Below are 72089 nucleotides of genomic sequence, written 5' to 3'. Positions count from 1 at the left end.
ATTCTTGCAATGGGAGAAGTGCTTGGTTTTGGGTTCATACCGTGCGGTGACCTCACCTAGTGACAGAAGGGGTAGTGAGGCACGTAACGTGTTCTTGCCATCAAGGGTAAAAAGATGGGGTTTTCATCATTGGTTTGAGATTATCCCTCTACATCATGAAATCTTACTTAAGGCGTTACTCTGTTCGTCATGAACTCAATACACTAGATGCATGCTGGATAGCGGTCGATGTGTGGAGTAATAGTAGTAGATGCAGAAAGTATCGGTCTACTTGTCTCGGATGTGATGCCTATATGTATGATCATTGCCTTAGATATCGTCATGACTTTGTGCGGTTCTATCAATTGCTCGACAGTAATTCGTTCACCCACCATAACATTTGCTATTTTGAGAGAAGCCTCTAGTGAAAACTATGGCCCCCAGGGTCTACTCCACACCATTTTTTCAGCCTTACACTTTTTACTTTGTTGCACTTTCCGCCTTCAGATCTCACTTTGCAAACAATCTTGAAGGGATTGACAACCCCTTTGAAGCGTTGGCTGCAAGCTTGTTTGTGTTTGCGCAGGCCCTCCTTCTGGTTCGATACCTTGGTTCTCAAACTGAGGGAAATACTTACTACTCCTGTGCTGCATCACCCTTTCCTCTTCAAGGGAAAAACCGACGCAAACCAGATAAGTAAAAAGAAGAATTCCTACGCGCCAGGGAAGGACTTTTGTTGCCGCAGCAGTCCTCCCGCTCGGTGTGCCAATGGAGGGGTTGCATGTCCCCCACTGTATTGGACGCCACATGGACCGCATTGCCTCCGGCGAGGCAACGATGGCACCCCTACCGACGGGCGTCGGTTGGGTGGACATAATGGATTCCCGTCGGAAGGAGTCTGAGCGTTGTCGTCGGGCAGCCTTCTCTCATGAGCGACGAAAGGCAAGACGGACGGTCATCTCCTCCTTGGGGCTGTGTGGGATGAGCTCATGGTCGACGTATCCGGAGGTGTTATGTCAGCTGTGCTTCCCTTGCAACGGCGCCAAGAATAGTCGGCGGCACCTGGAATCCTTCAGCTATGGCGACGCCTTAAGGGACTTCCTAGGCAAGTATGCAAAGGATTTCCCCCGTGGCCTTGGAGCCTTGTGTTGGTGTTCCCTCGAAGCGGAAAGGGTGATGTAGCACAGCGGTGGTAAGTATTTCCCTCAGTTTGAGAACCAAGGTATCAATCCGGTGGAGGAGTATCACAAGATCCTGCACAAACACAAAAGCTTGCTCCCAACGCTATGAAGGGGTTGTCAATCCCTTATAGATTGTTTGCCAAGTGAGAACTGAAAGCAACAAAGTAACGAAGCAAAGTAAAAGCGGAGGTGTAAACGATGGAAGTGAATAGACCCGGGGGCCATAGTGTTTACTAGTGTCTTCTCTCATGAAAGCAAGTAGACGGTGGGTGAACTAATTGCTGTCGAGCAATTGATAGAACCACGCAAAGTCGTGACGATATCTATGCAATGATTATATCCATAGGCATCACGTCCAAAACAAGTAGACCGATACTTTCTGCATCTACTACTATTACTCCCACTATAGGAATCAGCTTCTTTGCCGTCTGCCATCACACACATCAAAGACTAAATCCCGGACGGCAAATATAATACTACAGACGGCAAAGAATCTCACGGCTGGCAAAATTTCTGCGTCAGCCTACGACGGCATCATACCTTCTGTGTCGTCTGTCTCCCCAAAGCGGACGGCAAAGAGCTTTGCCGTCAGCTTTTCATAGGAGCAGTCGGCAAAGTGCTCGAGACGGCAGCCGACAGGCGTTGCCTCCGTTAGGGGTTAACGGAGGCTTTGCCGTCTGCCTCCCCCTCTTCTTTGCCATCTTCATACCCCCCCCCCTCTTCTTTGCCATCTGCCTCCCCCTTCTTCTTTGCCGTCTGCCTCCTCCTCCCCCCCCCTCCACTCTTTGTCGTCTGCCTCCTCCTCCCCCCTCCTCTGTGCCCTCTTCTTTGTCGTCTGCCCACCCTGCACGCAGACGGCAAAGAGCCTATATAGACACCCCAGGATGCACAGCTGGGTGCCTTGTGGCACCTTTGCCATCTGCCAGCTGATGGCACATGTCTTTGCCATCAGCTGGCAGACGGCAAAGAGCCCATATAGTACCTGTTTTTTTTGTTTTATATTATTTCACAGCACACATATACATATATATTTGACAGCACATTTATATAATTCACCACACATATATGATATATAGTTCACCACACATATACTTGCCAACACATATATATAATTCACCACACATATATGATATACATATAAATCAATGTACATCCCCATATATCGAAAGAACCAACATACAAAGTATTGCACTGTTTATCCATATATACATATACATATAGTTCGACATTGTTCATCAACTCAAATGAAAACTAGACGATATACATATAAAGTTCATCCATCGACATTGTTCAACTCCATGAATGCGAGCTTCCATGCATGTAGTATATCCAATTTGCAAAAGTGTGAATAAGAAAGTCAGAAGAAGAACAAAATATGATGTTTTTGAGCTAATTATCTCATTTTAGAGGAAAACAAGCTAAGAATATAATATTCATGAGCTAACCAAGGTTCATTTTGGAGCTAAATGGGCTAATTATGTCTTTTTGGAGCTAAATGGGCTAACTATGTCATTGTTGGGGAAATTAAGGCAAGGAGAATATGAAAAGGAGAAGAGAAACTTACCGTAGTGGTCATCAAGGAGGAGAAACACCTGGAGAAGGGTTGTGCGATGCCGCTCGGGAGTTATTCTGCAGAATAGATATTTTGCAATGTCTCAGTTAGCATGATGACACTCAATTATTAATACTAGTTTATAATGAAACTCATCGTGCCAATCGAAGAGAAGACGGGCATCGACGGAGGGACTTGACTGCTCTTCTCGCACAGACCCTGAAGAGTGGGTCGTATTAGTTAGTAATGAAACAGACATTACACACATGATTTGGCTAATGTGAAAAAAAACTTACCACAAAAAGCTCGTACAGGGCCCGTTGACCCGCCTCATTCCGGGACCTCTCCTCCTCAATCAATCGTGTCGTGGTCTGGTCCCTCTCATCAAGAGCAGCCTGACTTGCCAATCTCTCTTTCTCAAGAGCAGCCTCAAGAGCAGCCTGGCTTGCCAATCTCTCTTTCTCAAGAGCAGCATGGTTTGTCAATCTCTCTTTCTGAAGAGCAGCCTGAAACACCATTCCTCGTTACCATAGTAATGATCTATGGTGACACACATAATGAAATGGATGAAAGTGTTCTTAGTGCGTACAACAAACCTCGATGGCAAGTTCGACTGGCCGTGGACGACGCATTATCTCAGGACAGCTGCTCGACTGGCGCGCCTTGATCTCCGGGAGAGTGAGTGGACAACGTATTATCCCATCTCCAATGGCTATCGAGCCATGGGGCCTCCCGCCACCAGATATCATCACCAGCTCTGGATCCAAAGGTTCCTGGCTAGGGTTAAAGTCATCCCCTTTCGTAGCCTTCCCCGCGTCCCTATATGCCACGAGCTTCTGGTGGGATGATATGTTGGTGAAGTTATTGGGATCATCCAGGTCAGACTCAGAGAATGCCTGCGCCTTCTTCTACGAGGCAGTATGGGCCATGCCATAAAGGTCGTACAAGTGTGGCATCTCCGTCTTATTATGATGCGCCTAAAAGAGAGGAACAAAATATTAGCATCAAGAATGAATTGCACGAATCATGAAGCAAATCACATACCCAGTTTCGTCCGAACTGAAGTAAGTTGGCGCTGCCTTGATGGTGTGGCACACCAACCATTTGGCTACGCTGATCCTTCGCATTCTCGTGGACGGCTCGCCAGCTGCCTGTGCACCACTCATCAACCAATGCCTCCCAACAATCCATCTTATCCGCACACCATCTCGGGGGCACCTATAAGTTATTAGAAAGAATTTTCAGCGCTACGCCTATGAATGAAATCAAGAAAACTACGTAGAAGGACTTAAGAATAGGTAATTACCTTCATGTATTGCTCCTTCTTCAGAAACTTTCCGCGACAATCCTTCTTCTGCTTCTTAATACCACGCGTGGCGTAGTAATCTCGAATAGCCTGCGGCCGAGCCTCGTGGCGCAAATTCTGTAGTAACCGCCTACACTCGGCCTCGAGAACCCTGGCCGCCTCCTCCTCATATCCATCCTCACACCTATAGAAGGTCTGCAATCAAACGTGAAAACACCAATTAGTACAATAATTAGCTATATTGTTAATTTTAGATTCTGTAAAAGGATAATTTACCCAAAAGCTCTTGATCACCATCTTGGCCCTTGTGTGGCACAAGACACCATCTATAATCTCCTCCGGCGGGGCCTGCGCAGCCTGGTAGTGCTCCCAGGAAAATCCTAGTGTAGGAACCTGACCCTCACCAGGCAACGTGACAAACCCCGGGAAATTTGTCCGGCAAAGCACACCAAGGACAGAGTTCGGCCTGCGGACTCCAAGAGGGTGTGCCCATCCCCTACAGTATGATAAGGTCAACGCATTAGATATTTGAACAAACTTGAAGGCAAAAGCTAAAAAAAGAGTAAATGTACTTACCTATCTCCTTCGGGTTTAATCACCGGCCTCTGCTCGCGGGTAGCCGGCGCGACCGGGAGACGTGTACTACCATGCTTGGTGGCCCCGTCCACCTGCACATCGCCCTCACTATCCTTAAGATCATCCCCGCCATCCCCGCCCCCCGAGCCACCCAGACCCTCGGTCCAATCCGGCAACTCGGTACGATCCGGCCAGGTCTCCCATCCGGGCCTCTCCACGTCGGGTGAAGCCTCCGGAACCGTAGTCTCATGGGACGAATGCCCGTCAACAACAGGCTCCTGGAACGGAGTCCCCGTAGCCTCCTCCGCAAATGGGTCGACCATAGTAGTCCTATGCTCGGGTGAATGAGCTGGTGGTGGTGGCGAGGACGTCTCAACAGTCCTCATGGATCTTCCGCGGCCACCACCTCTCCCTGTACCCTTCCCCTTCTTCCCTACCCGACCAGCACCTCTCCCAGTGGGCAATGCCGCCGACGAAGAAAAACCCACGGGTGGTGTCAACAGACTGTCTGCCAAGGCTCTACGGAGAGATAGGGGTGGAAGGGAAGTACCACCCCTCGTGCGGGGCGCGTGGGAAGAACCCGTCGAGCGATCTGGACCAGCGCCCACCATCTTTCCACACCTGGTGACCTGCCATGATAAAGATTAAAAGAAATTAGTACAACATAAAAAAATTGAATAACTGACATGAATAATAATATGTACATGAATAATAAAGATTAAAATATATATAATTTAAGTTGTGAATCTTACAAACTAATAATCATCATCAATAAATGCATCATCATCATCACTATCACGCATGTCTTCATGAATGACGTGCTCGTCGGGTTCAACGGCATGAAGTTGTGAAAGGCCTTCCTTTAATCGTTGAAGCATTGACAGGTCATCCGCATCAGTAACCTCTACGAGTTCCAGGTCTTCTGGTTCCGGCTCAGGGCTGGAGTCGGATTCATTGTCGTTGTCTACTTCCATGTTCTTGGGTGAAGCACGGCGGTTCTTGAAACGTTTCTTGGAAAGATGTGTTTCTTGGAAGAATTCTCCATCATATGTGTCTGGGTTAATGTGAGGTTCATAATCCTATTCATTTGGGAGAGGTGGCCTGACATGTGGCGGCACTTCATAAATAACATACCAACCTTCCAGATTCTTATCCGTTTGGCATGCCCACGGTAGACAGAAAACTTGGGTCGCCTGTTGAGCCGTAATATAGACATCGGGAACATCTAAATGGGTGTTTGGATTGATTTCGACTAGTCCTATATGTTCATGAGTCCTTCTAGTATTCTTCGGCTGGAACCAATAACATTTCAAGACTATGACGTTCGGTGGGTTTTCACCATAGAATTGAAGTTCATAAATTGCTTCAACTCTTCCATAATACTCGATAACACCTTCACCGATAGCAGAGACACCACAATTTGTAGATTTTCGGTCGGGCATAGATAGCTCTTTGCCAAAGGTACAAAAGAGATACCCGTTGATGTTGTATTTCTCAAATGAACGGACCTTATAGTCAAAACCATTAGCGACTTGTCTCAATTCGGCGTCCATAGTCTCTGAATTAGCCTACAAGTTTAATACAAAACGATTGTTGCATTAGCCGCAAGTTAGACCAAGAATGAAATGGTCCATTATTGATAATTAACATTTTTTTGAACCAAGAGATGAAACCGGGATAGCCGCCTCCTGTCTTTAACAGAAGCTCATACTCTTCGATGGAATCATTTTCGATCACCGCTCCATCCAAGAATTTGGCGACGTAACGGCTGTTTGAAATATCCAGGAATAAGAGCAGTTCAAATGAATTAGAAGTTACGGGAAAATGTGTCGAGAACTCACTCGATGTACGGCCGCACTTCTGTTAGGTTGTTGAAGATATACAACGAAATGTTCCGCCATTCTTCGACATCCAACGTTATTGGTTTCGAAGCACCGGCTGGTGCGAGCTTCCCTTTGAATAGGCTAAGGTTGGACCCACCTTTTTTAGGGTCTGCATCATTGTGCCGAGGCTTCGGATTATGCAAATGATGATTTTTGGCTTCGTAGTGTGTTGTCACAAAGTTTGCCACCTCCTCAGTAATGAATGCCTCAGCCATCGATGCTTCAATTCTACGCTTATTTTTACATTTAGCTCGAAGGGTATTTTGCATCCTCTCACTTGCATAGCACCAACGATCTTGCACGGGCCACCCAATCTTGCCTCGGTCGGTAGATGTAAAATCAAATGCTGCATTGGATTAAAGAAGCCCGGTGGAAAGATCTTCTCTAACTTGCACAACAACTCCGGTGCAAACTCCTCCATGTCTTCTACCACGCCAGGCGACAATTCTTTCGCACAAAGAACACGGAAGAAATAGCTCAGCTCCGCCAGTACTAGCCATTCATCCTCAGGAATAAAGCCACGTAACATCACCGGCATTACCCACTCTAGCCATATGTGCCAATCATGACTCTTGAGACCAAAGATTTTTAATTTTTCAAGACTCGCTCCCCTCTTTAGATTCGCTGCATACCCATCGGGGAACATCAAGTGCATTTTGACCCACAAGATAATTTCCGTCATAGCTGGCCTTCCAAGATTGAACCAGGCCTTTGGCTTCGACCACTTTTGCTTTCCATTGCCTTCTCGCATGTTTTGTAATGGTCTATGACATAGTGTCTCTTGATCGACTCTAGCCTTAATATTATCCTTTGTCTTCCCATCTATGTCGAACAATGTACAAAAAATAGCCTCTCTGATATTGTTTTCAGTGTGCATCATGTCGATATTGTGTGGAAGAAGGAGGTCTTTGAAGTAAGGTAGATCCCAGAAGCATGGCTTGTGAGTCGAGGCATGTTTTGAATTATACCCCTTGAAATACCCTGGACGCTCTGGATCAGGCTCGAGGGCGTTTAACTGATCCAGGATCTGTTGGCATGTGAACGCAGGTGGTGCCAAGTTTTTGACAACTTTCCCTTTGGTAAAGTTCTTCTTGTCTCTGAACTGATGGTCAGGATCCAGGAACTGTCTATGCAAGTCAAAGCAAGAATAATTCCGACCCTCCTGCAACCAATGAAACTGAAGAGCTGCCTTGCATTGGGGGCACGGGAACCTTCCATGCACACACCATCCAGAGAATAGCGCATACGCTGGCAAGTCATGCATAGAGTACATGTACCACAAATGCATTTTGAAGTTTTCTTTTCTAGTGGCACCGTATGTCTTAACCCCATTATCCCAAGCTTCTTCCAATTCATCCTTAAGTGGTTGCAGGTACACATTCATATTCTTCCCCAGATAATTGGGCCCTGGAATTATCAACGTCAGAAATATGTTCTTTCTTTGCATAATCTGCCCGGGGGGGAGATTGAGTGGAATGACAAATACAGGCCAACAACTGTATTGGGTTGCCGTCATGCCGAAGGGATTAAAACCATCCGTGGCGGCGCAGACTCGAGGATTCCTTGGATCTGCCGCTTTATCCTGATGCAATCCATCAAAATGTTTCCACGCTTCCCCATCCGATGTGTGTACCATCATCTTATTCCCATCCACATCTAGTTCGGTTCTTTTTCCCAATTTGTGCCATGTCATCTGTCTAGCTGTCTCTTCGACCATGAAAAGACGTTGAAGTCTTGGTATGATTGGCATATACCAAAGAACACTAACTGCGATTTTGGTCTGCCTCTTCTCACCCATACCGTTGTCTACCACAAGATACCTACAAGACTCGCAATTGGGACAATAGTCCAAGTGTGCATACTTCTTCCTAAATAAGACACATCCTTTCTCACATGCATCTATCTTCTCATAGGGCATATTAAGTACATGAAGTATTTTGTCCGACTGGTATAGGTTTGCAGGCATGACATGGCCTTTGGGTAGGAAGCGTCCAAATAGTGTCATCATCGCGTCGTAGCATTCTCTTCCCAAGTTGAACTGAGCCTTCAGAGCCATTACTTGTGCAATTGCATCCAGCTGACATAGCTCAGTGTGCTCATGGAGAGGATGTTTTGAAGACTCCAACATTTCATAAAAGGCCTTTGCAGATTCCTCCATCTCATCTTCTGAATCCCGAGCATCATCAAAGTCTTGCACCATGCCTTCGATCCCGGTACCATGCTCGTCCGTGCGACGACGGACCACCTCAGCTCTTGTGCGTTGTATAGACTCACCATGAAATGTCCACACCGTATAACTAGGCTTAAAACCCCTCCTCTGCAGGTGTTTCATCATTACAGCCTCTGTCGTCTTTTTATAGTTGTCGCATCCAGGACAGGGGCAATAGTTTCTTTCCTGGCCATTTGCGAATGCGGCTTTAACAAATTCCTTTGTTTTTACAAACCATTCTTTCATCATCTCTTTCTGACTAGGGTGACCGGTATACATCCACGCACGATCACTCATCTTGCGTAGCTACTGAAGACAGAAGAAATATATTTATATATAATTTAGCATTTATTCATAGGTTAATCAGGTTCGCCATTTTTATTACGTCCAAGCAACCTACACGCTAATAGGTAAAGATAGGTTCTAATCCCACCCGAGTATGTGTAGATTGGGTTCGTTTCCCATGCACTGCTCCGAATCCAACGCAAAATTTCGGCAGCACCTCCCCGCTGTTCTCCTAATACACGTCTCCGCAATAAACAGAGAGGATGTGCATCCGGAGAACAACAGGGAGGCACTAACGAAATTCCGCATCGGATCCAGAGCACAGCATACGGGAAAATGAACCCAATCTACACATACTCAGGCTGTCCATGGATAATGTTGGACAATTCGAAAGGATGGCGGTTATAAATATGCAAAGACATGCATATTTATATATGTCGCCCTTTCGAACGGGAGACGCATACTGGTCACGCATACTGATAAATTAATTTAATTACCTAAATCTAGAAAGTTTTATCCGGAAACCGAGCCACGGTAAATGAAGGGGCGGGGAGGAGATGAAATTTGTACTGACCCACGAATGCACGGGCGGAGCTCGTACAATGCACGGGCAGGTCTTCGCACAGCAAACCTCACAGCGATGAGACAACTATCACATGTAAATCCACCCGATCAACACAAATATTCTAATTATGTCATTTTAGAGGAAAACAAGTTAAGAATATAATATTCATGAGCTAACCAAGGTTTTTATGCCATTTTGTAGCTAAATGGGCTAATTATCTCATTGTTGGGGAAAATAAGGTGAGGAGAATAAGATAGAGGAGAAGAAAGAGGAGGAGGAGAAGAAGAAGAAGAAATCAAGAAGAAGGGGAAGGAGGAGGAGGAGAAGAAGGAGGAGGAGAAGGTATTCTTCTTCTCTTCTTCTCTTCTTCTTCTCTTCTTCTTCTCTTCTTCTTTTCTTCTTCTTTTCTTCTTCTCCTTCTTATTTTTGTCTTCTCCTCCTCCTCCTCTTCTTCTTCTTCTTCTTCTCCTCCTCCTCCTCTTCTCCTCTTCTCCTCCTCCTCCTCTTCTTCTTCTTCATATTCTTTCTATTAAGCTAACTAACTAACTAACCTAACTAACCAAGCTAACTAAACCTGTCGCTAAACCTAGATAGCACTAAACAGCAAAAAAAACAGAATCTACCACTAAGTAACTAAAAAAGAATCTAGCTACCACTAAATACCAAACAATAAAAAATCAACTTCTTCTTCTTTTTTCTCTTCTTCTCCTTCTTATTTTTTTTCTTATTCTCTTCTTCTCTTCTTCTTTACTTCTTCTCCTTCTTATTTTTTCTTCTCTTCTTCTTCTTCTTCTTCTTCTTCTTCTTCTCCTTCTTATTTTTCTTCTCCTCTTCTTCTTCTTCTTCTTCTTCTTCTTCTTCTTCTTCTTCTCCTCCTCCTCCTCCTACTCCTCTTCTTCTTATCCTCTTCTCGTCCTCCTCCTCCTCTTATCCTCTTCTCCTCCTCCACCTAACTAACCAAGCTAACTAACTAAAACTACTAACCTAACTAAATCTACCACTAAATCTACTAACAATAATCTAGCTACCACTAATTAACAAAACAAAACTAAATCTGTAAATTAGCAAAAAAAAGGACTCATCGGAGGGGGGCGGCCGGGGAGGAGGAGGGTGCGGCGGTGGAGGAGACGACGGTGGAGGAGGGCGCGGGGCGGCCGGGGAGGAGGAGGGCGCGGGGCGGCCGGGGAGGAGGATGGCGCAGGGCGGCCGGGAAGGAGGAGGGCGCAGGGCGGCCGGTGAGGAGGAGGGCACAGGGTGGCCGGGGAGGAGGAGGGCGCAGGGTGGCACAGGGAGGCCGGAGGAGGGCGCGGCGGCGGTGGTGGTGTCGGGGGTGAGAGAGAGGGGTGTCGGGGTAGCCATTAGGGGGAGAGAGAGGCGCGTGGGGGTGGGGCTAACGGCCGTTAGGCGGGCACCCTCTTTGCCGTCCGCCTCCCGACGGCACGGAAGAGAAAAGCGGACGGCAAAGAGAGAGGCCGTTAGGGGGGAGAGAGGGGCTGCGGGGTGGGCCGCCCATGCTCTTTGCCGTGAGCTGGCAGACGGCAAAGAGCTGGCTGATGGCAAATAGTACCTTTGGCATCAGCCTGCTCTTTGTCATCTGGTTTCTGGTAGCTGATGGCAAAGAGGGTCTTTGCCATCAGCCAGCAGACGGCAAAGAAGCAGCAAATGGCAAATAATTGTTTTCCAGTAGTGTCCACACGTCGACCACTATCCAGCATGCATCTAGTGTATTAAGTCCATAAGAACAGAGTAACGCCTTAAGCAAGATGACATGATGTAGAGGGATAATCTCAAACCAATGATAAAAACCCCATCTTTTTACCCTTGATGGCAACTACTTGATGTGTGCCTTGCTGCCCCTACTGTCACTGGGAAAGGTCACCACATGGTAGAACCCGAAACCAAGCACTTCTCACATTGCAAGAATCATAGATCTAGTTGGCCAAACAAAACCCAAGACTCGGAGAGACTTACAAGGATATCAAATCATGCATATAAGAAATCAGCAAAGACTCAAATATATATCATAGATAATCTGATCACAAATCCACAATTCATCGTATCTCGACAAACACACCGCCAAAGAAGATTACATCGGACAGATATCCATGAAGATCATGGAGAACTTTGTATTGAAGATCCAAGAGAGAGAAGAAGCCATCTAGCTACTAACTACGGACCCGTAGGTCTGAAGTGAACTACTCACGAGTCATTGGAGGGGCGATGATGATGATGAAGAAGCCCTCCAACTCCAAAGTTCCCTCTGGCAGGGCGCCGGGAAGGGTCTCCAGATGAGATCTCGCGGAAACCGAAGCTTGCGGCGGCAAAAAATTATTTTCGAGGCTCCCCTAATTTTTTGCGGAATATTTGGGAATATATAGTCCAAGGATCTAGGTCACGGGGCGGCCAGGGAGGCCACAAGCCCTGCCACCACCGCCTCCCCCTGGTGGCGGAGTGGGGGCTTGTGGGCTCCTTGGAGCCCACCTGGCTTGGCCCAAAGGCCCCCCTGATCTTCTTTCGTTCGGGAAAAAATCATTTCGAGGTTTTTCTTCCGTTTGGAATCCTTTCCAAAATCAGATCTGAAAAGAGTCAAAAACACGGAAAAAACAGGAACTGGCACTTGGCACTGAATTAATAAGTTAGTCCCAAAAAGATATAAAAGATACATAAAACATCCAAAGAAGACAATATAATAGCGTGAAACCATCAAAAATTATAGATACGTTTGAGACGTATCAAGGTGTAGGACTTAGATCCACTGCCTCTCATGCCACAAAAGATCAGGGATCACCAGACGGGAGTTTGGGTGATAGAATGGAGCGAAAGGGAGAGAAGTGGAGTGGCTAGGATTTGATACGGGAAGGGGATCGGAGCGAATACATGTGGGTCGGGTGGGCCAACGTGGGACAAGTACGACGTGACGAATGCTTCCGGTCACGCCTGGACCTCCCCATATCCGTCTAATATTTAAACTCGATATGAGGGGTGCCAGTTAGCTCACACTTTTGAGGTCGGTTTGAGGCGTCGGTATGGAGCATCTACAGCCGAACCCCTTATATATGTCTGAAATGTCCGGACAGCCCGTCCGTTCAGTGCCTCGTCATTAAAAAGTGACCCAGACGGACGCCGTAAATGGACCTCAAGCGTCGGGGCTGACCGACACCCTCATATCCAGCCCAAATATGGGGCGGATATGGGGGATACCGTGTTGGAAATATGCCCTAGAGGCAATAATAAATTGGTTATTATTATATTTCCTTATTCATGATAATCGTTTATTATCCATGCTGGAATTGTATTGATCGGAAACTCAAATACATGTGTGGATACATAGACAACACAATGTCCCTAGTGAGCCTCTAGTTGACTAGCTCGTTGATCAAAGATGGTCAAGGTTTCCTGGCCACAGACAAGTGTTGTCACTTGATAACAGGATCACATCATTGGGAGAATGATGTGATGGACAAGACCCAAAACTATGAATGTAGCATATGATCGTGTCAGTTTATTGCTACCGTTTTCTACATGTCAATGTATCTGTTCCTATAACCATGAGATCATGCAACTCCCGAACACCGTAGGAATACCTTGTGGGTTATCAAACGTTGCAAACGTAACTGGGCGACTATAAAGGTGCTCTACAGGTATCTCCAAAGGTGTCTGTTGGGTTGACATGGATCAAGACTGGGATTTGTCACTCCGTGTGACGGAGAGGTATCTCGAGGCCCACTCGGTAATACAACATCACAACAAGCCTTGCAAGCAATGTGACTAAGGAGTTAGTTACGGGATCTTGTATTACAAAACGAGTAAAGAGACTTGCCAGTAATGAGATTGAACTAGGTATGGAGATACCGAGGATTGAATCTCGGGCAAGTAACATACCGAAGGACAAAGGGAACATCATAGGGGATTAACTGAATCCTTGACATAGAGGTTCAATCGATAGAGATCTTCATAGAATATGTACAAGCCAATATGGACATCCAGGTCTCGCTATTGGTTATTGACCGGGGAGTGTCTCAGGTCATGTCTGCATAGTTCTCGAACCCGCAGGGTCTGCACACTTAAGGTTCGATGACGTTTCGGTATTATTGAGTTATGTGTGTTTGGGAACCGAAAGTTATTCGTAGTCCCGGATGAGGTCCCGGACATCACGAGGAGCTCTGGAATGGTCCAGAGGTAAAGATTGATATATAGGAAAGTGGGTTTTGAACTCCGGAAAAGTTTCGGGCATTTCCGGTAGTGTACGGGGAGTGACGAATGGGTTCCGAGGGTCCACCAGATGGGCCCACCCACCCCAAAGGGTCTCATGGGCTATGGGAGGACGTGGACTAGCCCTTAGTGGGTTGGCCTGTGACAGCCCGAGACCGACGTTCCAGAAGATTCCCCTTTTATTCCGTTTTTGTCGTGTGATTATTTTATTTATTGCATCATCATCGCATCATTCGCATTGCATCGGCATCCGGTTGCCACCAGTTTTGAAAACTTGCATCCGTTAGTAGTTATCGGTTCTCTCTGTTCTCGTCGTTGCCCGTGTTTAGCCCGACCGCACTCGCATGCGCCCGCGGCATCACTTAAAACTTGACATGCGGTCTTATTTAGATATAGGTAGGCCGCCTGTCAAATTTCGTCACAATCGGAGTCCGTCTGGTACCCGAACGGTCGACCGTAGCGGCACCGTATCCGGTCTATCGTCGGACGTTTTTTGGTGTTTTGAAATCGCGTTGCCGCGCCGCACCGTTTCCCTCTTTTCCCCAGCTAACCTACTCTACATGGCCACTTACCCATCCCCGCGTGCGAAACCGTTCGATTCCGACCGTGCAGTTGGATCCGGGACAAAATTCTGCTAAACCTAGCCCCCATTGTCTATAAATAGACAACCTCCCCTTCCATTTTTAGTCTCCCCTAACCCTGCCTCGAAATCCATGCCCCCCATCAAACCCTAGCATTCTCCACCTCCTTTTCTCCCTCCTCCAGCCGTCGGGCCCGAGAGAGGCCCGCCCAGGCCCGAGAGAGGCCTGCCCGAGCCCATCTGGGCCCGGATCAGCCGCCGCCAGCTCCGCCTCCCGTCCCCGTGCCCGTGCTCCACCATGCCTCGTCGCCGCCCTCTCGATCTCGGTCGCCGCCGCCTCGCATTAGCCCGCCGCGGGCCCCGTGCTCCGTAGCCGCCCGCCGCCACCACCTTGGGCGTCGTCACCGTCCGCCGCCATGCACGCTAGCCTGCTCCCGCCTGCCCCACGTCGCCCGGAGCTCGCCTCTTCGGCGCCGCCCTCCGCCTCCGGCGCCAGATTCCGCAGTCGCCCTCGCCCCCGCCCCAGATCCAGCCGTCACCGAAGTCCAGTCGCCCCTCGAGCCCAGTCCGCCGCCGTCGCAACCCCCGTGTCGGCCACCGCTCGAGCAGCTGGGAGCACGACGAGCGATGGTCGCGTTGACCCCTCACGTGGGCTGAGCCAGCGCCCGAGGCCCAAGTCTGCTCTGCTTTGCGCCGGCCTAGCTCCACAGCGCCCCACCAAGCTGACATGGGCCATGGCCCCTCAGGTCAGCACCGCCCCACTAAGTCCCGCGTGTGCGTAGTTTAGGCATTGTGCGCCCAGAGCTCTGGTTAGGCCTTGGCCAATTAGGCCCAATTTTTTAGGTTTTTTCTATGAATTAGGATTTAAGAAAAATAGCTATTTTAAAATGTCCGTAGAATTTCGCGTAGATTATGCATTTGCAACTTGCATGCATGTTTGAAATAGTTTGACCCGCCAAATGCCTAGTTTAGCATGTTGCCCCAATAGGGGATTACCCCGTATTAATTTTCGTGCGTATCCGGATTGCTCGAACTCCGAAGATAAAATGCTCATGTTTTTAGGGACCCTTTGCCATGTATTTTAGAGTAGTTGTTTGTATTTTTGCATGTAGGATTCCGTTGCTAGTTTGCTATATCATGTTTAGGACATATTCTCGCATATTCATGTGGCGTTATTTTTGTTTTGCAACCCACATGTTATATATGTTTTCGGGGTAGAAAATCCATAGAATTTAACTGTGCATTTAGTTTTAGCTTTTGAGCAAGTTAGTGCGCGTGATATTTTGTCATGTTGCCCTTTTGTTTATTTCGTCAGATTTAATCCATGCAAGATATGAAGGAGTTGACAACTAGAGATATGACCTTGGATGTGTAGACTAGCCTCTGGTAATTTTGGTTGCAATAGAAATCCATGTTTAGGTGTGGTTTGATTGTTCTCAACTTGCTAGGAAATAGTGCTGATTTGGAGTTGCTGAAATATTTCTAAGTCTGAAATCGGTTATATTTTGTCGTTGTCTTGTCATGAGTTTATCTGGTGTTCTGAAGCTCTTTTGAGGTTGGTGCAATGGAGTTAGTTGTAGACTTTAGGATTCTCTAGCATGCTGTGAATTTTCATTCCATTTGGAGTCATGTATCTTATGGTTTTGCTGCTGTCAATATGCCTTCAGATCGAAAACTGCACTTTCATAAACTGTGTTTTTCTCTAAGTCTAAAACTGTGTGTGAGGTGCCATTTTGTGACTTCTTTTCCTAGTGATCCATGCTACCATGCTAGATGTTATTAGTAGTGTGTTGTAGTGCTTCTTGACCTCTATTGCCTCATGCCTTGGTTGAGCATATTTTATTTGTGTAGCTCGGAGTTGTGAGGTGTAGAAAATGCTATGTGGCTGATTTTGGCAGATTGTAATGATTTCTTGTTCAGCTTGTAATTGTTGAACCGTTGCTCCGTTTTGATTGTGTCCTATATGAAACTTGCTTAGAATCTCGTGTAGTTTCATAATATTCTGATGGTTGTCTTTTTAAAATGCGTGTGACTGTCGCTGCACACATATTGCATTCATGTCATCATATCTTGCGGTGTTCGTATCTTTTGAACCGTATCCAACATTTGGAGATGTTCTCTCTGTGTAAATTGATTGTAATGACGCGTAAAATTAGGTGAACCTATTTATTTTGCTGTTTAACAAATATTTAAAAGTTTTAGTTTAGATCTGGATAGAATTACAAATTATAGTATGAGGTCATCTCGAAGATGTTATATGTCATTTCCGACCTCATTTAAAATGCCTAGATAGGTAGTCTAATCACGGTTCACCTTTTTCCATGTTTAACCACATTTAATATTTCCGTGTACCTAATCGGGATAAAACTAAATAATTCGTATGTGGAGTTTCGTCAATATGCAACTCGGTGCATATTGAACTTCACTTAATGTGTAGTGTTTGGTTGTGGTGAATTGTCATGCCATGTCTTGCACATATTCAACCGTTCATGCATCATATGTGTTGTGCATCATGTGGTGTATATTGTGTGTTGATTCTTGTTTCCGGTTTTCTTCGTCTCGATATAGTTCCGTAAGCGTGTCGGATTGTGAGGACTCGTTCGACTACATCGGTTCGTCTGCTTCACGGAGTCATTCTTCTTCCAAGCGGGATCTCAGGCAAGATGACCATTTCCCCAGATACCATTACTATCATTGCCATGCTAGTTTTATCGTTTCTGTCGCTATGTCTCGTTGCCTACCACCTGTTAAATATCAGCCCCTCAACATTGCCATGAAAACCTTCAACCTGTTCACAACATAGCAAACCACTGATTGGCTATGTTACCGCTTGCATAACCATGTGTTAGCTTTGCTAGTTGCAGGTGCAGTTGCTTCCATGTGATAACATGGGTTCCTTGTAATATCACTCTATTAAATGCTATTTAATTTAATGCACCTATATACTTGGTAAAAGGTGGAAGGCTCGACCTTTCTAGCCTGGTGTTTTGTTCCACCTTTGCTCCCTAAGTTTCGGCTACCGGTGTTATGTTCCATAATTGAAAGCTCCTAACACGAGCAGGGTTGTTATGGGACCCCCTTGATAATTCGTTTTATATTAAAGCTGGTCTGGCAAGGCCCAACATTGGTACTATATTTGCCCAACATAATAATTTTTTTAATACTGAAAGCATAGGGCATCATGAACCCGAGTAATTTTACATAATACAGGGGGCCAGTGCTGATGGTGCTGGTCCAAAACAGAGCCGTTTGCGGGGCCAACCCGGGGCAACTCGGGAGATTTCTATCAGGCCACTATACGCTACGCTCATCCGTGATGTCCTAAGAACGAGATACGTGGCTCCTATCGGGATCGTCGACACGCCGTGCGGCCTTGCTGGATTAGTTTTACATTTGACGAATGTCTTGTGCATCGGGATTCTGGTGATGCTTCGGATAATCTCAGAGTTGAGGTTTTCCACTAAGGAGTCCGACGAGATCGCGAGTTTCGTGATCGAGGATTTCTATGCGGCTTGTGGTAATTTGTGATGGATTAGTTGGAGCACCCCTGCAGGGTTAAATCTTTCGGAAAGTTGTGCCAGCGGTTATGTGGTAACGTGGTAACTTTGTTTAACACTGGTTCTAGACAACTTGAAGTAGCTTAATTAAAACATGCCAACTGAGTGCGTAACCGTGACTGTCTCTTTCGCGAGTTCCTTCTCCGATCGAGGACACGGTGGGGTTATGTTTGACGTAAGTAGGTGTTTAGGATCATTCATTTGATCAGCAGTAGTTCACGTCCGCTATGCGTAGATCATACCCCTCTTATTTCTGGTACGCGTAAGTTAGCCACTAAATATATGCTTAGTCGCTTGTTGCGGCCTCATCACTTAACCGTATGCTACCTATTAAGCTTTGCTAGTCTTGATACCATTGCAAATGAGATTGCTGAGTCCCCTGTGGCTCACAGATTACTACAACACCAGTTGCAGGTATAGGTAAAGGTTATTTGACGCGAGCGCGTTGATTGTTGATTTGGAGTTGCTTCTTCTTCTTCTTCATCATCGATCTAGGATGGGTTCCAGGCCGGCAGCCTGGGATAGCAAGGATGGACGTCGTTCTTCTTTCTCGTTTGTTTTCGTCCGTAGTCGGACCCTTCTCTTCTTCATGATGATTATGTATTGTACTGATGTGACTCCAATGTAGCTTGTGGCGAGTGTAAGCCAATTCCATATATCTCATATTTTTAGTACATGTACTTGTAACGATATCCATTCTTGTGAAACGACGAGATGAGCTTCTATCCCTGACGAGGCCCACGTGCCAAATTAAGGATAGGGTCGCATCTTGGGTGTTACAAGTTGGTATCAGAGCAGTACCGACCTAGGAGCCCCCTTGATTGATCGAACTTGGCCGAGTCGAGTCTAGAGAAAAAACTATTTTGAGTCTTAGTTCTATCAGAGAGTAGGATTCTTTTTTTCTCCTCTTCTATGCTCTGGTGAGGTTCACGACTTAGGAATTTTAATTCTACTCCTCTTCTCACTCAAATTTTTTTTGGATCACGCGGATATTTTTGGAATCTATATGATGTCGATGTGACGGAGTTTTGTCTTGGTTCCTCCTGTCCGACTTGATTTCTTCCGGGGAGTTGAGCTCCAGGGGATTCTTGAGCACATCGCTATCATTCAGATTTCTTAGTATCTCAGAAATAAGGATGTTCGAAATTACTTCAATACTAGTAGTGGCGAGAGGAGTCCAGCTTCCCCAGTACTGGTGCAGAGAGTTCCGGATGTATCGCCACACTTAGTATCGTTGTGGTTACGAGGGTCTGTGTTAGATGAAGTTCCGAGATCTTGATTATGTGTTGACGGATGTGATACACTGGACGGGTTAGTATAGGAGTTGAGTGATATATTACTCCTTGTATCCGTGAACCAGATTGCATGACTAGAAATTTCGGGAGTTCTTAGGTGGGAATTCAAGTAGTTACTTATAGGACAATCTTCCAACAAATGCATGATGTTAGGTTGGGGTTCGACATCTAGTGGATTAGTTTGTTCACGGTCAACTTACAGCGGTTCTCGTTGTGTCTTAAAGAGTCCTTGTAGCTTGCTACAACTCGGGGACGCTTCATATGTCGTGTGCAGTGCCTTGCACAGGATGGCTACTGTAAGGATCGAGCCCGTCCGATCCTGTCCACAAAAATATCGAACGAAATCTCTCTCATGAATTTGTTCTGGCTTGTTTCATAAGCTTCACCCTTTTGTTTTGTTGGAGTATGGACATTCGAGTTGCTCGATGTCAAGAGGTGAATTCATATTGGTTCCAAAAGGTGTTCTCATATTTTTATGAGAGTACTAATCCTTTTGCTTAATCAAGTGTATTATCAATTCTTTTCAACCGGAGTAGTCATGTCAATTTGTTTTCATCCGGTGTGCTTCTCTTCAAGTGAATTCTATTCCTCTCCAATATTTGCAAGATCAATCTCTCAATTATTTCCGGAGTTCATCTCATATGTCCCAAGTTGTCTTTGTTTTTCCCGCCCTCCCTCCCTTTTCTTCAGTGATTGGATTTCATCCAAGTGCATTTCATTTCAGTGTTGCTTCCGCTATCTATTATTTTCTCTCTTATACGGAGATTCCTTGTGAAGATTCTCAGGAGTTCTAGTTCATCATTTCTTCAATCTTGTTATCTTTTCCGGTGAATCCAATTCAGTTATCCGTGTTTGTCTTATCCTTTTCTTCCTTTAAATTATTTCCTGTGTTGGAAATTCTTATCAGCCTATCTTGTTATTCATCCCTCTCTTTTATATCCAGAGTGCTGAAGTTGTCTCAGAAGTTTCTTGTTTTCAATTCTTCTAATTATTTCGAGGTTCTCAACCTCATCAAGTTTTCTTATTCCGGTACAATATCTCTCTTCTAAGCAATCTTTTCAACGGTGGTTTATTTGAGTGGTCCCATAACCCACAGGTTCTTTCCCAGGATCTTTTATGGCCCTTGTAATCTTTTCCCGGAGATCTCTATGCTTTCAACTATGACGTAAGTATGAATCTCATCAGTCATATCCCTTCTCCAAGTTCTATTCGAATTAATTCATTCTTTGGATCAACCTTCCATTCTTCTTTATTCCAGAGTGTCTCAGTAATTCTTGGTGGTATTCTCCTCATCATTTTCAGCTTGGAAGACCGAAGGAGTGGTTCTCCTAAATCTTGGTTCATTCTCTTGGAGATTCATCATTTCAGTTTTGTGCCATCATTTTAATTGTTCCCAATCTCGAGAATCTTTTTCTTGCTATCCGGTGCATTTCTGAATTGTTTTCAGTTCTCGATCCTCTGAAGGCCATCATTTTAGAAGATTCTTCGTTCTCCGCTTTCACCTTTCATCCTCAATTCTTCTCAATTGTTGTCTCTTCGTTCGTCTCTCAATTATTCTGGTGCCTTGTTCTAGTTTTCTCCCAGGTGGATCACGGTCTCTTCATTCTCATGTATCTCCATTCATTCTTGTTATATCCCCATCCAATCCAATTCTTACCGGTGTCTCCTAAAAACTTCTTCTAGTTTATGCTCTTGTCTCTCCTCAATCATTTCTAGAAGAATAAGTGGTACGCTAAATTTGTTGCTTGTCATCAATTAAACTTGATGAAGGATAAGCTTAACATAATTCTTATTCTTGTTCATAGTGATTTGAATTCTTCTCCTGGAGTGGCTCGTGATATCAATTCTTTTTCTCAAGGTGTTCTTCAGGATTCTTGTGGTAGTAATTTTCATTTTCTTCCTTGTTCTTTTCTTGCCAATATCTAGTTTCTATTCTTTCTAACGGAGGCTTTGTGATGTTGCTCTCTTCAGTCTATCATCTTATTCTCACAAGTTCATGTTGGTTCCTTGTTCAATTTGGTTGTTTGTTGTGAATCTTGTCTAGTTCTGTCCATCTTATCGAATTTTTGTCCCCTTTTCCTACCAAAGTGCTGCCGAAATTTTCTGTGAATTCTTGCTTGTATCTCTTGTAATTCCTCATCTCTTGGCAATCTTCAAGGATCGTTGGTTTCACTCGTTTGTCAAAGAAGTGACTAAGTTCTACCTCTTGCTTTCTCATCCTCTCCCCCCTTTCATTCTTGGATCTCGGGTCGTGATCCTCTTGTAGTGTAGGAGAGTTGTGACAGCCCGAGACCGACGTTCGAGAAGATTCCCCTTTTATTCCGTTTTCGTCGTGTGATTATTTTATTTGTCGCGTCATCATCGCATCATTTGCATCATCGGCATTGCATTGGCATCCCGTTGCCACCAGTTTTCAAAACTTGCATCCGTTAGTAGTTGTCGGTTCTCTCTGTTCTCGTCGTTGCCCGTGTTTAGCCCGACCGCACTCGCACGCGCCCGCGACATCGTTTAAATATTGTTTTTAAAAGTGTGTGTAAAACTTCCTCTGATTGGGTTGAAACTTGACGTGCGGTCTTATTTAGATATAGGTAGGCCACGTATCAAATTTAGTTGCAATCGGAGTCTGTCTGGTACCCGAACGGTTGACCGTAGCGGCACCGTATCCGGTATATCGTCGGACGTTTTTCGGTGTTTTAAAATCGCGTTGCCGTGCCGCATCGTTTCCCTCCCTTCCCCAGCTAACCTACTCTGCACGGCCACTTACCCGTCCCGCGTGCGAAATCGTTCGGTTGCAATCGCGCGGTTGGATCCGGGACGAAATTCTGCTAAACCTAGCCCCCCATTGTCTATAAATAGACAACTTCCCCTTCCATTTTTAGTCTCCCCTAACCCTGCCTCAAAATTTGTGCCCCTCATCAAACCCTAGGAGCCTCCACCTCCCTGTCTCCCTCCTCCAGCCGCCGGGCCCGCCCGAGCCCGAGAGAGGCCCGCCCGAGCTCATCTGGGCCCGGATCAGCCGCCGCCAGCTCCGTCTCCCGTCCCCGTACTCGTGCTCCACCGTGTCTCGTCGCTGCCCTCTCGATCTCGGTCGCCGCCGCCTCGCGTCAGCCCGCCGGCGGCCCCGTGCTCCGCAGCAGCCTGCCGCCGCCGCCTTGGGCATCGTCACCGTCCGCCGCCATGCATGCCAGCCTCCTCCCACCTGCCCCGCGTTGCCCGAAGCTCGCCTCTTCCGCGCCGCCCTCCGCCTTCGGCGCCAGAACCGGTAGCCGCCCTCGCCCCTGCCCCAGATCCGGCCGTCACCAGAGTCCGGTCGCCCCTCGAGCCCAGTCCGCCACCGGCGCAACCCCGTGTCGGCGCTGGCTCGAGCAGCTGGGAGCATGACGAGCGCAGGTCGCGTTGACCCCTCGCGTGGGCTGAGCCAGCGCCCGAGGCCCAGGCCTGCTCTGCTTCGCGTCGGCCCAGCTCCACAGCGCCCCGACCAGGCCCAGCGCCCCACCAACCCGACATGGGCCATGGCCCCTCAGGTGAGCACCACCCCACTAAGTCCCGCATGTGCGTAGTTTAGGCATTGTGCGCCCAGAGCTCTGGTTAGGCCTTGGCCAATTCGGCCCATAGATTTTTTTAGGTTTTTTCTGTGAATTAGGATTTTCAGAAAAATAGCTATTTTAAAATGTCCGTAGATAATTCACCGTGCGTCGGATTACAACGAATTATATATGTACCTCGTGTAGAATTTCGCGTAGATTATGAATTTGCAACTTGCATGCATGTTTGAAATAGTTTGACCCGCCAAATGCCTAGTTTAGCGTGGTGTCCCAATAGGGGATTACCCCGTATTAATTTTCGTGCGTGTCCGGATTGCTCGAACTCCGTAGATAAAATGCTCATCTTTTTAGGGACCCTTTTTCATGTATTTTAGAGTAGTTGTTTGTATTTTTTCATGTAGGATTTCGTCGCTAGTTTGCTATATCATGTTTAGGACATATTCTCGCATATTCGTGTGGCGTTATTTTTGTTTTGCAACCCCACATGTTATATATGTTTTCGGGGTATAAAAAGAAATTAACTGTGCATTTAGTTTTAGATTTTGAGCAAGTTAGTGCACGTGATATTTTGCCATGTTGCCCTTTTTATTTATTTTGTGAGATTTAATTCGGTCAAGATATGAAGGAGTTGTCAACTAGAGATATGCCCTTGGATGTGTAGACTAGCCTCTGGTAATTTTGGTTGCAATAGAAATCCATGTTTAGGTGTGGTTTGCTTGTTCTCAACTTGCTAGGAAATAGTGTTGATTTGGAGTTGCTGAAATATTTCTAAGTCTGAAATCTGTTATATTTTGTTGCTATCTTGTCATGAGTTTATCTGGTGTTCTGAAGCTCTTTTGAGGTTGGTGCAATGGAGTTAGTTGTAGACTTTGGGATTCTCTAGCATGCTGTGAATTTTCATTCCATTTGGAGTCATGTATCTTATGGTTTTGCTGCTGTCAATATGCCTTCAGATCGAAAACTGCACTTTCATAAACTGTGTTTTTCTCTAAGTCTGAAACTGTGTGTGAGGTGCCATTTTGTGACTTCTTTTCCTAGTGATCCATGCTACCATGCTAGATGTTATTAGTAGTGTGTTGTAGTGCTTCTTGACCTATATTGCCTCATGCCTTGGTTGAGCATATTGGATTTGTGTAGCTCGTAGTTGTGGGGTGTAGAAAATGCTATGTGGCTGATTTTGGCAAATTGTAGTGATTTCTTGTTTAGCTTGTAATTGTTGAACTGTTGCTCCGTTTTGATTGTGTCCTATATGAAACTTGCTTAGAATCTTGTGTAGTTTCATAATATCATGCTGGTTGTGTGTTTTGAGATGCTTGTGACTGTCGTTGCACACATATTGCATTCATGTCATCATATCTTGCGGTGTTCGTATCTTTTGAACCGTAGCTCCGTTGGAGATGTTCTCTATGTGTAAATTGATTGTAACGACGCGTAGAATCACGTGAACCTATTCATTTTCCTGTTTAACAAATATTTAAAAGTGTTAGTTCAGATCTGTACAGAATTACAAATTAACGTATGAGGTCATCTCGAAGATGCTATATGTCATTTCCGACCTCATTTAAATGCCTAGATAGGTAGTTTAATCACGATTCACCTTTTGCCATGTTTAACCACATTTAATATTGCCATGTACCTAATCGGGATAGAACTAAAAAATTCGTATGTGGAGTTTCGTCAATATGCAACTCGTTGCATATTGAACTTCACTTAATGTGTAGTGTTTGGTTGTGGTGAATTGTCATGTCATGTCTTGCACATATTCAATCGTTCATGCATCATATGTGTTGTGCATCATGTGGTGTATATCGTGTGTTGATTCTTGTTTCCGGTTTACTTCGTCTCGATATAGTTCCGCAAGCGTGTCGGATTGTGAGGACCCGTTCGACTACATCGGTTCGTCTGCTTCACGGAGTTATTCTTCTTCCAAGCGGGATCTCAGGCAAGATGACCATTTCCCCAGATACCATTACTATCATTGCCATGCTAGTTTTATTGTTTCTGTCACTATGTCTCGTTGCCTACCACCTGTTAAATATCAGCCCCTCAACATTGCCATGAAAACCTTCAACCTGTTCACAACCTAGCAAACCACTGATTGGCTATGTTACCGCTTGCTTAACCATGTGTTAGCGTTGCTAGTTGCAGGTGCAGTTGCTTTCATGTGATAACATGGGTTCCTTGTTGTATCACGCTATTAAAGCTGGTCTGGCAAGGCCCAACATTGGTACTATATTTGCCCAACATAATAATTTTGTTAATACTGAAAGCATAGGGCGTCATGAACCCAAGGAGTAATTTTACAAAATACAGGGGGGCCAGTGCTGATGGTGCTGGTCCAAAACAGAGCCGTTTGCGGGGCCAACCCGGGGAAACTCGGGAGATTTCTATCAGGCCACCGTACGCTGCGCTCATCCATCGTGTCCTGAGAACGAGATACGCGGCTCCTATCGGGATCATCGACACGCCGGGCGGCCTTGCTGAATTAGTTTTACCTTTGACGAATGTCTTGTGCATCGGGATTCGGGTGATGCTTTGGGTAATCTCAGAGTTGAGGTTTTCCACTAAGGAGTCCGACGAGATCGCGAGTTTCGTGATCGAGGATTTCTATGCGGTTTGTGATAATTTGTGATGGATTAGTTGGAGCACTCCTGCAGGGTTAAATCTTTCGGAAAGTCGTGCCCGCGGTTATGTGGCAACGTGGAAACTTTGTTTAACACTGGTTCTAGACAACTTGAAGTAACTTAATTAAAACATGCCAACTGAGTGCGTAACCGTGACTGTCCCTTTCGCGAGTTCCTTCTCCGATCGAGGACACGGTGGGGTTATGTTTGACGTAAGTAGGTGTTCAGGATCATTCATTTGATCATCAGTAGTTCACGTCCGCTATGCGTAGATCATCCCCCTCTTATTTCTGGTACTCGTAAGTTAGCCACTAAATATATGCTTAGTCGCTTGCTGCAGCCTCCCCACTTAACCGTATCCCACCTATTAAGATTTGTTAGTTTTGATACCTTTGGAAATGAGATTGTTGAGTCCCCTATTAAGCTTTGGCTCACAGATTACTACAACACCAGTTGCAGGTACATGTAAAGGTTATTTGACGCGAGCGCGTTGATTGTTCATTTGGAGTTTCTTCTTCTTCTTCTTCATCATCGATCTAGGATGGGTTCCAGGCCGGCAGCCTGGGATAGTGATACGTCTCCAACGTATCTATAATTTTTTATGGTTTCATGCTATTATCCTGTCAAACTTTGGATGTTTTGTATGCCTTTTATATCTTTTTGGGACTAACTTATTAACTCAGTGCCAAGTGCTAGTTCCTGTTTTTTCCGTGTTTTTGACCCCTTTCAGAGGAGGATTTTAAACGGAGTCCAAACGGAACGAAACTTCCAAAAAGAATTTTTCCGAAACAGAAGAAGATCGAGAAACTTGAGAACCAAGGCAGGGGGCCACCAGGGACCCCACAAGCCCCCTAGTCGCGGCCAGGGGGCCCGCGCTTCCCAGGCTTGTGGGCTCCCTGGGCCACCTCTGCCCTAGGTCTTTCGCCTATATATTCCAAATAATTCCAGAAAAAATGAAGATATCATCGAAAGTACTTTTCCGCCGCTGCAAACTTCTGTCTCCGCAAGATCCCATCCGGGGCACGTTCTGGTGCCCTGTCGGAGGGGGGGATTCGGATACGGAGGACTCCTTCATCAACACCATGACCTCTCCGATGATGCGTGAGTAGTTCACCATTGACCTACAGGTCCATAGCTAGTAGCTAGATGGCTTCTTCTCTCTCTTGGATTTTCAATACAAAATTCTCCATGATCTTCATGGAGATCTATTCGATGTATTCTTCTTTTGCGGTGTGTTTGTCGAGATCCGATGAATTGTGGATTTATGATCAGATTATCTATGAATCTTATTTTAGTTTCTTTTGATCTCTCTTATGCATGATTTCATATCCTTGTAATTCTCTTCGAGTTGTGGGTTTTGTTTGGCCAGCTTGATCTATGATTCTTGCAGTGGGAGAAGTGCTTGGTTTTGGGTTCATACCATGCGGTGACCTCACCCAGTGATAGAAGGGGTAGCGAGGCATGCATCATGTTGTTGCCATCAAGGGTAAAAAGATGGGGTTTTCATCATTGGTTTGAGTTTATCCCTCTACAACATGTCATCTTGCTTAAGGCGTTACTCTGTTCGTCATGAACTCAATACACTAGATGCATGCTGGATACGGGTCGATGTGTGGAGTAATAGTAGTAGATGCAGAAAGTATCGGTCTACTTGTCTCGGGCGTGATGCCTATATGTATGATCATTGCCTTAGATATCGTCATGACTTTGCGCGATTCTATCAATTGCTCGACAGTAATTTGTTCACCCACCGTAATATTTGCTATTTTGAGAGAAGCCTCTAGTGAACACTATGGCCCCCGGGTCTACTTCACACCATATTTTCAGCCTTACACTTTTTCTCCGTTGCACTTTCCGCCTTCAGATCTCACTTTGCAATCAATCTTGAAGGGATTGACAACCCCTTGATAGTGTTGGGTGCAAGCTCTTTTGTGTTTGTGCAGGTACTCTGGACTTGACGAGATTCTCCTACTGGATTGATACCTTGGTTCTCAAACTGAGGGAAATACTTACTGCTCCTGTGCTGCATCGCCCTTTCCTCTTCAAGGGAAAAACCAACGCAAGCTCAAGAGACGAGAGAAGATCTCTGTCGCCGTAGCAGATAGCAAGGATGGACGTCGTTCTTCTTTCTCGTTTGTTTTTGTCCATAGTCGGACTCTGCTCTTCTTCATGATGATTATGTATTGTACTAATGTGACTCTGATGTAGCTTGTGGCGAGTGTAAGCCAATTCCATATATCTCATATTTTCAATACATGTACTTGTAACGATATCTATTCTTGCGAAACGACGAGATGCGCTTCTATCCCTGACGAGGCCCATGTGCCAAATTAAGGATAGGGTCGCATCTTGGGCGTTACATGGCCGAAGCCTCCACTAAGGCCCAAGGCGGATTGTAGGTGGGAAGGAAAGAAACCCAAAGGTGGAAAGGGTTTTCAAGTGGAGAGGAGGAATCCTACTCCTAGTAGGATTGGATTAGGACTCCTCCACCTCCAATTTCGGCCAAAACTTGAGGGTTTGAGGTTGCATCCTCTCCCTCCTCTCCTCCTATATATACTAAGGGTTTAGAGGGTTTTAGACACAACAGAAAACAGCAACGTGCTGCCCTGTCTCTCTAGATCTGTTTCTCCTCTAGTTTCAGCGGTGCTTAGGCGAAGCCCTGCTGGAATAGCTCCACCACCACCAGCACCACGCCACCGTGCTAGAGAACTCATCTACCTCTCCGCCCCTCTTGCTGGATCAAGAAGGTGGAGATCGTCATCGAGCTGTACATGTGCTGAACGCGGAGGTGCCGTCCGTTCGCCACTAGATCGGGAAGGATCGTGATGGGATCGCGGGACGGATCGTGATGAGATCGTGGGATGGGCTGCGATTTGGACCGCGAAGATGTTCCACTACATCAACCGCGTTATATACGCTTCCGCTTAGCGTTCTACAAGGGTATGTGGATTCACTCTCCCCTCTCGTAGATGATCATCACCATGGATAAGTATTGCGTGATTTTGTTTCCCATGGATATGTCGATTCGTAGGAAAATTTTTGTTTCCCATGAAACGTTCCCCAACAGCTCGGGCGCGCCCGAGCACGCCCGCCTGACAGGCCCGACCCACCCACGACCCCATGACTGTCCCACAAAAAGTCGCATCCAACTCATCGCTTCGAAACCCTAGCTCACTCACTCTCCTCTCCCCGCACCTAATCCGATCGAATCCGGCGACTTGTCGAGCATCGGAAGCCGCTCCGACGACGACCTAGATCCGGAGTATGAGCTTTCCCTCCGCATCGCCATGGAGCGATCCAAGGTGGAGACCGGAGGCAGCTCCGAATCGGCAACCTCGTTGCTTCCCCTCTCGGTCCATGCGTAGCTCCGGCAGGTGGCATGCGCAATCCGCTCCTCTCCTGCACCATCCCTTGGCCCCACTGGCTGCTGCTCCCCCACGTGGGCAGCGGTTGGTGCTTGTGCCCGCCGCACCGGCCCGGACACACATGCCGAAATCAGAGGCGCGCGCCGCCCGTCGCGAGCGGCAACGACAAAGGAAGAGGTCGGAGGCAGAGCAATCCGTGCACCGCCTCCGCGGGATAGCGGCGGAGCTCGACGAGGACGCACGGCTCCTCGAATGGGTCTACCGTCGGTCGCTTACAACCGCGGAGACGGACGCGCGGCGGCTCCAGCAGAAGAACGCGAAGGCACTGCGGATTGCCATTGAGCAGTTTGAGCGTGAGGCGACGGAGACAGCGACGGACGCGTCTCGGCTCGCCAAGCTCAAGTGGGAGCAGGACAGGGGGTCCTACGGCTAAAAGGGCTCGTCATCCTCTCTGACGACGACCATGACGACCTCGGCTCCTCGTCCGATGACTCGTTCGATTCCCCACCAACCACCGACTCCTACAGCTGTGCCGGTGACCAGAAGGGCAAAGGGTCGGCGAGGAAGTGGCGACTGTCCCGTCTCCGTTTACGTTTTACCTATGTTTTAGCTAGTTCGTAGTTAGAATTTGCCGATGAACTTCGATGAACTATGCTCCTTCTGTTTGGTCAATCCGATGAACTTCGATATTGATCTACATAGCGTTGCATGTGTTGTATGATTTTAAGAGTTCGAATATGAAAAACGTGAATATAAAATACAAGAAATGAGGGGCGCCTCATCAGTGTCCGTAGATATGCCCGGACACGTCCACGGACATTCGAGTGGCCGAATTTGCAAGGTCTCTTACACGAACCAATTGAACTGCCTGACCGGTCATGTAAAAAGAAGGGCAGACTCGACCCATGAACCCGCCACGGCACCATTTCTTCGCCTTCCCCGCTTGGCCACTTCCCATCTTTCTCTCTTTCTTCCGCCTCTCGGGCCATGCCATGCACTGCGCCACCCCCACCGCTAATCCTTCGCCAGCATTTTCCAAAACTCCTCCACTTTCTCCGTGGCCTCACATCCCGATTGCTAAGTTTTTCCCCCAAAATTTCCCCACATTGAGTTTGATCCTTCCCCACGTTGCTGCCGATTCCTCACAATTTTCCTCGATTTTTCCAATGGAGTGAGCCGATGTGATGGAGGGGCAGGACGCGCTCGACATGTCCGACGCGTCGCCGACCTCGTCGTGGGAGGACGGCGCCGTCGAGCACTTCGACGTCGCGTCGCTCGGCGGCGACGGGTACGTCGTCGACGATGGGGAGATGTCGGACGTGGAGCTGGGCACGGGTTCGCCGGCGGCCCCTTCGGAGGCCCCGACGCAGCCTCCGCCGCCGCTGCGGAGGCGCCTAGCGCCGGTCGTGTCCTCGGACGTCCCGGATGCGGTGGTGCGGGCGGTCGACGCAGTGATCATGGGCGGCGGGGTTGAGCGCCTCCGCGAGATGGTGTCCGAGGAGAACGGCGAGGTCACGCATTTCATCGTGGACGTGCTGATGATCACGATGGGCGGCGTGGACGGCCTCGACGAGGGAGCAGGCGACGGCACCAGCACCAGCACGGAACCCAGCATCATGTCCAGCTCGCGCGCAGCCGCCATTGCTGTCGAACTGGTGCCTTACCTCCCATGCGGCACCGAGCCGTCGCCGCGTACCCGTATGGCCCGCGGCCTCCTCGCCACCCTCAGCGCCTGCACCCGCAACCGCACCATGTGCTCCGCTTCAGGCCTTCTTGCTATCCTCCTCGATTCCGCAGAGAAGCTGTTCGTAAGAATGGGTCAGAGCAGGGATTGGGACGGGACACCACTCGTGCAGTGCATTCAGGTGCTAGGAGGGCACTCGGTTAGCGTTAAGGACCTGCATTCCTGGCTCCTTTTGGTCAAGAAGGCGCTTGGGACACGCTGGGCGACGCCCCTGACACTTGCATTGGAGAAGGCTGTTGGCTGCAATGAGGCGAAGGGACCTGCAGTGACGTTCGAGTTCGACGGTGAGAGATCCGGCTTGCTTGCCCCTGGAGATAGCCGGTGGCCATTCTCAAACGGTTTTGGGTTTGCCACATGGATATATGTAGAGTCATTCTCGGACTCACACAACACAGCAGCATCAACATCTGGGCAATCGTCGGCATGGGCTGCGGCTGCGGCTGCTTACAAACTTCATGGAGAAGAGGCAAAGCACATGCCTCGGCTTTTCAGCTTCCTTACTGCTGATAATGATGGTGTGGAGGCTTATTTCCATGGCAAGTTTCTAGTCGTGGAGAGTGGGACTGGAAAGGGAAAGAAGGCTTGTCTCCATTTCACCTTTGAATTCAAACCACAGTGCTGGTACTTCATTGGTTTGGAGTACACAAGCAAGCAGGGTTTGCTCGGTATGGTCGAGAGTGAGCTACGGTTGTATGTTGACGATAAGCTTCATGAGAGCTTTCCGTTTGAGTTCCCCCGTATCTTGAAACCGCTGGCCTTCTGCTGCATTGGGACAAACCCGGCACCAAGTATTACTGGTCTGCAACGACAATGCCCATTGTTTGCAGAAATGGGGCCTATCTATATTTTCGTGGAGCCGATTGGGCCAGAGAGAATGACTCGGCTAGCTTCTAGGGGAGGAGATGCACTTCCCAGCTTCAGCAACGGTGCTGGTTTGCCTTGGAAAGCTAGCTGTGATCACATTAGGGAAATGTCAGAAGATAGTTATACACTTGACATTGAAATTGGAGGAATCTTACATCTTCTTTATCATCCTAGCCTACTTAGCGGTCGATTTTGCCCCGATGCTTCACCTTCTGGTTCAACAGGTTTGTTCTATAGTTGAACTGCAATCTTACTTGTCTTAATTTTGTTTTCAGAAACAGTCAGCAATTAATTCATATAAGAAACCCAACAGAGAATACAAAAGGCTGAAAGGCTAACAAAGAAAACACAAACACACGCAAGCAGAATGGCTTGGCTTAATTCTACTCTTATCTTTGGTGTTACCTGGGGAGTTGAACCACGGTCAAGTTACAATCCTCGTGAAGGCTACTCAAATCTTTCTGTACTTCCTGTTTGGCCTGTCAATTATTGCACATTCCTGTCTTTATAAATTTTGTTCCCAGTTCTGCATCAATCGTTCCTGTAATAATTGAAAGAAATTGTTGCTCACATGCCATTAACCATTACCAGGGACAAGGGTATTTCTAGTGGCTATCAAAATTACGTCATATAATGTTATGTGTATATAAATAAAAAAGGTGGATTGAGTTTGTTTCCCAGTTCCCATCAATCATTCATGTGCAGTAAATTGTCATCCTTGTCAGGAGAAGAGCAGCTTATGCCATACAATAATGACTATGTACCTAAAAAAAGTGGCTTGGGTTGGTTCAGAAGGATAACTATTGATATTATCTCGTGTTTAATCTTAGGTACTCACCGAAGGCCTGCAGAAGTTATGGGGATGGTTCACATATCTTATCGTGTGCGACCTGCAGAATCATTATGGGCATTAGCTTGTGGAGGTCCAATGGCTTTACTACCATTGACTGTGAGCAATATTGAGATGGATAACCTGGAACCTATACTTGGTGATGTGTCACTGTCTCTTGCTACGTCTTCTCTTTCTGTTCCTATATTCAGAATAATTTCCCTGGCAATTCAACATCCTGGAAATAAGCAAGAGCTTTGCCGTACCCATGGACCAGAGCTTCTATCACAAGTTTTACAATATTTGTTGGAAACACTGTCAAAACTAGAAAGTGGGAAGAAAGAGATACTGAGTGATGAGGAGCTTGTTGCTGCAATTGTATCTTTGTGCCAATCTCAAATGAACGATCCTGGTCTAAAAGTACAGCTCTTTAGCACTTTGCTCTTGGACCTGAAGATGTGGAGCTCATGCAACTATGTTCTGCAGAAAAAGCTTCTATCTTCACTTGCAGACATGGTTTTTGCAGAATCTGCTTGCATGTATGATGCAAATGCGTTGCAAATGCTTCTTGATGGATGCAGAAGGTGTTACTGGGTAACTCGTGAAGGAGATTCAATAGACACCTTCACATTGACTGGAACTGAGAGACCTTTAGGGAAAGTGAATGCTCTTGTTGATGAGCTGTTGGTTGTTATTGAACTGTTGATAGAAGCAGCTTCTTCCACAATGGCTTCTGATGAAGTCCGTCGTTTGATAGGATTCGTTGTTGACTGCCCACAACCTAACCAGGTAACTGGATTCGGCAATGGTACTCTAGCACAACATTACATGCTCCTTGCCAGAAAACAAAGATTCTCTTCAAAGTTTGGCTAGCGCTCTCTTGTTCACCAGGATGATGTCATACATGGAAATACCTAGTCCATTCGTATCTGACTTTGTAATCTGCCTAGTTTTGTACATGCTACTTTACATCTGGAGCACTCCATACTTGGATGTAAATACTGAAGAGAATCTAGTTTTGTGTTTGTTAAACTGCCATATTTTGATTTTTCTGTTCTTTGTAACTAATCGGTGCTAGTGCTGAATTGTGGTTTTCTACACTATGGGATATGCACCAAAGTCACAGTCTTAATACCTTTCTATAGCTTCTTGATGTGGAAACTTGATTGAAAGAATGGTACTGATGATCTTTAACAATGTGCTTTGGTGGCAGGTTGCTAGGGTCTTACTCCTCATCTACAGACTGATTGTGCACCCAAACAGTACTAGAGCGCACATGTATGCTCAGTCATTTATTTCTCGTGGAGGTGTAGAGGCATTACTTGTTCTTTTGCAGAGGGAGGCTAAATATGGCAATAACAATATTTTCAACAGCTGCGGTGTGCCACAAAATGCTGCTGCGTGGAATGGAGGTTCTCAGTCAAAATCTACTAATAGTAGTTCACTCTTGAAACCAGCTAGTAGTGAAGCAAACTGCAATCAGGAGACTCTGTCAGTTGACAATCATGAGTCACCCTCTCATGATGGTAACTCTGCACTTGAATCCACTAGCAAATGGTGCTTATTGAAAAACCAGTTCCTAAAGAATATGAGTGGCATGGACCTCCCAAGTATCACTGATAATGTTCAGAATAATGTATACAATATTGATAATGGTGATGGAGTACTTGTTGGGATAGTTCATATTTTGGGCGCTTTGGTTGCCTCAGGTCACCTGAAGTTTGCCTCACTTATTGCAAAACCAAAGTTGCCAAGTAGTTTTCTGACAACTGGCAATGGTGAAGGAAATACCATGTTTGAAGACAGAGTATCTTTATTGCTCTTTGCATTGCAGAAAGCCTTTCAAGCAGCCCCAAGAAGGCTTATGACCAGAAATGTATATAGGTCTTTAATATCTGCAGTGGTATGGTGTTCTTTAACTGACGTAGGGATAATGGATATGTGATATGTTTTCAGCACTACACTGATTGGTTAATGCAATTCTCGTTTTGCCTTGTACTCTCCCCGTTCACAAATATAAGATGTTTTGACTTTTTTGTGAACCAGATGTATATAGACACGTTTTAGTGTGTCTGTTCACTCATTTCAGTCCGTATGCAGTCCATATTGAAATATCCAAAACGTCTTATATTTGGAATATTATCAAAGCAAGACTTCCAAATAAAATTTCTTTGAAGTTTAACTAGCTGTGCTTCACAATAGTTCACGTTTTGCTCACTTTAGCATGTCATAGATGTAACCAATTTTACTCTGGAGACCTGATTTATATCTTGTATTCTTCAATGCAGATCAATATTTCTTCGGCAAATGATAATCTAAACTTTTATGATTCTGATTATCACTTTGAGCATATTCCGCTCTTGTTAGTTCTACTACGTTCTCTTCCATATGCATCACGAGCATTTCAAGCTCGTGCTCTTCAGGTACATTTACTGATTTATTCAGATTAAGTTGTTAGCTATTTTTTCTTGAGATGAATGATGATATAATCAATGATAATATGCTCATATAACATTTTCCATTCCGTGTATTCTCTTGGTTGACATCTCTGACATCATTATCATAATTCTTGCCTTTTGAAGTCTATGGCATATTTTCTCTTTGTCCCCCCCCCCCCCCCCCCCCTCTTGATTCTCTGCTAGCTCCACCACTGGGTGATGTTAAAGGCTAAATAGACAGCTCGCCGTGCAAAACGCTTGGACGGAGTTTCGGTCATGATGGAGTTGTACACTGGTTTCTCTAGGATATTGATTATATAATTTAACAACTACTCTTCCCATCTTAATCAGTTACCATTTCCTTTCATATTTGAATATTTGCATGATTAAACCATGTGCAGATTAGGTATGGGTGGGAGGGAATTTTGGTTTATTAGATGGCCTTTGCCTCCAATTTTCATAACTACCTCATTTCTCACTGTGTTCACGAACAGTTCCAAAGTTAAAAGGTGCGGATGTGGCTGGCTTGCCATGGTGTCAACTATCAAAGAATAACTTGGGGAGAGACCAATTAGTATAAGTAGGGAGGACATCTCGTGAGTAGCGTCTGATATGGGTAGATATTAACTTATATGCTGAGACTTCCTTTTTATTTTAGGACACAACCAAAATGTCTTTGAATGATGTCTACACCCTAGACACCATGCTCCATGATTCATTTAGAGGTTTGGTTTTGGTTCTTGTACCGCATCCCTGAGTTATTTGCTTGATCATTCTGCTAAATTTTGCCTTCAATTCTTCAGTGGTTGCATTAGTTAATTAGTGTTGTAAGCCCCATCAATCAAATATGTGAATGCCTAACATTGATTTTTCCAAAGCTAAAAACAGGTTTGTCTCTTTTTACTTTGAATAGTGCATTTTATTTCTCTTGCATTTTAATCACTTATGGTGCCTTCTATATTATTTCAGGATCTTCTATTTTTGGTTTGCAGTCACCCTGAGAATAGAAGTACTATGACTTCCATTGCAGAATGGCCTGAATGGATTTTGGAGGTTATGATTTCTAATCATGAGGTAATATTTCTGTGATGGCAAATCCAACATTTTGCATTGATAATTACATTAAGAGGTGGCACTTGTAGTCTATGTTTATTTTAATATGTAAAGTTGATATTTAGATGGGTGATAACAAAGATTCAGATGGTGTAAGCATATATGAGCTTGAAGACGTCATACACAAGTTTCTACTTATTATGCTGGAGCATTCAATGTGGCAAAAAGATGGGTGGAAGGCAAGTGACGTTGATCTCTTGTGTTTCTGTTTGCATATTAACCTTGTAGGATTATAAGCTTCTTTTTTGAGAACGGATCGTACTAAAAAAATTATGGTAGTTTTGCGGTTGGAATGTTTCCCTAGCCAGACTTCTCTTTGACCCTTGACTGTATCTTGAAGGTTTTAATGCTGTAATTCTTCAGGATGTGGAGGCAACAATACACTGTGCAGAATGGCTTTCAATGGCTGGGGTGTCTAGCATGGGAGACCAAAGAATTAGGTAAACAAAAAGCAATAAGGAGCTCCCATGCCATTATTTTTTGCTAATTATGTATCCTATCTATGACTTCCGTATCAGCCACCACATGCATTTTGTCTATCTACTAGGCAGTATAAGAAGTATTCAGGTGATAAAAAAACATCAGAATCCATAAGATTGTTAAAGCATGACATTATGGAGGGCTGCATATGATCTAAAACTGGAAATTCTTTAGCTGTAGCTTTTTATGCTTTACTGCCTCATTACATTTTTTTTCAAGAATAGAATGCAGGTTCTTGGTCGTGCCCTGGCTAATTATTTTATGATTCATAGATAATATGATGCTTTTATAGAGAAAATACTATCTTATTGACTATGACTTGGTACTATCAGTGTGATATTTTGCTTTTTTTTTCAAGGCGTGAAGAGGCGGTACCAATTTTCAAAAGGAGATTACTGGGTAGTCTGCTTGATTTTTCTGTTCAGGAGCTTCGAGTTCAGGTAGATGCTCCTTTTTAAAAATGTTATTCGCTTGGACTTGGACTTTATTATCTTGAAAATACAGAACTAACTAGCAACGCATGGTTCTTGCATATTTCTCAATTGCTATTTTCTACTCCCTCTGTCCCATAATATAAGAGCGTGTATATAAAATGAACACAAAATTCGGGAATAAATGAGCACAAACCTGTGATATGTTGGAGCCTATATTAGCTGTATCTGTTATCCAGTTTATTGGGGTCATAAGTGAAACATGCCAACTTATGAAATTAGCATAGGAAACTGTAGGATCCTTGCTTGTAAACCCTTGCGCCTTGCAGAGCTCCCAACCCACCTTCCCTGGCTTAAGCTTCTGTTTTGGAAGGATATTAGACTTATCAAACATACCTGAAGGTAATCAGGTGTCTGAAACTATCTTAAAATTAGTACTAGACTACAAACTAAGCTTGCTCGATCAATTGGGCTCATGTGACATGGTTAAACTTGTAGGCTCACTACTTTCTGTGTATGATTGTACATAGGTGCAGTTGCAATACATTGTAAAAGCATATTTGTCATCAATGGTATTCCAAGGAACAGAAAATGTGGATAATTTTGCTTTTGTTTCCAAACCTTACTTTTGTTATGAATTATGGTACTCTTAATACATTGGTCACATTTTTCATAACATGCACAATTGAGTTCAGTCTTATAGACAACACATAGAGTGTCTGCTAATTTATAACTTAGACGGTTACAGTTTTATCATATTGTAAATGATGTTCTTTTCTTGTTTGTCGCTACAGAAGTCTGAAGGAATTACTGCTGCGGCATTTGATGTTGAAGTGGAGACTAAAGAACCAAAAATGCATGCAGAAAAGGCTGCCGATCTCTCAGTAGTCTTGGCTGAGAATGCAGTAGTTCTGATGATGCTCGTAGAAGATCACCTGAGGTCACGCAGCCAACATTTTTTTACATCCTGCTTAATTGACAGTGCTTTATCTCCTGCATCGATGGCTTCATCAGCTGCCAGTAGGTCATTGAGCAGAACTGGTAGCGAGCCTTTAGAAGCTGGGGGCTCAAGGCAGTCTTTGTCCAGTGATGCTGGTGGACTGCCGGTTGATGTATGTATATCTAGAACAGGCATATATTATCACAATCTTATTTGCGCAATTTCAATTTATGTCTATATTATTTATAATGTAGGCCCAACTTTTAATCTTCTTTCAATGTTTTGACATGTTGACTCCCTTTTTTGTTTCTGGGGCAATTTTGTGAATTTGTGAGATGCTATATCATGTGATTGCTGAAAATGTTAAAACTCATTAGTGGCATTGTATTGATTAGGAATATATGAGATAGATGATTAGAGATCCAGTTTCTAGTGAAAACTTCTTGTGAAGATAATCAGTAGTAAAGGGTGGTTTCTGTTTAATTCAAGATTCAAAATAAGACCGCTACCCATTATAATGATTACACTATTTCTTGGAACTCGACAACCATATGTACACTTTCTTGTCAATCAGGCCACTACCCTTTATAGGAGTTACACTATTTCTTAGAACTCGGCAAGCATGTGTACACTATTTCTCGGTACCAGTATGAGTATAATCCAGAAGAATACTGTGTAGCATATCTTGTTTTAAATTTTTTCCCTTTATAGCCCACTCTTACATTCAGTTTCATCTATTTCATACTAACTTTTTCTTGCTATCTTACATCATTATTGGTGTGAAAAAAATTCCAGGTTCTTGCTTCGATGTCTGGCACAAACGGGCAAATTTCTTCTGAGGTGATGGAACGCGTAACAGCAGCAGCAGCAGCGGAGCCTTATGGAACTGTCAGGCATGCATTTGTATCCTATGGGAGCTGTATTTCAGATCTTTCTGAAGGTTGGAAGTACAGAAGCCGACTGTGGTATGGTGTATGCATTCCATCCAAAGCTAATACCTTTGGGGGAGGAGGAAGTGGTTGGGAAGCATGGAAATCTATTGTAGAGAAGGACTCTATTGGGGACTGGATTGAACTTCCATTAGTGAAGAAATCAGTTGCAATGCTGCAGACACTTCTACTAGATTGTGGATTTGGGGCCGGCCTTGGCTCTGGAGAGGGATCTGCCGGTGGTGTAGGTGTTATGAGTGCACTTAATCAGTTGTTAGATAGTGATCAGCCTTTTTTTTGTATGCTCCGGTTGACTCTTATTTCAATGAGGGAGGATGATACTGGGGAAGACGACCTCTTTATGAGAAACATTAACATGAAGAATGATATATCCGAAAGATTGGGCTGCCAAACTGGAAGTGTGATTGAACTTGATGGTAACTCATGTTCGCCTACCATAAAACCTCAGTCTGCACTTCTATGGAGGTACACCTTATCAGCTACTACCTCTGTACCATAATATAAGACGTTTTTGCAGTTCAAATTGAACTGCAAACACGTCTTATAATATTAAGAAAATTATAGTTCAAGAAAAGGATTTGATCCAGAATTATTACACCATGGTCCATAGTAGTCAATGGCCTTTCATTTTATACTCCATCCATACTAACCATTTTGTCCATTGCTTCTTCACTGATATTTTGTAAACATATCTTTACTGATATTTAGAAACCTCTGGTTTTTTACAGAGTGCTTGGCCCCATTCTGAATGTGCCAGTTTCTGAATCTAAGAGACAGAGGGTTCTGGTTGCGTCTTCTATTCTTTATTCGGAGGTAAATTTGTTTTTCATTAATTGAAAAATATAATCTGTATCTAAAAACATATAAGTGTTCCATGCTATTCTTTCAGATTGAATACTTCATCAGAATCACGACATGCTATCCTTTACTGATTATCTTCACACGATTTTGGAGTTTGTTTTTAGGGATAGGTTCTCGGAACTATTTGGACGAGTAGCATTTCTTGTTTCTTGGTAAAATTTTGGTTTTTAAATCAAATTTAAACTAAATGCTGAAACCTTACCAAGAAATACTCCTTTTCCAAACAGGTTGTCATTTTGCTGATGTGTATCCAAATAAGCATGGTTCCCACAGTACATTGTCACATTACCTTCTACTTCTAGGAAACACATCTCATGGATGCAACTGATCTTCTCCCTCCTATCTTCCCCATGGCTCGCGACAATGATCTGCCCAATTCATCCAAAACACTCCCTTCACGTGCCACTCTGAGCACATGGAGGACGAACGCTGTGATGCAGTGCTCGAGTGCGTTCGAGTGGAGGTGCCACGTTGTGGGGAGGCTGCACACCAACGTGATCTGTAGCTGCGGGATCCCCAACACTGACATGCACGATTTGAACCATTTTGAACCTCACTCATCTCCTCCAATGACAACCGCAGCTTGTCTGCCTTAGGGCATGGCCAACGCTCCATGCTGGAGTGCTGCCCCATAGGTCCACGTCGGATGCAAGAGGAGAGAGAAAAAGGGTGCTTCTTTCAGAGCCGAGTGGTCTCTTGCAGAGGAGGCTGGTACTTCAACCAAAAAGGAGAAGAAAATGAGAGAAAAGCATAGGGCAAAGCACAGGACATGTGCAGCTATTGGTTTAGAGGAAGAAGATGGTAAACGAAACTAGTGTTTCATCTACTTAATCCTACGTGGAGGCAATGCTGCTGCCCCCATAGTCCATGCCCTTACCAGCCATGCATCCGTATCATGGGCATGCAAGAGAGCAGCTGTTTAAGCATGCGCACTGGCTGCTTGAAAAGAACTTTGTTTGCTATCCCACAAGTACTACTTCCATTCCAAATAGATGATGTCCTAGAAAGTGTCACACTTATCTACAGGAAGTAGAAGGTTATGTGGCGATAAACAGCGGAAAACCACACAAATATGAATCCAAGTGCAAATTGGATACCTTTATCTTTGCATCATTGTTTCTAGAAGTGCCATGAACGATAGGGTACTAAGCTAGTTTTAAAAAGGAAATTCCCTTCACTCATTTAGTGCCTTTTTTTGAAATGCGGTCCCTTAGGATCTGATTCAGTAAAAAAGCTTGAAGAGAATTGCCCAATTAATTAATGAAAAACCACACGAAAACCGTTACATCATGACCGCAAGGGACCGTCCGCACAAGAACGCGCACATGCCGCCGAGTAGAAAAGCATCGTCGAGGTTGCAGTCCGGCGTCATCGCCATCACGCCTCCGAGAGGGCGACTCCGACTCCGCCATCGACGACCACCGAAGAAGCCCTCACCACAGACAAGCGTTGAGGCCTGCGCCGGCCGATGCCAAACAGTCAGCCACACGCGCCGGAGACCAGGCAGCTCCGACTCTGTCGACGAGCATTGCAGGGGAATAGCGTTGGGCTTGCGTCGAGCCAGGACCAGAGCTGAACACCTGTCTCGTGTCATCGTCACCGCAAGTGTTCCTCCTCAGCAGCTCCAACTTCAGGAAGACGAAGCAAGGCACGGCGACCCCTCGAGCATGCCAGAAGAGACCGACTACCAAGACCCATTTAGTGCCTTGATGATCAAAGATAAACCTGTAGTCCATACCAAGAGATATCAGGGAACAACTTGTATGAAAACACTCCTAAATAGGTAATCTTGTACAAGTTGCTCTCAGAGATATCACCACTAGATGACACTGTAGAACGTTCAATTAGAATTTTCTGGTAGGCCTTAAAATCGCGGGACACTTTTTTTGTGTGAAAACAAGGAAACACACTACTTTCAAGATCTTTTTCGTGGACATTACTACTTTTAAGACCTAACCTAGGGAAATTGCTTAACTCCATGCTGCTGCTTCCTAAGAGTGCTGCTACTTTTAAGGCCCAACTTAGGAAAATTTATAACTCTATGCTGCTGCTTCCTGTTTGTTTATGTTGTTTGTTTTTAGTATATAAATCGAACAACGTTTTATATATTATGTGTTTTCATGAAGCTTATGTTATCCTAACAGGTATGGCATGCTGTAAGTAGCGACAGAAAGCCTTTAAGGAAAAAATATCTTGGATTGTTGATGCCACCATATGCAGCTGTCCTGAAAAGATATCGCTCTGTTTTGGCTACTATTCACGAGCTTGCATCTCCGGATGGAGAAAATCCACTACTTGTTGATGATTGTGCTTCGGCTGCAGATGCTTCACCTGTTGAGGTAACAGTTGATTTTAAATAGGCCATAAGATAGCTAACAACTGAAGTTATCTGGTGCTTCTGCTGAGCTCTATAATTGTATAGCTGTTACAAAAGCAACTTATCTATATTGAAGGCCCAAGGGGCATATATATATTACACATGACTTGAGGTGCAAGGAAGGAAACATAGACTAATAAGGACTCCTAGACTAATACTAATAGATTAATAAGGACTCCTAGACTAATACTAATACTTCCTAACACCCCCCTCAAATGCAAAGCGTATGCAATAGCATTGCATTTGAAGAAGTGTAATACTAAAAAAAATGATAATCCAAATCCGCGTCTTGAGAGTGTCGTCGTAGCATGAAGAGTCTTCAAAACTTGTTGAGTCGCCGAAGGAGATAACGAAGAGATGGCACATCAGAGGTAGACACCGCATCACTTAAAGATACAAGATAAGTATCAAGAGAAGATGGGTTGTCAAAAGAAGATGGCACATCAAGAGAATAAAACATTGCGCGGAAAATCATAGTCCACGACAACCGACGGCAAAAGAAGCTCGACGGTTAAGGCACGATGAACATAGATTGACAATGCAAAAGAAGTTCAGAATATCCTATAGAAAACAAGGGCAAATAGGCCACAAAAGTTGTATAAAAAGGATCAGGACCGAAGAAAAGGCCGACGGACAAAGGTATGGTGGACTCGCATGGCATGATAACACAAAACATCAACGGATTTGGTGGACGCAGCAGAAAGCAAAGAAAACTAGAAAGCGCATAGTAAACTAGATGCAATGGAGTAGTAGCAGGAAGTAGCTAGCGGTAGCAGCTCGTAAGCAGCTAGCAATAGGTAGCGTACACCATGTTGTTGTAGCTAGTACCAGCAGGCAGCATGGCGTGCATCTGAGCACGTATGAGGAGCAAGCAGGTGAGCAGGCAGGGAGCACGCATGAGGAGCAAGCGGGTGAGCAGGCAGGGAGCAGCCGCCCACTTCGATCGGACCAGGAGAGGCGTCCTCCAGATTTAGGAGCAGCAACCTGAGTAGCGGGCATCCAAACGGAAGCAGCGACATCACAACAAGCAGTTCACCAGATCATGATCTGGGAACCTCCAGCGAATCGGCTGCAGCCTGACAGGCGAACGAAGAAACATCAGCTTGCGTGATCTGGAGACCTTGACCTTCGGTGGCTCTGCCCGATCTGGACGAAAGATCGCCAGGCGGCCCAAACCAGATGGAGGCAAGGCGTACACCGACGGGATCCAGCAGACAGGAGCATTGATCCAGATGGGAGACCTGCTGTGGGGCACGACCGCACGACGATGGGATCGGAGGCCGGGTAAAATCTGCAGCGGGGCAGTTGATTTGCAGCGGCGCCGGTACCTGCGGGAACGGGACCTGCGGGAGCGAGGCCGGGAGCCTGCGGGAGGACGGGAGAACGGGACCTGCGGGCAGCTTCGAGCTGGATCGGGAGCCCGCGGGAGAACGGGACCTGCGGGCAGCATCGAGCTGGATCTGGCGAACAGGTGACACGAGGAGACGAGATCGACCCAGAACAGATCGATCGAGAGGAAGAAAAAAAAAGTTGGATCGTAAGGACGAGTTGCAGCCTCCCGAGACCTAAACCTAGGCTCTAATACCATGTTACAAAAGCAACTTATCTATATTGAAGGCCCAAGGGGCATATATATATATATATATTACACATGACTTGAGGTACAAGGAAAGTAAACATAGACTAATAAGGACTACTAGACTAATACTAATAGACTAATAAGGACTCCTAGACTAATACTAATACTTTCTAAAAATAGCTTTCTAAGAAAAATGCTTCTTCTGCAAATAGAACTATGAATTTGTACTTTCATTTCATGTTTGAGAAATTGTTTTGAATAGTGATTTGGATGTTTAGCATAATCACTTCTATCTAGACATTACTTCTGAGGAAGGCCTTGATATTTGTTATGCGACTTTAGTTGCTCCTCTCGGATAAATATCTCATTACTGTTTTTGTGCAAAGTTTTATGTGTTTACAGTGGGATTTTATTCTGTGTCTTCTGAATTCAGGCTGCTGTTTCAATGATATCACCTGACTGGGCTGCTGCTTTTGCCTCTCCACCAGTTGCAATGGCATTGGCCATGATTGCCGCTGGTGCCTCTGGGGCAGAAACAATCGCACCACCAACAAATAAATTGCGCAGGCGTGACACCTCATTGCTTGAGCGTAGATCAGCTAAATTACACACATTTTCAAGTTTCCAGAGGCCTCCTGATTCAACACCAGGCCTGCCTGCATCTGCACTGAAGGACAAAACATCCGCGAAAGCTGCAGCCCTTTCCGCTGCTCGTGACCTTGAGTTTAGTGCTAGGATTGGCTTGAGAAGGGGTCTTAGTGTTGTAGCAATGGCAACTTCTGGACAACGGAGGTCTGCAGGCGATATTGAGCGAGCGCAGAGGTGGAACACAACTGAAGCTATGGCTGCTGCTTGGATGGAGTGTCTGCAATCTGCTGACTCAAAGTCAGTGTCAGGCAGAGATTTTTCTGCCCTTTCTTACAAATATGTTGCACTTCTTGTTTCAAGTTTTGCCTTAGCACGGAACTTGCAACGAGTTGAGGTATATCAACATCGAACAAAACGCTTCTTCTTATGGTATTTAGTATGAGTGATACATCACTTAACAACTTTTGGACATGCAGATGGAGAGACGAACACAGGTTGATATCTTGAACCGTCGTTGTGCCTCTGTTGGGGTACGGGCATGGCGACGTCTTCTTCATTGCTTAATAGAGACAAATAGACTCTATGGACCTTTTGGAGAACTTCTGTGTACTCCTGATAGCGTATGGACCGAATCCTGCTTTTCTTTCACGCTTTCTTGCATTCTTATTAAAAAGCACTATGCATGATTGTTTTATTGTGCCTTTCTACATCTTGTTAAGCAGATTTTCTGGAAGCTAGATTTTACTGAATGTTCATCAAGGATGAGAAGATTTATGAAAAGAAACTACAATGGGTCAGATCGTTTTGGTGCAGCTGTTAATTTTGAGGAGCAGATGCTTCTTTGTGATGGTGTAGAATCCAATGCATGCCACACAGAGGAAGGGGACACTCGATCTACAAATGCTCTCCCAACAAGCTCTTTGATTATAGTGGCTGAGGCAATGTTAGTGGATAGAGGACGTGAAGATGCCGAGCACATAGAAACGGAAACAATTTGCAGCACTGTAGATGATCAATTAAGAAATTCCTTGCCACCTGATCCGTTTAAAGGATCAATAGATTCAAGAAGTTCAGACTTTTCCGGTGTCCGCAACCTGGTTCGATCCACAGTAATTGCACCTGGTTACAGGTCTGGCGAAGAAGATAAAAGAATTATAATTGAATTGCCATCGTTGATGGTGAGACCATTGAAGACCGTACGAGGAACCTTCCAAGTAAGTGTGTGCTGATGTACGTACTTCCACCTGTATAGTCATACCTGGTGTATAGCTTTTTCTTAGGGAGTCCAAAGAGCTTCTATTAGTGCCACCCTTCTCGTTCATGATTGTGCCATATATTACTTGAACACTGAAATTAAACGAATTGTTAGTATGAATTCGTTACTTGGCCATGAACCCTTGACCGGGTCCTAATCAATCACAGCTCTCTGATGAGCTTAACTAGTTAAGTTCATCATATGAGTCTGAATAGTTTGATTCGTAGTCTAATCTCAAGGAGTCCTTAGTAAAGTCCGGTGCCACTGTAAGTAAATCAAGGGTGTGGGGATATTGACTAACCCACAGTTATCCCCCCTAATTTAATCTACAGTGTTCTTGGTACCGCAAGTTCCCCTTTGGAGAACAATAAAAGAATTGTGTTCAGTATTAGCTATCCTTTATATTCAAGTTTAGAGAACTGCGCAAAATGATCACTGTGTAGATACAAAAACAGATGGAAGCAGTGTTCTTGGTATTGTACCTGCTCCCTTTATAACATTCATTCAAATATTCCAAGATCCAAAATGAGCTGTGCAATGAAGAATCAATAACTCTTAATGTAATAAGCATATAAAAAACTTTAGTAATTGTGTCCCCACCTAGCTGAATCAAGTTCAGCAGCCTTGATTGCAGTGACAAGTTATCTTTGTTCTTATTTGCATCCTTACCGAAAAAGGCTTTCGTCCCGCCTTATATATAAAGCAGTGATGAACAACATCCGATACAAACCCATGTCTCCAGAACACACGCACACACACCCAGGGCAGGATACATAGACGTTGAACGCAGCAACACCATCCCTAACACTAAGAGCATCCGGGAGCTTCAACGTGAACATGCCACCGCGAAAAAGTGAAACCGCATATGACGAACCGTGGGCTCCAAGACGGCGCCTTCAGCAAGGATGCGATACCGGAGCGCTGCCACAGCCCGATCCGAGGATCAGAGTATCCCCAGGAGCAACACGGCGGGTAATGAGAGCCGCGACGATGCCTTCAAGAAGGGAACGAGCTTCACCGCCACCGGTCCGTCCGAAGAAAGAGCAGGTTTTCACCCCAGCCAACAATCACCACCACCGAACGCCACACCCCGGCTACCACGCCGTCCACACGGCCGTGACAACCAGACAACACCAAGGCATGGGCTCTGCCCATGAGCACCGCGCCACCACCTCCAGGGCCGCCGCCCTGGTATCCAAGACCTTGACACCACGTCACCCGAAACCTACTACCGTTCCAACCGAAGAGATGAGCGGAAAGGCCCCGCCTTTCGCACCCCTGGTCGACCCCCAGTGCCGAGACCCCATAGGCCGGCCACAACTGGCCTCCATCAAGCCGTCCTGCAGCACCGGGCGCAAAACGAGCGCAGTCCTGCCGCCGGGCGCGAGACAAGCTCGGTCCCGCGGCACCAGGCGCGAGACGAGCGATGGACCACAGATGGGAGAAGACCAGCCCATCGACGAGAGAAGCGAATGGGCGCCAAGGAGAGGGGTCGAAGGCCGACACAGGCAGCCTACGGATGAGCCGACGCCAGAACAATCCAACCGCCGCCGCAGTCAACCTGCCACCACCACATCACCTGTGCCTCCACGCCCTGGTCAGATCCACCCGGAGCCCCGCCGCCCCACGCCGGAGCAGCGCGGACAACAGCCGCATCACCACCACCTCCACAGGGTCGCGGCCACCCCCGCCACCGCCGACCAACACAACCGCCGGATCTGGGCAAGGATGCCAAGATCCGCCGCGAGCACGCCGCGAGATCCCCGGCCCCCAGGAGCGGCGCTGGAGGAGGGGAGAAGATGAAGCAGCGCCGGCGGGCCTCGATGACGAGGGAGAGGAGAGGCGGAGTAGGGGCCGGCCAGGACCCCACGCCGCCGGGCAGGGGGGAGGCGCCCCGCGACACGAGCCATCTGAGCGCAGGGGGAAAAACCCACCCCCGCCGCCTACACCACTTGGCTGGCGGCGCCCCCGGCGGCGGCGAGGGAGGGGGAACCAGGGGGACGGACCGGGGGGAGGCGCTAGGGTTGCCTCCCGAGGGCTCCGCGAGAGCGCCTCGAGAGGGGGAGGGATGGGCTTCTGTCGCGTAGAGTGTTTGCACTTTATCATTTGCATCCTTAGGTTGTACTATTTTGCCTATTCGGCTTCATGTCCTACTCCAACATGCTAATGCATATCTTGATCCCAAGTATATTTTTTTCTCAGGTCACATCAAAGAGGATTAACTTCATAGTTGATGAGCATACATCTGACAGTGACAGTTATATGGACGATGTTGCATCTACTAGCGGCCAATATGATCAGCAAGATAAAGATCGGAGTTGGTTCATATCTTCACTGCATCAGATTTATAATAGAAGGTAAATAATTATTTTTATTATCTGGTACCCATTAAATTGTTAAGTGAGGTATTTTCATATTTTCTACCATCTGCGCCCCTTCTCGCATATGTAGACTACAGAGTTAAGACTGCCTGTTCAGTGCTTATGTATGTATGTTTCATACTGATTAAAGTTAACTGTTGCAGGTATTTGTTACGTCAAAGTGCATTGGAATTATTTATGGTAGATAGGTCTAACTTCTTCTTTGATTTTGAGGTACATAGTTGATGAGACTCACTTTATGTTATTTGACTCTTACGCATGCTATATCTGGATAACCATTTTTAAGTTGTATATGGAATTTATCTAGGATATAGAAGCACGTCGACATGCTTATCGGGCTATCATTCATACCAAACCTCCTTATTTGAATGATATTTTTCTAGCTACACAGGTTGGTGTTCAACGCAGTTCTTTAAATGTGAATGTTTTGAATCTACTCCTACCTAAATCTAATATCATTTTTTTTAGAAACCTGAGCAAATCCTTAAACAGACACAATTGATGGAGCGCTGGGCCAAATGGGAGGTATTTGAGCACAACTCATTTTGACAGTCATGTATGTTAAGTAGAGTCAGGATATAAGGATAGCTTTCTTGTGCAGATTAGCAATTTTGACTACCTAATGGAACTGAACACTCTTGCTGGGCGCAGTTACAATGACATCTCGCAGGCATCCTTGCTTCAGAATTCTCACTTATGAGCCTGGCAGGTTCTTGCCTCTGTTTCTATTTAACGATTCCTACCTGTTTCTGCAGTATCCTATCTTCCCATGGGTAGTATCAGATTACCAGTCCAAAACATTGGACGTGGAAGATCCTTCCTCATACCGAGATCTTTCAAAGGTAAATCGGGTGCTTCTATTCTTGCCGCTCATAACAGTAAGCTGGATCCTTTTTTTATGTATTGCCCTGCTTTTCCAAACACTTACACGGGTGATGGTACTCGATTCTTTTCAATGAAGCCAATTGGTGCTCTAAATCCTGCACGGCTGAAGAAATTCCAAGACCATTACTCTAGTTTCAAGGATCCAATCATCCCAAAATGTCACTACGGTTCACATTACTCTAGTCCTGGCACGGTGCGTATTTTTAGATCTTGCATGCTTTTATTCAGCATTTTGCTTCTCTGTTGTGCCTTTTGTTTGGGCTAAGATGTACTTATGAAGTAATTTCATAATATCAACCGTTTCCTCGCTGCATTTCAGTGACAATCCCTTCTGTAGTTGATTAGTGTGGCCATACCTTGATTGCAATGATGGTGCATTGATATAAATCTCTACTGCAGGTATTGTATTATCTTGCCAGGATAGAACCTTTCACTATCCTCTCTATCGAGCTGCGGGGTGGCAAGTTTGGTGATGATAATCACATGCTCTCTGATATCACCAGAACATGGAATAGTGTCCTTGAAGACCTGAATGATGTAAAAGAGCTAGTAAGTTCTGTTGAAAAATGTGCTATCGACACATCTCCGTGTTGCTAGTTTAGAAGTCTTATCAGAATCTTTGTTGGAATCTAATGGTGCAACTATTTCTTTAGGTTCCAGAGATGTTTTACCTTCCTGAGGTATTCACTAATGTGAATTCTGTTGACATGGGGACAAATGAACTTGCTAAAAGGCTAGGTAAGTTTGCTTCAGTCTTATAAGAGAACTGAGTGTCACTCAGCAGACGTGGCAACCCCACCTTAACTTTTAGTGTCACTGCAGGCTCTGTAGAATTACCTCCTTGGGCCGAGAACCCTGTTGATTTTATACATAAACATCGGAAAGCTCTTGAGAGTGATCATGTCTCCGCTCATTTGCATGAATGGATTGATCTAATATTTGGGTACGTTAGTATTGTTCTATCTCTGTTGTCATGTCATGATATCACTGCTTTATTTCACTAAATCATATTCGTTGGTCCCATTCACATTTGCCAAATGTCATCCATATCCTGTACATTCTTTCAGCATTAGGGTAAGTATGATGTGAACGAATACTACTACTCCCTCCTTCCCAAAATGTAAGGCGCGCTTGACTTTGCACGGTCTTTGATGTATGACTTTGACCATTAATGTATACGAGTACCAAAGTACGTGAATGCACATGTATAAATGGTATCGTCGTATTTGTCTTGCAAAACAATTTTATTTCATATGTCTTCATACTAATATTATAGACATACAATAAACGGAAATCTTAGTCAAGTTGTGTGATGAACTAGAGAAGTCAAGGGCACCTAATATTTTGGAAAGGAGGGAGTATTTGATAAGGCTATTAGCTATTCCATTTGACAGTAGAGTAAGTATGATGTGAAGAAATGCGCCTATCAAGTATTACCTCATTTGAGCGAATGGAAGGATTTGATTCTCTGGGGTACCTTCAAATGCTGGAGAATTTATTTCCAATAGATACTGTAATGAAAAAAAAGTCGATACAGTAACCGCTGGTTCTCCCCTCATTGGAACTGGATCCTTATCAAAAGGCCAGCTTTGTACTGGATTGGTGCATCCCGTATGTAGCCCAATTTTGACTGATCCTACATCATTGAATGTAACAATCATACAGATAACTTGTGTAAACTTGGAAATACCGTTTGAACCATGTAGCAAATGAATGGCTGAATCAGTTGATGTACGCAAAGACAAATGTGTTGAACCCAATCCCAACAAAGGACATCTTGCTGTTGCCATTTTTTTGTGGTTATTTTAGTGTAAAATTTCTTATGTTAAAAGGATGGATGCAAAATTTCTGATTCTGGTATCCATAGATCACAAGCAATATTCCATGGATTTATTTTAAACAGGCACATCATAGGAAAAATATTCAGTGATTATTATGTTACATATTTAGTTTGTTGGCCTTAGAGGCTTGTATTAATGTCATTAATTATTCATCTATGTGTTAAACCCTTTTATCATGTAATACTTTCTCTAATCAGATATAAACAAAGAGGTAAAGAAGCAGTGATGGCTAACAATGTTTTTCCCTATGCTACATACGAGGGGACAGTAGATATTGATAAAATTGCTGATCCAGTAAGTTTTGCATCCAACCTTTTAGATCATCTCAGTAACTTTCTAGCTGTTAACATTTTGCTGAAAATACTGAAGGTGCAACGTCAAGCTACACAAGATCAAATAGTAAATTTTGGACAGACGCCATCTCAGTTGCTGATAGTTCCACATATACAGAGAAGGCCATTGGTAGATATCTTACAGCTGCAGGTAATTTTTACAAGTACAAAATTGGTGATTTATTGATGCCTCTGTAATTGTAACTGTTCCAAGTACAAAGACCATGCATAGTTCAGAATAATCATCATAAAGTATGAGTTTCACGAGTAAATCACACCCGTGCTGATTAATAATGTGATAACTTATTCAAGGTTCATAATGACGCACCATTCAAGAGTTTATAGACTAGGGATAGAACCATCTTCATGTTTCCTATAGAAAAATACAACAACAACAACAACAATCATAAGTCGACAACAACAACAACAAAGCCTTTAGTCCCAAACAAGTTGGGGTAGGCTAGAGGTGAAACCCATAAGATCTCGCGACCAACTCATGGTTCTGACACATGGATTGCAAGTTTCCACGCAACCCTGTCCATGGCTAGTTCTTTGGTGATACTCCAATCCTTCAGATCTCTCTTTACGTACTCCTCCCATGTCAAGTTCGGTCTACCCCGCTTTTTTGACATTATCAGCATGCTTTAGCCGTCCGCTATGCACTGAGGCTTCTAGAGGCCTGCGCTGAATATGCCCAAACCATCTCATGCGATGTTGGACAAGCTTCTCTACAATCGGCACTACCCCAAGTCTATCTCGTATATCATCATTTCCGACTCGGTCCTTCTCTGTGTGACTAGGCCACACATTCATATCAACATGCGCATCTCCGCCACACCTAACTGTTGCACATGTCGTTTTTTAGTCGGCCAACACTTAGTGCCATACAACATTGCGGGTCGAACCGTCGTCCTATAGAACTTGCCTTTTAGCTTTTGTGGCACTCTCTTGTGACAGAAAATGTCAGAAGCTTGGCGCCACTTCATCCATCCGGCTTTAATTCGATGTTTCACATCTTCATCGATATCCCCATCCTTCTGCAGCATTGACCCCAAATATCGAAAGGTGTCCTTCTGAGGCATCACCTGCCCATCAAGGCAAACCTCCTCCTCCTCGTTCCTAGTAGTACCCAAACAACACCTCGTGTACTTGGTTTTAGTTCTACTAAGTCTAAAACCTTTCGATTTCAAGGTTTGTCTTCATAGCTCTAACTTCCTGTTGACCCCCGTACGACTATCATCAACTAGCACCACATCGTCCGCAAAGAGCATACACCATGGGATATCTCCTTGTGTATCCCTTGTGACCTCATCCATCACCAAGGCAAAAAGATATGGGCTCAAAGCTGACCCTTGGTGGAGTCCTATTTTAATCGGGAAGTCATCAGTGTCGCCATTACTTGTTCGAACACTTGTCGCATTCCGCGGTATCTTATCAAAGGCCTTCTTCAAGTCAATGAACACCATATGCAGGTCCTTCTTTTGCTTCCTCTATCTCTCCATAAGTCGTCGTACCAAGAAAATGGCTTCCATGGTCAACCTCGCAGGCATGAAACCAAACTGATTTTTGGTCACGCTTGTCATTCTTCTTAAGTGGTGCTCAATGACTCTCCCATAGCTTCTTTTTATGGCTCATCAGCTTAATTCCATGGTAATCAGTACAACTCTGAACATCCCCCTTGTTCTTGAAGATTGGTACTCCCTCCGTTTCAAAATAAGTGTCTTAACTTTGTACTAGCTCTAGTACAAAGTTGTACTAAGCTTGAGACACTTATTTTGGGACGGAGGGAGTACTAATATACTCTATCTCCATTATTTTGGCATCTTGTTTGCCCGAAAATTGAGCTTGAAAAGCTTGGTTAGCCATACCATCGCTATGCCCCCAAGGCCTCTCCACACCTCAATGGGATACAGTATGGGCCCATCGTCTTGCCTCCTTTCATCCTTTTTAAGCCTCCTTGACCTCCGACTCCTGGATTCGCCGCACAAAACGCCTGCTAGTATCATCAAAGGAGTCGTCCAGTTCAATGGTAGAGCTCTCACTCTCCTTTACACAAATATCAATCACAAAATCATATTACAAGTTCTATAGTACTTGCGCTTGAGAAAAATTCATATAGTACTCCAATTAAAACATGGAAAACTGACTTCAGTGTTGCATGTTACTCCTCATCCTCGGTCCATGTAACTGTGAGAGCAACTCAACTCCAGCCACTACCTTTTCCTTTTAAGCATGTTACTATTCTAAGGCCACCTCTTGCAGGTGCAACCATTTGTTTCGGGATTTTTGTATTCCTCTCCTTCAAAACATCCCATGTAATATACATTTGGATGCCCCTGAACTTGCCACCTATCTCTTGGCTCCAGTACGAGTCTCTCATTCATCCCACTAATATTCATCTCGATATTGCGGAAAGAGCCACGGTTTGTTCCAAATCTGCACAGTGGAAGGGCATTTTTGTGGAGATGGTTTATAGTCTCCGGCTAGCTTAAATATAGTCGACACTGTGCTTCGTGCAGTCATCCCCTTTTGGTTAGGTTATCCACCATGAGGATCTTCAAGTACAAGGCAACCCATGGAAAAAAAAAACCATTTTTTTCCTGACTGACACTGTATCTTTTGTTTCTCACTGTGCGGATCAAATTTATATCTGTCAACATTGTGTAACATGATAATTGGTTTTGCGTGTCATTAAAAATCAGAACTTTTCATGACTTAAACAGTTTTCCAATTATGGGACCTTCCAAGTGCTTGTGGCACTGGATACTTTCTCTTCTCTCCTGACTTAATTACTAGATTGTTATTTTTTGTTTTGTTTTTTGTGCAGACAATATTCCGGAACCCAAGTGAAGTCAGATCTTATTTACTTCCTAATCCAGACCAGTGTAATGTTCCTGCTAGTGCAATGCTTGTATCGAATGACTGTATTGTAGTCGTAGATGCAAATGTGCCTGCAGCACATGTGGCAGTGCACCATTGGCAGCCAAACGCCCCAGATGGCTTAGAGACACCTTTTCTCTTTCATCATGGAAAAAATGCCATAAATTCAAGCGGCAGCGCAATAAGGCGCATCTTCAAAGGACCTGCTTCTGCAGAAGACTACCATTTCCCGAGGGCTGTAGCTTTTGCTGCTTCTGCAATCCAAACTTCATCAACTGTTGCCGTCACATGCGACAAAGAGGTTATAACTGGTAATTATTGTATTCTAACCTTATTTTCTCCTTTTCTAAAAGCTCTCGTTTTTTCCACTAATTGATACTTGTCTGAAAACTAGTCTTCTTTGCGGATATTTTGTACTGAGCCCTCCTAGTTCTTTTCTGGATGATTCCTGATATCCAGAGTGACACATTACAATGTATTATGTTGAAGTATGTTGCTCTTATTATGTTGAAGTATCTGCATGATATCTGGTGTCAAAAACTAGTTTCCTTATTAGTTCCTGAAAAAAATGTATTATGTTGAAGTATGTTGCTCTTATGCTATCATTTTACGTCAAATAGTCGTCTTTATGATATGAAATATTGTCAGACTGCTCCATTCCTGCATTATTTCTAATGTCCCTGTTTTTCTTTGACTGTAGGTGGGCATGCAGATAATTCTGTGAAGTTGATCTCCCCAGATGGAGCAAGGACCATTGAAACTGCATCTGGGCATATTGCTCCTGTGACCTGTCTCGCACTATCTCCAGATAACAATTACTTTGTCACAGGGTCTCGTGACACAACAGTTATATTATGGAGGATACACCAGATGAGCTCTTCACATTGGAAAAATGCTCCAGAACCTCCACCTTCACCAACAACACCAAGTAGTCCTTTAGCCAATAGTAGTAGTAGTGGTAGCAGTACAATCAGAACTTTGGAAACCTCCAGGAAGCGGCGAATCGAAGGTCCTATGCATGTTCTAAGAGGGCATCTTGGAGAAGTAACTTGCTGTTCTGTTAGTTCTGACTTGGGACTTGTTGCTTCCTCTTCACATACATCTGGTGCCCTTCTCCTACATTCTTTGAGGACAGGTCGGCTCATAAGGAAGCTGGACGTGGGAGAGGCACATTTGATATGCTTATCTTCTCAAGGAATTGTATTGATTTGGAATGAATCAGAGAAGAGACTATCCACCTTCACCGTTAATGGAATCCCTATGTCTACCTCTGTTCTGTCACCTTTCTCCGGGCGTGTTAGTTGCATTGAGGTTTCTAGGGATGGCCAGTTTGCTTTGATTGCAGCATGCTTATCTAGCAATTGCACTCGTGACACTAGTACTGATGAAGATCATATGATTGAGAACTGCAACGATGATGAGGATGTACCAGAGTCAAAGGAGACCAGGCTATATGTTCATGTGCCTTCGATCTGCTTCATTGATCTGCACAAACTTGAGGTGAGCACTAAGAGAAAACTTTTGAACTTAAGTCCTATGAGCAAAACTCTGACGAATAAGGGGTATCCTGTCAGGTAATTCATACGCTGAAGCTAGGAGAAGGACAAGACGTCACAGCTGTTGCTCTAAATGAAGATAACACTACCCTTGTTGCCTCAACAGCTGATAAGCAGCTGATAGTCTTCACAAATCCTTCTGTAAGTATTCTGTGTGTGCTATATTTATCTTCACTAGCTGTCTTCAAGGCTTGATTGACAGATGTTCTATCGATTATCTCTTCATCAGCATGTATTCGTATTTTCAGGGCTTAGTTGCACATAGAATGACCATCTTTGCAACTAATTTTCACATTAACTTGTCTGAACATTGCAGTTAAGTTCTAAAATAGCTGATCAGATGTTGCACGAAGGTGACGGGCTTTTGTAGTCATGTGAGAGAACCACCGCTGACTGACATTATTTTGCTCACCGAAGCTCCAGCGAATTTTGCAGTGAAAGATACATAGGATGTTTGGGGAAGATGGCACAAAAAGGGCATCTGTACAGAAAACAGAGGAGCTGCAACATGAGCCCGCTTTTGCGTCACGGTGAATCGGTACAGATGACTTCGCTTTTGGTTGTATATATGGACCTTGCTGTTCTCGCACGTGGTGAAACACGCCATACCGTGGAGAAGATCTGGGACCGTCTTTGTGTTGCGGCCAAGGGATTCAGAAGCAAATACCTGAATGTTACTAATTCTCTGCTCTGGGTACTTGTCTCGGATGTGTAATACGGTGTGCCTACGTGGACGCCAGGCCGACTGCCTACTCTGTACAAAATGGCCGGTACTACCTGTCATCCGGCTGATTTTCAAAAGGAAATTAGTCTAATCATCCGTTCGATCCTACGAGATCGGACGTATCTAGTGGTTAGACAGCGACGTGATGATTTCTTTTTTCCTTTAAAAAGGGCGACGTGATGAGCTCTCAAACCCAGCTGTCCACGTCTTATTTTACATACATGGCCCACCCACGTACCTTTTCAGCTTGTCATTTGAACGACTAGACTACTGAATTTGTTTTATGTTTTACGTAGCAAGCTGCTATGAATGGAAAACGAAGCACGCGGATGAGAGGGTGCTTGGATTCAAGAGACTAATACTAGCCTGATTAAAACTAGTCTCTTTAAGAGGCTAAAGTTTCAAGCACCCCTAACTAAAGAGAGGCTAAAACTAGTCTTGAGGCTAAAATCTTTTAGTCAGGGGTATCCCTACTAAAATGTGCATTAGCCCTCTCTCTCCTCATTTAACTCCTCATATAAGTTCTGGATTGGAGGGTTTGAAGGATAATAAATGCTCATTAACTTGATTTTAGTTTCTTTAGTACTTGGATCCAAACATAGATGAGGCTAGCAAGTTTTAGTCTCATTACTTTTAGTCATGGGACTAAAACGTATCAAGCACCCTCTGAGTTGCTTCCTCCAAGCCATTGAATGCTGGAATCATATGGCCGACTCATGTCGTACTCAAGGGTTTGCAACATGATTTAAGCTGTGCTTGTGTTGTAAATACTCATCTGCCGTCCAGTTATGACCAATTGTTTGCAACATGGCCTATACTGAGCTTGCGTCAACTGCGACTCATCCTTTGCTACATGATCCATGTCACACTTGGGGTTTGTAACATGATTCAAGTTGGGCTGGCATTGCAAATACTCCTCGGCCGTTCGGTTGTGTTCAATTGTTTGCAACATGACTCATGTTGCGTTCGCATTGACAGCGACCCATCATTTGCAACATGACCCATGTTCCATTCAGGGGGTTTACAACAGACCCCTATTGCAACCGCTCGTGTTGTAAACACTCGGCCCATCGTTTGTAAGGGCCTTCGTGTTGAAAGCACTCTTCCGTAGCGATTCATCGTTTCTAGCATGACTCGTATTGTGCTCGGGTGTTTGCAGTAGCACATAGAAGAAATATAGTGAAAGGCCAGCTTGTAGCATCAGTATGCTTCTCGCTTGAGTGTAGGGATGGCACCCGCTGGGTATGGGTACGGGTGGAGCCTCCACATACCCTTACCCGCCCCGTCTGATATTACCCATCACCGTTACCCATACCCGTCACTGGGTACAATTTTTTCCCATACCCGTTACCCGACAGGGTAGACGGGTACTCGCGGATAAAATTACCCATATTTGCAAAACATCAATTAAAAAACTTATAGTTATGAACTGCATTGTATCATATAGTTTACAAACAAAGATTATAACTACAACACATACTTATAAAACAACATCATATAGTCATAAACAACAACACATAGGCGTACACTTTCAGTTCATAAATTATTGACATCGTGTAGATTATAGAGATAATTTTGAGTTTACATAGATTTTATATGGGTACATGGGTATATGGGTATGGGTTGTATGATCCCATACCCATACCCGCTCTACCCGATGGGTTCCAGATTTTCCTATTTATATACCCATGGGTAAATTTTTGTCCCATACCCTTACCCTAATAGGGTTTTTACCCGCAGGGTACGTGGGTAATGGGTACCCATTGCCATCCCTACTTGAGTGTTACATGTTTCATGACCGATAGCGACAATGGGCTTTCCAACAAAAAGAAAGTATGTGGCGGCTTGCAGTGTCACACACTCCGCTTGATACAGAGGTGGTCTACCTTGCAATATGAAAAATATTGCGGACATCTCCGACTTGCATGGCATTGCAAACACGTGGATATTTGATCACACCCATTGCAACGTGGATCATATTGCACTCAGCTCTAGTTTGCATGATCTTGCAAAAATGCATGGGACTTTAGTAACCCATTGTAACCATTATTTGGTCACCCATTGCTACAAGGACCCATAGCACCGGTAACACTCCCACAACATGACTCGCAACACCGGCTTGTAGCACACCTCTCAGAGCAGGGCGTAACACGGGTCGACTGGCTCCTATGGGTGTGTGAGGTTGCGAGACGGTGCTGCGACACTAGACGACGGTTTTTGCGACAACCGACTGCTTCAATGATTGCGACGATGCTAAGAGGTGTGTTGTGACAGCCCCGATGATGGCGCGATGACATGCTTCAAAAGCTCCGCAACGACATCTCTGCTTCTTCGAGGGTGTTGCGATGGCTTGCTTCGACTGCCGCGCCGATGCTACGAAGTGTGTTCTGACGATCGCGATGTTAGCACAACGACATGCTCGTAGAGGGCTTTGATGCTTGTGACGATGCCGCGACGACAGACTTCGATGTCGTGGTGATGCTATGAAGCGTGTTGCAGTGGCCGCGGTGATGACGCGATGACATGCTTTGAATGTCGGTGGTGTGCTTCGACGACCGCGATGATGTAGCGACGACATGCTTCCATGGCCATGACGATGTTGCGATGGCGTGTTTCGAACAGTCGTGGCGATGATGCGATGTTATGCTTCGACAACCGCGGCGATGTTACGACGGAGGCTCGGCTACTTCGATGATGTTGCAATGGCATGTTTCACGGACGTCGCAGTGTTGTGACTACCAACATGATTGTTTCGATGTTGGTGTGACGATGTGCTTGGAAAGCTGTAGTGGTGCGACCACGATCGTCTGCCTGCTTCGATGATGCTGCGATGCCATGCTTCGAGGACGGTGGCAGCGGTATCAAGGACACTACATCCAAAACAACCTTGACTCCATGAGCTTGCTAATACCAAATCAAAACCAACACCAATGACTAATGTCCAGAACTATTTTTGTACTAACTGACCAAGGTCACGCCAACTGAAGAAGTCAAGCATCTCCCAAAAATAACCCTGAAGAAATCAAGCTAGCTACATACAGGATACGAAACTGAAGAAAGGTAGGCTACCTTCTCGCGTGGGGACGCACAGGCGCCCGCGCGCACACGGTTGCGTGGGATCGTCAAACGGTGTCGGACACGGCTTACAAACGCAAAAATGCTCTTTTCATCCCGAGCTCATATGCTCCTTGATGAACAGTAAAATCCAAAAAAATAATAAAAAAATTAAAAAATTCTGAATTTTTTTTGTGATAAACATTGATAAAAGTTTTAACATTCTACAAACTTTCGTGATGAAATAACATTCATGGAGGCCGGGACAAGAAAACAAAAACGATGCTCCAAAATGCTTCCAACGAAAGTGTTTTCGGAGCATCCATTTTTTTTTTGCGTAGGCCTACTCGAATGTCATTTCATCACAAAAATTTGCAGACATTTACAACTTTCATCAATGTTCACACTGAGCATCCAATCAGTAATAATTGATTATCTTTCAAGAAGATAGGTTGACAATTCGGACGATCGCGAGCTCGGAGCTCCGGATGGCCCATATGCGAGACAGGACGGGTCCCACTCGTGCTATGATAAGGGCAATCAGGTCACCTTCTTGTTTCATCCGATTGATTGAGGTCCCATGGAAGGAAAAGTTGTAGGATGTTTGGCTCACCTCATTATGCGCCATGGATACAGAATCCATTCGAGTTATGAGGAAGGCGGCATTTTCCGCGCTTTCTAAATTGAAGGAGCGCGCAGGAGGGGCAGAAATGACGGTGACGTGGGCAGTGGAGGTAGTGGAGAGGCAACTCGATTTCCACACCTAAGATGTCGTTGTCGTGTTGTAGGTGCGTTGTCCCAGGGATCCTGCGGATCCTCCTCATGCTGGCAAGGCACTTGATGGGGAACCTCCGGTTGGCGTATAAAAGGGACAAGGTAGAGAGGGGAGAGGATCACGCCGCCAGATGTAGCTGAGAGCCGAGCCATTTCCATCTCCTCTCTGAACCTTGCCGCTATAGTTGAGAGCTCTTCCCATCTCGAGATTCCTCCCGCATCGCCCATCTCGCCGCGCGACATGGTGAATGGCGTGACAACAAAGGCCAAGCGAACCAAGAAAGGCTCGCGCGGGTCTTCATTGAGTGCCGGGGCGCTCCCGCTGGGCTGGATTCAGGGCGACTGGATGTCGTCCCGAGTCTCCAAGGGGCACCTGCAAGAGCTTGAGAGCGAAGGTGTGGTGGCCCCAGGGAGCTGGCGACTACCGAAGGAGGGCGAGTGGGAACCCACGCCGAGGGGTGACGAGCGAGTGCTCCTCGTCACCCATGTGGAAAGAGGTTTTTCTATGTCCCCGCATCCATTCTTCCGCGCATTCCTTGACTTCTTTGGTGCGCAGCTTCATGATCTCCCCCAATGATGTCTCGTACCTAGCCGCCTTCGTGTCCTTGTGCAAGAACTTCCTCGAATGCTATCCGCACTAGGGATTGCTCAAGCACTTGTTTACATGCCGAGTGATGACAGTGAAGAAGTGTTCTCAGTCGGGAGGAGGGGGAGGACGAATGTAGTGCAACTCAGCGGGGGTTTAGGAATACAGCTTAGAGGGAAGAGTACTTTCCCACAGATGTCCTTCCCTGATTCTGTGAAGGGTTGGCAGGACTCCTGGTTCTATTGCCAGGATGTTCCAGTCGGTGAGGGTCCGTCGGGTCTTCCACCTTATTTGGCTGAGCGAATCCAGTCGGATCCCTCTTTGACCGTGTCGAAGGAGGAGAAGGTGGATGTAGACATTATGGTGATAGTGTTGGTTGCTCTGTTACGAAAGGGTGTCAACGGGATGGATCTTCGAGAAGTCTTCTTTCAGCGGAGGATCCAACCCCTCCACGATAGATCCCACCCCATGTGGATGTATGGTGGACCGAATGACCCTACCTGCGTTCACCTAGAGGAGATCGGGGCGGAGCAGTTGGAGAATAAGCTCAAAGCCATGAAACCCGTGTGAGACAACCCAAGGGGCACCAGGTTAGTGCCCCCTTCTCGGAGGAGCATCCGTCGAATGAGGGAAGCTTTCATGCGTCTGAACTAAGTGAAATTCATTGTTGTTTTTTGCTTTAGTTTGTAAACTTGTTTCCTTCATTCGGCAGGCCTTTACGGCACTGGTCAACTCCGTGTCGGCGGTTGACCGCGTGATGATTGATGTGGCGAGTGACACCGAGCACTTAGAGGGCTCAGAAAATGATGAAGATGGTGATGATGAAGAGGAGATGGAGGAGAGCGACGACGAACACAGGGACGAGGCAAAATCTTCTACGTCCGATGAGGTCCCGCCTAAGGTCCGCTCCAAGACACGCTAGGACCCCGGGGTCCGTGCTGGGGGCGCCAAGACCCCGAGGGTGATGAAACCGACCGTGTAGGCCATGACAACCCACAGTTCTAAATAGGGCTGCAGTGAGCCCGAGGTGTCGCCGGAAAAGGCCGCCAAGCAGCCGAAGACCACGACCTCCAAGCCTCAGAAGGCTGTTCTGCCGCGCATCAAGGTTGATGTACCTGTGGCTTCAGCGTAAGTATTCTTGCCGAGTGATCCTTTTTGTCGATCAAGGTATCCCGAGTGATGGTTTATTTCCTTGTTGTTTTTGTTGCAGGCCTCATACACCGCTGCTTTGCTCGAGCCCAAGACTTCTGATAAAGGGCAAGCCAACGCCAATGTCGCCTCCTCCAAAGTTAATTCTTGAGCTCACTTGTAATTCATTCGGGACTTGAGACTTTGCCCTGAAATGATCCTTTGAACGCCTATTGACGCGTGGAGGGCCACAAGATGTGATCGAACTTGACCCTACCAGTCTTTCGGTCATTGATGAAGCACAGAAGCAAGATGTGACTCCCAGACGAGTGGTCAAACCCTCGGTTGCCAAGGTTCTGACTCCCGTGGTTCGGGGGACCACCTCAACTAGGGTGTCACTCAAAACTGGTCCGTCTGCCACTCCGTAGCTTCCTCCCATGGACCGTAATATTTTCCAGCTGCACCATATCCCGAAGGACCAAGAAGGCGCACACAAGGAAGCCCTGGCTCAGCTGGAGTTGATGTTTGGGCGACTGAAGGAGGCATATGATGCCACCGAAGCTGTGGTGAAGAACATCCGGGTGAGTTCCTTTGTATACACTTTTGTTTATTTCTGGTCCCTAGTGGGTTTGCTCCAGGGCACACACCCACTGAGTATCCACTTCCAGAGGGGGCGCGCTGAGTGCACCAACTAGGTGTAGTCCCCGAGGCTGCCGTCGGCTGAAGCAGTTGGCGGTAGTCTTGGTTCCTGTGTTGACTCGAGAGAGGTTGATGGGGTACAGTGCCCTTTGTCCCTCCTCTTATCCTTTCAATGGGAGCGCGCTGAGCGCACCCACTGGGTGTAGTCCCCGAGACTAACGTCGACTGAAGTAGTTGGCGGTAGTCTTAGTTATCATTTCTGTACTTCACATAATTTGTGTTTGTTGATGGCAGACCTCCTGGGGGCTCGGAATCCGTGATGACACTGTTGATCGGGAGTTGCAGGACCCACGTCTCAGTCTTGGTGCTGAAAAAGCCAAGAGTGAGCGCTTGGAAAGGAGAAACACGCAGTCGAAGGTAGGCCTTTCGTGTCTGACTGTCTTGTTGTTTGATCTTTCTCCCCATCTGACTGAGGTTATATTACGAGATCACCTTTCTGAGAGGCTGAAGAATTTTGTTTCTTTAGTTACCATGAAGGAGGACGTCGTGAAGAGGGATGAAGATCTGGCATCGGGCTGGAGGGGGTGATGACCCACAAGTGTAGGGGATCTATCGTAGTCCTTTCGATAAGAAAGAGTGTCGAACCCAACGAGGAGCAGAAGGAACTGACAAGTGGTTTTCAGCAAGGTATTCTATGCAAGCACTGAAATTATCAACAACAGATAGTTGTGTGATAAGATGATTCGTAGCGAGTAGCAAGTAACAATAGTAACAAAGGTGCAGCAAAGTGGCCCAATCCCTTTTGTAGCAAGGGACAAGCCTGGACAAACTCTTATAGGAGGTAAAACGCTCCAGAGGACACATGGGAATTTCTATCTAGCTAGTTTTCATCATGTTCATATGATTCACGTTCGCTACTTTGATAGTTTCACATGGTGAAGTTTTATGTAGTCGACATTCACATAACACCACTATAGGAAAGACAACATACAACGCATCAAAATATCGAACGAATACCAAATTCACATGACTACTTATAGCAAGACATATCCCATGTCCTCAGGAACAAAACTGACTACTCACAAAGCCTAATTATGTTCATGACCAGAGAGGTATTGAATAGCATTAGAGATCTGAACATATAATCTTCCACCGAGTAATCCAACTAGCATCAACTACAAAGAGTAATTAACACTACTAGCAACCTTACAAGTACCAATCGGAGTCGCGAGACGGAGATTGGTTGCAAGAGATGAACTACGGTTTGGAGATGAGATGGTGCTGATGAAGATGTTGGTGGTGATGAGTCCCCTCCTTTGAGAGGAGTGTTGGTGATGACAATGGCGGCGATTTCCCCCTCCGGGAGGGAAGTTTCCCCGGCAGGACGGCCCTGCCGGAGCTCTTGATTGGTTCTGCTCAAGTTCTGCCTCGTGGCGGCGGCGATTCCTCCCGAAAGCCTCCTCTTGATTTTTTTCTGGAACGAAACCCTCCTTATAGCAAAAGATGGGAGCTAGAGGGGCAACAGGGGGCCCACAAGCCACCTAAGCGCGGCCAGGGGGTGGGCTGCGTGTGGCGGGCTTGTGGCCTCCTGGTGGCTCCCCTCTGGTACTTCTTCCACCCAGTATTTTTTATAAAATCCAAAATAATTCCTCGTTGATTTTCACGGCTTTTGGAGTTGCGCAGAATAGGTATCTCAAACTTGCTCCTTTTTCAGACCAGAATTCCAGCTGTCGGCATTCTCCCTCTTCATGTAAACCTTATAAAATAAGAGAGAAAAGGCATAAGTATTGTACCGTGAAGTGTAATAACAACCCATAAAGCGATAAATATCAACATGAAAGCATGATGAAAAATGGACGTATGAGGGGGCCAATCAAAAAACCAAGGTGGCTGAAACCAAGATCAAGAGAGTCGAGAAGCTTGAAGAGGAGAACTACCTTTTGAAGGTTGCTGCAGAAAAATCTGCTGAGGAACTTGCTAAGCTGAAGAAGCACTATGTCGAGTGGGATACCAGGTTCAGGAAGGTCGCTGCCAAGAGGGACGAATTGGAGCAGTTTATTGAAGACTATGACAAGGAGAAGAGCGACAAACTCAAAGGTATGTTGTGAATCTGAATGATCCCTTGCTATTGCCTTATGATTTCTGAGTGATGTTTCTCCTCCTTTATTTTTCGTCTATGCCCAGCCTTCTGTATTGGTGTCGATGAGGAGACAGGGCGGATCGAGAAGGATTTGAATCCAAAGGGAGGGATCTTGAAGGACAGTGTTGCTTCTTTTTCTGACCAGAATTCCAGCTGCCGGCATTCTCCCTCTTCATGTAAACCTTATAAAATAAGAGAGAAAAGGCATAAGTATTGTACCGCGAAGTGTAATAACAGCCCATAAAGCGATAAATATCAACATGAAAGCCTGATGCAAAATGGACGTATCAACTCCCCCAAGCTTAGACCTCGCTTGTCCTCAAGCGGAAGCCGAGATCAATAAATATGCCCACATGTTTGGAGAAAGAGGTGTCGGTAAAACAAAATACGGACATGCATGCATCATGATCATAATCAAAACAACAATATCGTCATATAATCTCTTATGCTAAAGTGACAATTCCTTCACAAAGTAAAGTATGGATCAAGAATCTTATTGAGAATTAACAACCAATAGCCTTTAGTGATTGAAGCAATTGCAATTTATCATAACATCGGAAAGAGTCAAATAAGAGCTTGTAAAGCAAATACACATACTCAATCATCCTTTCGTCTTTTACAATTACTAAAACTCACGTGGTACTCATGAGATCAAAGTTTGAGTTGGACACACAGAAAGGTAGGGGCTTATAGTTTCGCCTCCCAACTACTTACCTCAAGGGTAATGTCAACAATAATAATTCATGGATACTCACTTCCAAGTTGACATATGAATATAGATCTTTCCCTAGCACATGACGTTAGCCAAGATAAAGGCGAAATAAGGAATTGGTGTCGATTACCATGACTCTTTTAAGGACAAAAAGTAAAGGCACAAGATAGGTCCTTCGCAGAGGGAAGCAGAGGTTGTCATGCGCTTTTGAGGTTTGGATGTGTGACCTCTTAGTGTGAAGGAACGTCACTTTATATTGCCTCCTGTGATAAAGAACTTTATTATGCAGTCTATCGCTTTTATGTCTTCCTCATCATAGGTTCGTACATAGCTTATTTTCCACACACTAATAGATCATACATATTTAGGGAGCAATTTTTATTGCTTGCACCGATAACAACTTACTTGAGGGATCTTATTCAATCCATAGGTAGGTATGGTGGACTCTCATGGAAAAACTGGGTTGAAGGTTTATGGATGCACAAGTAGTATCTCTACTTAGTGCGGAAGTTTTGGCTGATATGAGGTGGAAGCAAGCGTCACATGCTAAGGGATCTCTAGTCATATAACATTGTTCGGAACCAAACAAACATAATTCATTATGTTGTCTTCCTTGTCCAACCTCTACTTCTAAGCATGTAATACTTTAATGAGTGTTCACAATCATAGATGGTGCCCAAGATGATATATTTATATGTGAACCTCTCTTTCTTTATTACTTCTTATTAATTGCAACCATGACCAAGGTCTACGTTTGTCCACCCACAGCAAGTTTCAATCATCATTCTTTTTATATGTGAAGCCATCACTTCCCATAAGATCATTATATGATCTTTCATGCTTTTGTTCTTTTATCATTCTTTTCTTTAGATCATGGCATGAGGCAAAGCCCTTAACTAAAACACTCTTATTATATGGCCCACGAGATCGAATACATTGGGGGTGACACAAAGCAAAACTCAAGCCTAGAACATACTAAGAACTTTATTCTACTAGAGAAAGATAAAACCAAAAAGGATCGAACTAAGAAAAAGGTAAAGGCAAAAGATGTGATGGTGATACGATACCGGGGCAACTCCCCCAAGCTTGGCACAAGCCAAGGGGATTGCCCATACCCGTGCTTAGTTGTCTTCCTTCGAAGGTTATGGTGGTGGAGTTGTTGCAACCTGGGTTTGATCCTCCGTCTTCCAAGGCATAGGTGCTCCATCATGGAAAGATGATCGAGTCTCCAGAATCCTCAAATCTGCAGCCAACCGTATTGATTTAAATCTATACTCATACTCACAGTTTTGGTTCTGCAGGTCATAGATCTGGTCTTGGAGGTGATCAATTCTGTCATAGAGCCTAGAGAGGTGTTTCCCAATGTCATTGGTATCAATCTTGTGGTTGTTGGTGAACTCCGTGATCATCATGTGGTTGGCGTTGAGTCCGCGTTCCACCATCCCTTGGCACTTGAAGACTTGCTGCTCCATTTCTTCGAGCCTTGCCTCCATGCTTCCGGTCTTCTTGGGCCCCTCAACATAACGGATGTGTAGCACCCCCTCATGCATCTCGATAGACTGAGGGTGTTGCAGCACTCCCGCGAGGTAGGGATTGATGACCTTCTCGAAGAACTTGTCCTTCGGAACTTTTGGGGACGCCATAGCGATCTAGATCTGTCTGCACGGTAGCTCGAAACGAAAATAGAGGATATTTGCACGATACGAGGGTTAGGCCTTTCGGGAGAATATATAATGAATTTTTCCCGACCAAAAGGAGTACTCCGCAAGAAAACGGAGTCTGGGAGGCACACGAGGTGCCCACAAGCCACCCAGGCGTGACCAGGGGGTAGGTCATGCCTGGCAGGCTTGTCGCCTCCTCGTGCGCTTTCCGGACTACTTTAAATTTTTCTATTTTTCTAAAAATTCCAAAACAGAGAAAAACTGCAACTAGAAAAGTTTTGGAGTCGGTTTACTTACCGAATCACATACCTCTTCATTTTTGGAGTCCGAAACGGGCTGATAAATATCCCTTATGTACTCCTCCAGAGTTATGGTATTAATAATATTGCTTTCAACATTTATGGGAGTACCTGAGATATAATGCTTGATTCTTTGCCCATTTACCACTCTCGGAAAATTACCTTCCGTGTTGTTGATCTTGATGGAACCGGAACGATATACTTCCTCAACAATGTAAGGACCTTCCCATTTAGAGAGAAGCTTGCCAACAAAAAATCTTAAACGAGAATTGTATAGCAAGACATAATCACCTACATTAAACTCACGTTTTCGTATCCTTTTATCATGCCACCTCTTAACTTTTTCTTTGAACAACTTGGCATTTTCATATGCCTGAGTTCTCCATTCATCAAGTGAGCTAATATCAAATAACCTCTTCTCACCAGCAAGTTTGAAATCAAAGTTGAGCTCTTTGATTGCCCAATAAGCCTTATGCTCTAGCTCAAGAGGTAAATGACATGCTTTACCGTAATCCATTTTGTACGGAGACATGCCCATGGGATTCTTATAAGCAGTTCTATAAGCCCACAGTGCATTATCAAGCTTCTTAGACCAATTCTTTCTAGACCTATTAATAGTCTTGTGCAGAATTAGTTTAATCTCTCTATTACTTAGCTCTACTTGACCACTGGACTGAGGATGGTAGGGAGATGCAATTCTATGGTTGACATCATACTTAGCAAGCGTTTTACGGAAAGCACCATGAATAAAATGTGAACCACCATCGGTCATTAGATATCTAGGGAGTCCAAATCTAGGGAAAATAACTTCTTTACGCATCCTAATAGAGGTGTTATGATCAGCACTACTAGTTGGGATAACTTCTACCCACTTAGTAACGTAATCAACATCCACTAGGATATGAGTATACCCGTTGGACTTTGGAAAAGGTCCCATATAATCAAAACCCCAAACATCAAATGGTTCAATGACAAGTGAATAATTCATAGGCATTTCCTGACATTTACTGATATTACCTATTATTTGACATTCATCACAAGACAAGACAAACTTACGGGCATCCTTGAAGAGGGTAGGCCAATAGAAACCGGATTGCAATACCTTGTGTGCAGTTCTATCTCCCGCATGGTGTCCTCCGTAAGCCTCGGAGTGACACTTCTATAGGATCTGTCCCTGTTCATGCTTAGGTACACAACGTCTAATAACACCATCTACTCCTTCTTTATAAAGGTGAGGATCATCCCAAAAGTAATGTCTCAAATCAAAGAAGAATTTCTTCTTTTACTGGTATGTGAAACTAGGTGGTATATATTTGGCAACGATATAATTTGCATAATCAGCATACCACGGTGTACTACGTGAAGCATTGATGACATTTAATTGCTCATCAGGAAAGCTATCATCAATAGGTTGTGGGTCATCAAGAACATTCTCCAACCTAGACAAGTTATCTGCTACGGGGTTCTCAGCACCCTTCCTATCAACAACATGCAAATCAAATTCTTGTAGCAAGAGAACCCATCTGATAAGTCTAGGTTTAGCATCTTTATTTTCCATGAGATACTTAATAGCAGCATGATCAGTATGAATAGTAACCTTAAAATCAACAATGTAAGATCTGAACTTTTCACATGCAAACACGACTGCTAAAAATTCCTTTTCAGTAGTAGCATAGTTTCTTTGGGCACTGTCTAGAGTTTTACTAGCATAGTGAATAACATTCAACTTCTTATCAACTCTTTGTCCTAGAACAGCACCCACAGCATAATCACTAGCATCGCACATAATTTCAAAAGGTAAGTTCCAATCAGGTGGTTGAACAATAGGTGCAGTTACAAGGCCTTCTTAAGTATTTCAAAGGCTTCCTCACAATCATCGTCAAAAACAAAAGGAATATCCTTTTGCAAGAGATTGGTAAGAGGCCTAGAAATCTTAGAAAAGTCCTTAATGAACCTTCTATAGAAACCAACATGACCAAGGAAACTTCTTATACCTTTAATGTCTGTAGGGCATGCATTTTCTCGATCGCATCAACCTTAGCCTTATCGACTTCAATACCTCTTTCAGAAACTTTATGTCCTAAGATGATGCCTTGATTAACCTTAAAGTGGCACTTCTCCCAATTCAAGACAAGGTTGGTATCTTTACATCTCTGCAAAACTCGATCAAGGTTGCTGAGGCAATCATCAAAAGAAGATCCGTAAACGGAGAAGTCATCCATGAAAACCTCAACAATCTTTTCACAAAAGTGAGAGAATATAGCCATCATACATCTTTGAAAGGTAGCAGGTGCATTACATAAGCCAAAAGGCATAAGTCTGTAAGCAAAGGTACCGAAAGGGCAGGTAAAAGTGGTTTTCTCCTGATCAGATTGTGCAACAGGTATTTGGGAGAAACCAGAATAACCATCTAGAATGCAGAAGTGTGTGTGTTTAGACAATCTTTCTAGCATTTGGTCAATAGAAGGCAAAGGGTAATGATCTTTCCTAGTGGCTTTATTCAATTTCCTAAAATCAATCACCATCCTATAGCGAGTAATAATCCTCTGTGGGATCAATTCATCTTTATCATTAGGGACAACGGTAATACCTCCCTTCTTAGGGACGCAATGCACCAGACTTACCCAATCACTATGAGCAACAGGATAGATAATACGTGCTTCCAGGAGCTTTAGTATTTATTTTCTTACTACCTCTTTCATCTTAGGATTTAATCTCCGTTGATGATCAGCAACTCGTTTGGAATCAGGATCGGTTTTAATTTTGTGCTGGCATAGAGTGGGACTAATGCCCTTAAGATCATCAAGAGTATATCCAATAGCAGCATGGTGCTTCCTCGGAGTTTTCAATAATTTCTTTTCTTCATGCTCTGAAAGGCTCGCACTAATAATAACAGGATATATCTCTTTTTCATCAAGATAAGAATACTTAAGAGTATCAGGTAACTGTTTAAGCTCGAACACAGGATCCCCTTTGGTGGGGGTGGATCTCCAAGCAGTTCAACAGGCAAATTATTCTTAAGGATAGCATGTTGTTCAAAGATAACTCTATCTATCTCATTCCTTTCATCCATATGCATATCATTTTCATGCTCAAGCAAGTATTGCTCTAAAGGATCAGTAGGAGGCACAACAATAGAAGCTAGGGCAATAATTTCATCCTTACTAGACAATTATTTTTCATGAGGTTGTCTACCAAACTTGGAGAAATTGAACTCATGTGACACACCTTCAAAGCCAACAGTGACAGTTTGCTTCTCACGGTCAATATGAGCATTGACAGTATTGAGGAAAGGTCTGCCAAATATGATGGGACAAAAGCTATCTTGTGTGGTAGCAAGGACGAGAAAATTAGCAGGATACTTAGTTTTTACACACAAGACTTCAACATCTCTAACAATTCCGAGAGGGCAGATAGTATCTCTATTGGCAAGCTGAATAATGACATCAATAGGTTCCATCTCGACAGGTGCAATATCTTCTTTAATTTCATCATATAAAGATTGAGGTATTGCACTAACACTAGCACCCACGTCACATAAACCATGATAACAATGATCTCCTATCTTAACAGAAACAACAGGCGTGCCAACAACAGGCCTATGTTTGTCTCTAGCATGAGGTTTAGCAATTCTAGCAGCATCTTCACATAAGTGAATATCATAGCCATCAACATTGTCGGACAGGAGATCTTTGATAATAGCAATGCTAGGTTCAACTCTAATTTGCCCAAGGGGTGTAGGTGTTCTAATGTAGCCCCTACGTATCACAGTTGAAGCCTTAGAATGATCCTTTATTCTAACAGGGAAAGGTGTTTCTCAATGTAAGCACCAGGAACAATAGGATCATTATAAGCAATGACTTTCTCTTCAACTAGATTGGGTTCAACTACTTTGACTTCTAAGGGAGGATGATATTTAAACCACTTCTCTTTAGGAGATTAATATGAGCAGCAAACAGTTCACATAATGAAGCTACTATCTCAGAGTCAAGTCCATGTTTAGCGCTAAAATCACAAAAAGTATTTGTTTCAACAAAGGATTTAACGCAATCGAACTTAAGATTCATACCTGACTCCTTACCTTCATCAAACTCCCAATCTTCAGAGTTGCGTTTAATTCTTTCCAATAAATTCCATTTGAAGTCAATATCTCTCTTCATAAAAGAACTCGTACAAGAAGTGTCAAGCATGGTGCGATTATCATGAGAAAGTCGAGCATAAAAGTTCTGAATAATAATTTCTCTCGAGAGCTCATGGTTGGGGCATGAATATGACATTGATTTAAGCCTCCCCCAAGCTTTAGCGATACTTTCTCTGTCACGAGGCCAAAAATTATACATATAATTCCGATCACGATGTACCCAATGCATAGGATAATTTTTTTGTTGAAATTCCAATTTCAATCGGTTGTAGTTCCATGATCCAGTATCATCACATAGCCTATACAATGTCAATGCTTTATCCCTCAAAGATAAGGGAAAGACCTTCTTCTTGACCTCATCCTCGGGCAAACCTGCAAGCTTAAATAAACCACAAACTTCATCTACATAGATTAGATGCAAGTCGGGATGTGATGTTCCATCTCGGTAAAAGGATTAGCCAACAGTTTCTCTAGCATACCCGAAGGAATTTCATAACAAATATTTTCAGTAGGTGCAGAAGGTTGAGGAGCAACTCCTTGTGCTTCCGTTCGAGGTGAAGATGCCCCGAACAAGCTCCTCAAAGGATTAGTTTCCATAGTGACAAGTGACAATAAATTTCAGCACACTATATAAATGTTTCCTTACCAAATTCCACTTACCAAAGGCGCTTCACTCCCCGGCAACGACGCGAGAAAAGAGTCTTGATGACCCACAAGTGTAGGGGATCTATCATAGTCCTTTCGATAAGTAAGAGTGTCGAACCCAACGAGGAGCAGAAGGAACTGACAAGTGGTTTCCAGCAAGGTATTCTCTGCAAGCACTGAAATTATCAGTAACACATAGTTGTGTGATAAGATGATTCGTAGCAAGTAGCAAGTAACAATAGTAACAAAGGTGCAGCAAAGTGGCCCAATCCCTTTTGTAGCAAGGGAAAAGCCTGGACAAACTCTTATAGGAGGTGAAGTGCTCCCGAGGACACATGGGAATTTCTGTCAAGCTAGTTTTCATCAAGTTCATATGATTCGCGTTCGCTACTTTGATAATTTGATGTGTGGGTGGACCGGTGCTTGGGTGCTTCCCTTACTTGGACAAACATCCCACTTATGATTAACCCATCTCGCAAGCATCCGCAACTATGAAAGAAGAATTAAGACAAAGTCTAACCATGGCATTAAACTAGTGGATCCAAATC

The 72089-nt window shown here is 44.8% G+C and overlaps 1 protein-coding gene across 1 annotated transcript; it reads left to right on the top strand.

The window, feature by feature from the left end:
- Positions 1–29644: 29644 nt before the first annotated feature.
- On the top strand, positions 29645–55978 carry LOC123404579 (BEACH domain-containing protein C2-like). The gene is made up of 31 exons (XM_045098517.1): positions 29645–31546; positions 32153–32940; positions 33365–34054; positions 34440–34574; positions 35559–35663; positions 35768–35881; positions 36066–36142; positions 36541–36622; positions 37411–37725; positions 38349–38968; positions 39232–39316; positions 41509–41703; positions 43754–44302; positions 44385–44528; positions 44631–45122; positions 47366–47520; positions 47688–47757; positions 47852–47935; positions 48013–48069; positions 48146–48214; positions 48300–48386; positions 48506–48622; positions 48829–48978; positions 49083–49167; positions 49252–49372; positions 50468–50564; positions 50640–50753; positions 53430–53793; positions 54183–54982; positions 55057–55179; positions 55355–55978. The coding sequence occupies exons 1-31, from the start codon at positions 29899–29901 to the stop codon at positions 55406–55408; spliced, it is 8586 nt and encodes a 2861-aa protein (XP_044954452.1). The 5' UTR covers positions 29645–29898; the 3' UTR covers positions 55409–55978.
- Positions 55979–72089: the final 16111 nt, after the last annotated feature.

This window comes from Hordeum vulgare, chromosome 6H (genome assembly GCF_904849725.1).
Source record: "Hordeum vulgare subsp. vulgare chromosome 6H, MorexV3_pseudomolecules_assembly, whole genome shotgun sequence".
Lineage (NCBI taxonomy): Eukaryota > Viridiplantae > Streptophyta > Magnoliopsida > Poales > Poaceae > Hordeum > Hordeum vulgare.
Note: the sequence above shows the minus strand (reverse complement) of the source record. Positions and strands in the feature narration are given on the sequence as shown.

Excerpts from the sequence above, each read along its gene's own strand:
- LOC123404579 (XM_045098517.1), top strand. The coding sequence starts at position 29,899 with ATGGAGGGGCAGGACGCGCTCGACATGTCCGACGCGTCGCCGACCTCG. Across the intron at positions 39,317-41,508 it reads CTTCTATTCTTTATTCGGAG|GTATGGCATGCTGTAAGTAG; the intron begins GTAAATTTGTTT and ends TTATCCTAACAG. Across the intron at positions 48,979-49,082 it reads TGAATGATGTAAAAGAGCTA|GTTCCAGAGATGTTTTACCT; the intron begins GTAAGTTCTGTT and ends CTATTTCTTTAG.